This window comes from Idiotropiscis lumnitzeri, chromosome 1 (genome assembly GCF_059441095.1).
Source record: "Idiotropiscis lumnitzeri isolate Australia: NSW breed Sydney's pygmy pipehorse chromosome 1, RoL_Ilum_1.0, whole genome shotgun sequence".
NCBI classification, from domain to species: domain Eukaryota; kingdom Metazoa; phylum Chordata; class Actinopteri; order Syngnathiformes; family Syngnathidae; genus Idiotropiscis; species Idiotropiscis lumnitzeri.
The window spans coordinates 2,859,288-2,931,061 of NC_142391.1; the positions used below are offsets into that span (position 1 = coordinate 2,859,288).

The window sequence follows — 71,774 nt, forward strand, 5'->3', positions numbered from 1 at the left end:
CGGCGCTGGCAAACGTTCGTTTTTATGGCGACAAGAAAAGGTGACAAATGTTAGAAGTGTACGTGAAAAAAATATATACATATATACACGAGATCGGAATTCCGTAGTCAGTTTGACATCCAAGCGATGGATTATTTACTTTACTACAGAAAAAAAACATAAGAAATCTTTTCGGTCCTTTTACTGCCATTGAAGGTTCTAGCAGTCCAAAATTCATTTTAACTGGGCTGGCAGTGACTGTAATTAAAAAAGATAAATAAAAAATTTCGTACCCTGACAAATTACGCCCCCCCAACGTAAAATTTGTTCTTAATTTTTGAAAACTACTTTTGTAATATTAAAACGTATTCAAAGTATATAAAAACTTTTTCCCCCATGAATTGAGGCCTTCATTTGTGTCATCTTATTCCCATCTTTGCAACTTTCTCGTAATATGTTTCCCGTGACTTCATTCTGGTAACGTTTTGACTTGATACAACTTCCTTCCAAAAAATATTTTGACTTTATTCTCATACCATTGCAACTTTTCTTTGCAGAATTTACTGACTTTATCGTTGTAATGTCAATATTTTTGTAACATTTGCAATTTTTTTTTACAGTATATTGCAACTTTTTCCCGCATAATAAAGATTTTATTTTCCATCCTCAAGAAACGCATCACGTGATCGTACGACTTGATTCTAAACACGTTTCTACTCTTGAAACCTGTTGGAGATGCAACGCCAAATTCCCACCGTTACCGCCATTTGGCTTTTTTGATGCAAGACATGATACACGATGTGATGCGCTGAGAGGCAAGATGTATCATCAAAAGGATTATTTACAGTGCAAACAAACATTTTGAATATGCAAAACTTGTCAAAGTCCGTTGGACTGGAACGCGCCGCGCTGTGAGCAAAGCGTTTGAATAACTAACAAGAGTGGCGGAGGCTCGAGCTCGCTAACTGTTAGCATAGCGACTGTTTAAATCAGTTCAAATCGGTTTCCGCTACGCTTTAAACGCATACATACCAATAAATTCCACAAATGCTTTTTTTGGTGCGATGCGACACATAGCAGGACCGCAGAAAGGACATTGGACCGTCCCTCCAGTCGGTCAACATTCTGCAGGCTACTCTCCACCTAATCCAAGCGCTAGCGGCAAATGGAAACCTGACCCAACAATGAAAGGGGGGGGGGCGGAGAGAGAAAATCCCCTGTTGAAACTTGAGCTCAGGTAGCAAATGCCCATATTTGGAGTGGCAGGTTGGGGCCCCCTGCATCATCAAGCCCCCAGGGGCCACAGCCTATGAGAGGGTTGTCAGCTAGGACACGTTACACGCAAAGACACGTCATGAGGTTACACTCACAGTCTAAAGACATCCAGAAAGTCTGCGTAAGCATGGCGACGGTTGGTTTTGTTCGCATTTGATCCATTCACATTTGAACTGTAAAAAGTACAACTCTTGTGCTCGATGTCTTTGACGTTGCGAGGGAAAAGTGTACCTAATTAAGTGTACGGTGAGACGACGCATACTGTGTGAAGCGGGATAAGCAAAGGGAGGGCGCCACCGCGTGGACATATACGTGTATGACACGCCATTTAAATCTGCGATGTTTTATGTTTTTTTATTCCTCAAATCTCTCTTTTCCATTATTTTTAAATCCATTTTATTTTTTAATTTATACTTTTACAAAAGAAAAAAATTTATTTACTTTTCAAATTGTTTTTGTTGTATGTTTTAAACAATACCTCTACATGGGCCAATTTTGTTTTAATTTTAATTAAATGTTTTCGAATAACAAAGAGTAACATAGTGATTGTTGTATTTTTTTTTGTTTCATTTTCAATATTTTGTGCCTTTACTGATATTTTTCAAAACTATTCTGGAGTATTAATTTAAATAATAATCCTCTTTGTGTAATTGGAGGAAAAGAAAATGGGAAAAAAAGGAAATATATTTTTTCCCCTCACTATTAAATGCATTAAAAGCAAAAGGTTTTCCGTCTTGGACTTTATTTTATTTTTTTAAATATTTCCTCTTAAAGCACCCCTTATACCATTTGTTGCTTCATTCAAACATTGTATTGGATTATTTTTCACTAGTGCTAATTGGCACATACAATTTATTCTTGCAAAAATAAAAAATGGGGGGTTAGTTCCCCTTGAAACAATTTTTTTTAACATTCTTTGCTCTCACATACAATGTCAAATCTACTGGAAAGATTTGAATTGAGCTTCCCTTCACTCCTCCCCTCAGACCAATGTGTCATGTTAGCCAAGGCAACTTTGTCGGTAGCATGGCCTATTCACTTACGAGAGTTGCTCAACGCAAAATGTTACCGCTTTGATTTCATATCATTTAGAATATACAATCAAATAATCGCTTACCTGACAACTTTGGCTGGAGTCTTCTAGGCCCAGCGATGCGAAATCACGGTTGAGTGGTGTCGAGGGCCGTCCAATTCCTTCCACTGTACTTTTGTTTTGCAACGTTGCAGTATTGCGGTTCAACTTGCTTCCAGATCAAGTCGTCCCCAATTTCAGCTGTGGCCGATGTTGGACCAGTCATCTTTTTCTTCCCATCTGCAGATTCATCGCTACCTCGTTCATTTTTCAGCGCTATAAAAGTGTCCAACGACACAACACTTATTGCTTAGTGACTTTTTTTTTAACAGTGTTTAAAAAAAAAAAAAACACACAAAGCTGCATTTTTTGTTGCAGCCACTTCATCCATGAGCCCAAGCGTGGCCAAGTCAGGTCCTCAAGATCCCTCTCAAGCCATCCCGACGGCAACATCTGATTCAAAACATCACGATTGTGAGCAGGCTTTTGAAAGCCTTGCTAATGAGTTGATCATTTGAGACAGGTGTGTTGGAATAGAGCTACACCTAAAAGAGGCGCTTGAAGGGCCAGAATCGAGCGGCCCTGCGCTTGGTTATGAATTGCAGCGCTTAGACCAGCGTGCGTTTATTTTTGCTAGTTCAGTGGAAGCCTGGTTTGGGACCAGGCCAGCCCGACAATATCCAAAATCTGAGAATGGACTACCAATAGAAATGCCTTGAAACACCCAAAATTTTGGAAAAAATGGGGATCAACACAGGTTGCCCAAAAATATTCAGTTTTTATTAAAAAAGAATTAGCAATTTTTTGAGTTTTTTTTTAAATAAATTGCCTTAGTAACTTTTCTTTTTTTCCATCATTTCATTTATCAACATCATTTTTTTTTTTTAATTTATTGTAACTATATTCACTGGTAAAAGTAATTCAGCATTTTACATTTTTTTTTTAAGTTTCCATTTAAGGGAAGTGAAAAAAGAAATTAACAATTCTTAGCCCCTAAATTCCCCAGTTAACCATTTTGTCTTTCCATTTTTTTACAAATCCACTGATTTTTACTTTTACATTCCAATAAATTTTTCAAAATTGTGATTGAATTTCTTTTTCTTTTAAAGACACTTTTGACTCGTTTCCAATCACTTGTGACACAAGGCTTTGATTTTACTGTTTTTTATTTTTTTTTTTCACTTTTTTTTTTACATTTGGGGGCAATTTTTAGTGGTGAAACAGCAAGTCAACGGGACGCTTAGTCCCACTTGAACAAGCCGCTGACCCCGGCAGCACGCAGCCTCTTTTCGCCCCGGCGGGCGGCCCTGATGGCGCCGGCCACGGGGTCGGACCAGCCGTCGTCGGAGCCGTCATGGTAGCGCAGGCGCAGGGTGGTCTGGATGACCAGGCGCTCCACCAGGAAGGCGGCGAAGAACCACGGCACGGCGTACTCGGCCGTCACCAGGCCTAGGAAGTTATAGCGGAACTTGGAGTAGTTCCAGGGGCAGGCTCCGAAGCGACGCAGGAGCAGGCCCGTGCTCAGCTCCCAGGCGTACGTCCACAGCGTGTAGATGAGGCAGCGCAGAACCACGTTGATGCGGTCGCGCAGCCGCAGGTACATGCGCTCGATGGCCAGGATGCAGGTGCCGTAGATGAGCAGCGCCCACACGCTGGTGACGCCCGGGAGCTTCCAGTTGCGGTGCAGGATCAAGTCCCAGCACGCTGTGAACATCACCTCGCACACGTAGCCGTGGATGGCGTACAGGTACCAGCGGCACAGGGCCGGCAGCGGCGCTGCCGGCTGCAGGAAGGACATGGTTGCCATGGCCACGCGGCTCGTTGACTCTGGGCCCAGATCTGGAAGGGGGCGGGGCACAGGTTCCATTAAGTGTTTGGCAGTGTGTGCGCGTGTGTGTGTGTGTGAGTGGGCACACGTCCATGTATGAGCATGTGATTGTTGTGTCACAGTGTGTTTGTACAAATGCGCTTGCATGTATTTGTGTGTTGTGTTTATGAGTGTGTGCATTTGCCAATGTGTGTGTGCGTGTGTTCTGCTGAGTGTGTAACCGCGTGACTGTGTGAGTGTGCATGCTTCTTTGCTTGAGTGTGAACGTGTGTGTGACTTGTGTGCATACGAGTCTACAAGTGTATGTGTTGTGTAGGTGTGCGTTTGTCAGCGTGTGTGACTGTGATGTGGGGGAATGCGTGACTTGTGTGTGTGTGTGTGTGTGTGTGTAGGCGTGTGTTTCACTGGATGTGAGAGCTGCAGACCTGCATTGAGCGTAGTTTGCAATTGTGTGCGTGGGTGTCGCTGTGTGTAGCTAATTTCTTAACATAGGCAAAAACTGATAGCTCACACCATAAGTTAATGCGAACTGTTGCAATGTGACTTGTGGCTGCCATCATTGTGGAAATATCAAAAAAAAAAAAAGATCACTTCAAACACCTCTAAAATTCTGAATTGTTTTCACCTATTTTACTGCCTACACTGCCGTGCTCACAAATGTTCATCAAGAAGTGGACATTCCAACCTAACTCAACATTCGATGCCTGTCAAATTTTGGGAAATATTGGCACGTTGCTACTAACTGGCAATAAACGGGTCAACCCACAACCCAAAGTTTTGATTTAAAAAAAAAAAAAAAAAAAGCTACCATTGCTAACTGAAAAATGGTCAGCCATTTCAGCTAGTATACACCAGAACGTTATTTCACTTCACAGCTAACTGGTGCTTAATTGTTCTTTTGTGATAGCTTTAGCAACTATTTGGTTACAAAAAAAAAAGTTAGGCATTGAGCTAGCATCTCTAATGAGCTAGCGTATCTAAACTTGCTAGGTAGCGTAAGACATGCCGTTTCTCAATTGGGTGTTTTTGTCTAATCTTGTGTAATCAGTCACGGCCCAAGTACAGTTCCAATTGAAAGTCCAAATAAACCAAGAACACACTAGTCAGCTAGCTAGCTTAAAGCATACATCGGTTGGATATTTGCGAAGAAAATATCCCAGAAACCCGTCAGTGTCTGGGAAAGTTAGCAGGAACATGATCTTTTGAATATGTTAAACGAACACATTATGATCTGTACGTGTTCTTTAAATAAATAAAAAACAAAAACAGCCGTTGCAATTTAAGAAGGAATATCGTACTTGACTTGTTAAAAAGAATGTACTCTGCGTCTTTTATATTGAGAAACGGCTTTGATGTTTAACTGGTGCAAAAAAAGGCTAAATGAAACTTTTTTAAAACTTGAGTGATGAAAGTGTAAGGCAAGTTAGCGTTAATGCTAACTTGGACCTTTGAACATGTTAGCTAAATTAACATTCATTAATGGCTGAATAGTGATGGTGCTCGTCTTCACCCAAACCCAATCAAACATGTTTGCATTTGATCATGGTTCAAAAGTGCTAAACAGCAACAGCATAGCTGAGCAAACCAATGTGATAAAGTGAGTACAGCATTATCACACATCTTGATGTCAGTGTTACTACCACATTATAACCACTAAACAAAAATGACGGCCATTTTTTAAGTTGTTAAATATTTTTTTTAAATACCATAGTAAAACTGTAAAAATGTAAATGGTCTTACATTAAAAAAAAAAAAAAAACAAGATGTATTTGTATTGTTTAAGATGAATGTCATTTTTTTGTCTCACCCACCAAAAACTCCACCGGACTGCATCATTGAGTATGTTGAATGACAAGATAGCTATTTGGCACTTGAACGCACCACGGGCGGAGTCTCCATTGCTTTGTACGCAAACGTGTCAAACGATGAAGACCCACACGCGCGTGCGCGGATGACGAGACTCCTCAGCGGCGCGCTGACGAGGCCTTGATCGTCACGCGCGCAAAATACAACCACGACACTTAGTAATGCCATTTATCAACACTTTTAAAGGACATGACTCCAATACAACGGCGTCGCATAATGCTGACGTTGCAAACGTGTGACGACATGAGATGACGCAAAATGGAACGAAGTCAACCGACCGCAGATCGCGCGCATAAAAAAAAAAAAAAAAATAAAAAAAAATCAGCGACTCTTCGCGCCGCTACAAGCCCGGTGAGGGCGCTTGATTAGCGGCTGCGAGTTTGCAGCTTGTCGGTCTTTGCTGCAGTCCGATGGATGTTTTTTTTTTCTTTTTTAAATTAAAAATTAGTGGCGGTCTTTAAAACACAATCATCTTCATCGCCGCCATAAGCAGCACCGCGTACGCACAAACGTACAAAGACACGCCCACACCCGCACAGGTACATATACACGTTAATAAAACACACACACACACACACACACAACCCATATCCTATGTGGTCCATTGAACTTGTATTAATTTAAAATGTAATTTTGTAGCAGTTCTCTTGGCTGCAGATTGCAATTTGTGTGTGTGGATCTTCAGATTTTTTTCCCCCATCCAATCACATTTCATCAACCTGTGTGTTGCCATGACATCCCATGTAACATTAACTACAACAACAATGAGACTTTCTTTCACAAGTCAGATTTGAAATTTGTCTTAGAAGGGCCAGAGTGCCGGCCCATAATGCCTCAACAAAAAAAAAAAGGCACGGAATGCATGAGGGGCAAATCATTGTTCTCTTTTTTTTTAATGACATTATCGAAGCATAGATGCAATACTTGTGAAAAAGGTAGAAAAAACAGCGAGTCCTTCTCAATAAGTTAAACCTCTCTTGGCCCAAAGAGCGCTCAGGCCCGGCACGCGAAACACAAGATTCCTGTAAAGCGTTTTTTTTTCAATTTCAAAATGATGAACGTATCAAACAAAACAAAACAAAAAGACGGAGTTAACGCATGTCAAGAAATAAAAGTGCATCTCCTCACAGGGGGGCGGGGTTTGGAATTATAACTTGTTAAAAAAAATTAACAACATACAAGTTGCGAGTGGCTTATGTTACAGTCCTTCCACAGGTTTCTTTTTTTTCCCCACTTCACAAGCATTCCTTGTGAAACATTTGTCCACTAACAAAGAACAATAAGCTGAATTATAGTTGGGAAAAAAAGAAAAAAAACAACGAATATTTTGACATTGTAGTAACAACAAGAGACGTAAGTAATAAACACAGTCCTGTCCAAAGAGATGGACCGTCAGACGACTGAAAAAAAAAAAAAAACACAGTCGACTCCTTCCAGCTGAACTCAGCAACCAAACCTTTTAGTGGAACGTGAATTCTGGCGCCCTCTGCAGGGAAAAAGACAAACATCACATCAAACTCGGCGAGCGTGTGGGAGGGCTCGCGTACAAAGTAGAAAGCGGAGCAGTTTTTACAGGTAAAAATTCTTGTCGTAAAAATAAAACGATGACGCAAATCTTGAGGAAATGATACCTTTTTGGATCCCAGACTGACTGACTTCATGATACAAGTTTTTGGATCGTTAAAGTAAAGTACAAGAAAAAATGCGATTTGCTTTGCTGCAATTGCTATCAGTCATAGTATTACATGAAAAAGTTTCGTTTCCTTAAAAGAAAGAACAAAACCTCAAAAGTACATTTATTCACAGCAATTCTTTTTCGGGATCATATTCTGATTTTGGTGTAGTTTTTTTCACGTAAATAGTAAAGTTAAAGAAACAAAACTGAATGGTAGCAGAATAAAGCTGTCATACTAGGAGAATATTATTCTAAACTGATTTTCTTTCAATGAAATGACAACTTTGTCCTCACATTTTTTATACCTTTTTTTTCTTGGTAGTAAGAGAAAATTTAGAAAGTCACGAATCACTTTTGGTAGAATTCATTTTTTTATATAAAACATTGGTTTTAATCTTGTCAGGGTTCTATTGGCAACATTTTTATAATTTGCAGCAGGCCACTTGATTTTTGGACTGCATTTTTTTTTTTTTTACAACAAGTGCAATTTACCTGGCAGGTGCAAGCGGCGGCGAGAGGACGTCAGTCCAGTTGGTGCACCTCATCCTGCATGACAGCCGAGGGCCGGCCCACTTCGCTCATGCGTTTGGCCATGATGTCCCACTGGGGGGCCAACGCTTTGGATTTGGTGCCTGTCATGAAACAGGAAATTAGCATCGATTGTCATATATGGCTAAACTTTTTAGGAGACCTGCTCATAATCCAAATGCCAATTTAACACAACTATCGTATGTAGCCCTAAATGCCATGGGATTTGAAATTGTGCCTATTATTGAGGGGAGGAAAAAGTTGCAAAGTGACAGTAAAAAAAAAAAAAATTGACAGTGACAGTAAAAAAAAAATAAATTATTATTTTTTTTTTATTAGGGGGACAAAAGTGATGCGCAAGTCAATACCCAAGATTAAACTTAAAAACAAAAAATGCAAACATTTCAAAAATGGCAAAAATACATTTTGGGACACACAAAGCCATCACTGATTAAAATTTGCTCTTCACCATTGTAAAATACAAACAAAAAAAATGCAGGAATGAATGCAAATAAATTGCTGCTGTGGCCTCTTAGGGGCAGTGAGATGCCATGCGTAGACAAACACACTTTATATTAAGGTAAGAGTAGAAGTAGAAAGTTGCAATTGAACTTTTCAATCGAACTGTTAAGTCATACACTAACAGCCGACTAAAAAAGAAAAAAAACAAAAAAACAAACCTTTGACGTCTTTAGCCGTCAAAGGCAGTAAATGAGTTATTTGAACAGATTTTTCACAGATTCTGAAGAATCTATTTTTAACGTGTTCATACAGTTGTTGTATTTAAGTATATATATATATATATATATATATATATATATATATTTTTTTTTTTAAAGAATATCCCTCCCAGAGGTCTATACATATTTCCCATGAGCATGTCAATGGGATTTTACTTTGACATGATCATTCTCGCTGATAATCTTTCTTAAACAAAACAGCGCTTGTATTTAAAGATACAATGTGTTTCATTCATTTGCGTGAGAGTTTTGTTTCACAGTTACGTCCAAACGGGGATGTCGTAAAACCGGCGGTACCGAGATGAAATATTCTGCTCGCCCAAACCTCAGCGAGGATAGACGAGCAGCCTTCTCCTCTTCCTCTGCGCCGTTACCATGACGACATGGACGGTCGCCTCCAGCTAAAACGAGCGAGGCCAAAGCCGTCCTCTCCTCTCTTGATCTGTCAGTCTGTCTCTTCTCTCCCCCTCCATCAAGTCCACCGGGGACAGTCAAAAGTAGGACACAAGCACCACCGACCAACAAGCTACTCTCAAACTTTTAACGCTTCACTGCTCTACGAGACGCATTTACACCACAAAATCAACAAGAATAAAGTTGTATCCAATACGGGAACGATAGATAAAAACGCTTTGAAACGAGCACAAAAGCTCAAGAAGCGTGGCTGGCTGCTCACCATTGGCCAACCTTTGATAAAAACCACAAAGTCCTTGTCGCTAATCAAAAGTGTCCCTAAAGTCCAATTAGCGCAGACGCACGCGGGTGGTTTTGGAGTGGGCTCACCGTCCAATCCATTGTGCTGTTCATAGCTGCGCTTTCCCAGGATGGTCGGGGAGCCGTTGTTGAGGATGGGCGAGGCCTTGATGGGCGTCAGGCTGCCCGTGGAGATGGATGCTCCCCGGGCGGGCGCTTCCACTTTGGCTGGACGGGGATGTGCTTCTGTCATCAGGAAAAACAAAACATGTTTATTTTCAACTCAGCAAGACGCCGGGACAGGAGTTTGCTTGACTAGTCTGAATGGGAGTCTTCACTATTGACAAAATAATACAGGCTAGAAATCGTATTTTGAAATGTCTTTCAATGTAAATTTATATATATATATTATTTGAGTTGCTAACCCAAAGTTGAAAATCATTAGCTTTGGCTCGATACCCAAACCGCGGTCCCAGTGTGGTGGAAAGAACAGTTTTGAAGCGTACCTAGATATCGAACCACCGACTCAAGAGGTTTGCGTTCTGTTGGTTTGAGCGGCGAAGGCTTGCCGACGTCTTTATCTGGCAACCGCAGCGCACCTGTGGACATGCAACAGATTACAATTAAGACACTTTACCGCTCCACAGAGTCCCCCGGCGAAAATTGCCACCCACTATTGCAGATTTTACTGTAGAATTATATTTTTTTTTCCACAATTGTTTTTCTGATTTTTGTGCTGAATGCATCCACATCCTTCCTCTCATTTACCAAGTAAGATTTCATTTCTATAAGTTTGTTTACAAGGTTCAGTATTAATCAATCAAATCATTTTGCACTTTAATTAAGGAATCCTAAATGACGAGTGAGTTTGTGTTTTATTTTGGACTTGAATTCTCCTTTGTGATATATTCTCTCAACTTCCTTTTATTAGAACTAAATAAAAACTATCTTTAAAATGATCTGTCTTTGGTATAATAGAAATATGTGCAAAAAAGTGGTATCAGTTACTTGGCATCGGTAGCTGTGTCCGAACGAAGAGATATCGAACGCCCTGAAAAATAAAATGCTGCTTTGGCGCCACCCGGTGGCATCTTTGTGCCAAGCAACAATGTGGAACTGAAGGGAGGAGCTTCATTTAATTAGGTCATCTTGTCTAAAAAAAAAAAAAAAAAAAAAAAAAGTGCTTTGTCGCCATCTTGTGGCATTGACAGACAATTATGAAGCGTAATAATAAAAAAAATCGAAAACTAACATGGCACTTCATAAAAACATACAGCGTAAACGTATAAGATGTACATATTGTATATTTTGGACCCTCAATAGTGCAGATTTTTCCCGATTGTGGGTGAGTCTGGAACGCACCCCCCCCCCCCCAAACAAACAAGTGTACGTCTTACATTCAGCCTTGATGGCAGCCGTGTTGACGGGGAGGTAGGGGTGGCGGCCCAGGTAGCGGGGCTTGATGATGTCCTGGCAGAGGCGGCGCGCCACCCGCGTCAGGGCGGTGGTCTGCAGGTAGAAGGCCTGTCGCGTCTTGACGGCAAACTTGGGGCTGCCGCTGTGCCGCAGGGGCACGCCGTGAGAGTTCTAGATGCAACACAGACCGTGTCAGGCCCATTGCATTGTGGGATTGATGGCATATGTGCGGGTGTGAGTGTGAGTGTGAGTACCAGGCTGCTGCGGTTCGGTCCCGGTCGCTCCCCGTCCAGCCTGGTGGGCATCTTCAGCCCGCCGTACTTCTTCCAGTAAGTCCAGCAGGAAGCGCACAGGCGACACTGCATGTTGGGAGGCCCCCACGAGTACCACTGGTAGGAACTGTTGGCTGCACATACGCAGGAGAAATATGTTGCTAACAATATTTCTTTGTCCTTTTTGGCTACTTTAAAATGGGTGAATTTGACCCACAATGTAAAAGGGGGTCAATTTGACCCATAATTAAAGTGGTTCTGTAAATGTTAAAATTATTATAATTACAACATAACTATAATATTATATTATAAATATATCATATATATCAATTATTCAAAAATTAGGGCTGTCAAAATTAAAGCGTTAACTCAGGTGATTAATTCAAAACGTTTTAAGTCAGTTAAATATTTTAACTCAGTGAACTCAGTTTGGTTTATTTCAAAAATAATTTGCATACTTTGCAAATATTGCGCCATATTTGTCGTCTTTAGCACATCTCAGAACAAAACACCGTGTTCAAGTTACCACTGGGCCTTGCAAACCAACACTGCTGGAGTGTGGCGCTTGTGGTCAGTTTTGAGAAATGTTTCGGAGAAAAATGCCTGTAAAGATGTCTCCATTTAGATTGTATTTAAGAATCAAAGAAAGCTATTAAAACTGTCTTTGAACTAAATATACTTCACATTTGGAGATTTTGCATCAATTCCAAGATATTATGCAAGTAAATATCTGTTACAAGCTTTGCAAAAAATAGTAGAAAAATGTGATTAATCGCAGTTAATCATGGATTTTTTTTGTGATTAATTAGTTTAAAAAAATTAATCGCTTGACAGCACTAGGAAATATAGTATGTAATAAAAACAAGAAAAAGGATAAAATTTAGATATATAAATGTTTTACATCCCCCCTTTCTGTTTCTACTTTAAAATGGATAAATCTGACCTCGCAACACAGCGGGGAGGGGTGGGGGGGTCTGAGCATTTCTTTACCGACTTTAAATAAATAATTGGAAAAATGAGGCCAACAGAAGACCTTTTATCAAAATGTAACAATATTAGTTATGCAATTTCTTTCTCAGCAAATGTGATACATTCATTCCTACGAAATCGCCTCACGTGACACATAAACACACGCACAGGAGGTGAAGAACTTACTGTAGCAGCTTTCACAAGCTCGTGCGAGTGGCGGGGGGTTCAGCCCTTGACCGGGCAGTCCCGGCGGTCCGGGTGCGGCGGTTCCGGCCGCTCCGTTGACGAGGGCCACCGGCTTTGGGTTGTTGCTGCTCAGCTGGTTGGGGTTTGGCTTGTTGCTGCGAGAGGAGAACAGAATTCGAGTGGACCAAGAGTTGATGCAAAGCAACAATCCGGGTTTGAAAGCCTACTTTCGAAGCGCAACCTGGCTATGAGACCAGAATTGATTGGAAAACCACCATTAGATCCAGTAAACTGTCTTGGAAGCCTAATTTGAAACCATAATCTTGCTTTAAAAGCCCTGTTTTTGTTTTAACTCTTACCCTGTCTTGAAATCTTACTATGAACCCTTGGACTGTTTGAAACCCGAACTCTGTCTTGCAACTCATCCTACTTTAATATCTTATCCCCAGGCTTGACTTCCTTACCCAATAACAGGAGTGTGGAAAAAAAAAATACAGAGCTCATCTGATTAATGGTTCCTTTTTTTCCACTGTGATGTTCACAAGATGGTGTACTCACTAGTTGGGGATGTAGACCTGCTTTAACTTGCTTTCGGCCTCGGCTGCCTTTAATCGTTTCTGGAAGTCAAAAAGAGAGCAAGGCCATTAAGTATTCATGAACAAGGCTTGTTTACTGGTACAACTTATTTTAATGAGCACATATCCCATTTTATCAAAAATATTTTTAAGTCAAGTAGTTTCATAAGGAGACTGGAGTCAACCCCCAAAAAAAAAAAAAAATGCAGCGAGGCAAAGAGAGGCGAGAACAAGTTAACTGCTTAAAGCAACATTGAGTAACTTTTGCATTTGAAAATAAAGTTGAATGATAATTGGTAAATTAATAAATTTTACAGTATATGTCTAAAGGGACTTTTTTGCAACATATTTTTGTTGTTGTTGTTGTTTACCTGCTGCACATATCTGTCAGTGGTCTTCCACATGTAGTAATACTCGATGATGCTCGTCAAGGACTTCCAGGGTAACTGAGAGAGGCAAAGGAGACAAAACATCAAATGTCCAAAGTATAACGGAGTGAAAGACAAGATGGTGGCCCACAATGGCAGTCCTGCCTGTTTTGACAGAAGGCCAAGTAGGGAACCGAGGGTGAACGGCACTGACGGCAAGTGACCACCAGATGGCAGAGTGACGCACAAAGGTCACCACAAGGAGAAGACCGTCTTTTTCTTTTTTTCTTTTAATTCAACATTTGCCCCAGCTCCGCCACTGCCTCAATATGTTTGGAGGTCTGATTCAATATAGATGCCCACACTTGCCGATTTCATTTCATCCTAACTGGAAAAAGCGGAGACGCCATCTACTCACGAAATCCTGCTGGATGTCCGTGAAGTCCTTGCCGTATTTCTCCAGCGCCTCCTCGAACAGATTGGCCTCGGAGGCGCTCCACTCCTCCATCTCGTCGCGGCATAGAACCGGGCCGCCCTGCGGAACCAGCGCCGCGATGGCCCGCGTCACGTCGTAGCCCGTGCCGTGTAGAGTGTCCATGGCGTGGAACTAAACGGCAGAGAGGGAGAGAGACATGTGTGAGATGTGCGTGTGTGAGCCAAAGAGATGCGTGTGCATATACGTGCGCGTGTGTGTGTGTGTGTGTGTGTGTGTGTGGCTCAAAGGTCCATGTTTTATATATAAGGAAAGGACCTGGAAGACGGGAAGACTTTCCGTACATTACCAAGGCACAAACATCCTGCACTGACTTCACACATGCCACGTGGCCCGAACATCCATCCTCTTCAGCAATTCAACCTGGTTTTTGGCTGTGCTCACCAAGGTGATGTCTCTGGAGGCTGCGGCAGCGCTCATGTGAAGGCTGGGCTGGCGTACGGAGCTGCTGCAGTCCAAGGCTCGGGCGAACGTACCCACCGAACTAACGGAAGAGTGAAAGCAAAAATGACTAGATGACAAAGAATCCAAGTGTGTTGGTAAGTATAGAACTTTTTTTTTCTTCAGTGGGGAACTCGAGGCATCCCCGTTTCACGTGTAGTGAAAACATTTCCCGGTTACGTCATCAACCTTACCGAGCTACCACCAAAAACTGGTCGATCTGCTTCTCCGTCAACGAGCTGCTGGGCTCCCAGATCTTCTCCTCCAGTTTTTCCAGGTCCCGGGCGTCCTCCTCACCTACACACGCAAAAAAAACAAAAAAAAAAACAACGTTATGGTAATTAGCCAGTGTCAACTTTTTTTTTTTTGTAGTGAAGCTCACAAGAGCAAATCTGTCTGAGCATAAAACGAAATAACAAAACGTCATTAACGTGGCTTTAATTAGCCGGCTCGGTGTTCCCCACCCGTGGTGCGTTAATTGTAATGCCACCTGCTATGAGTTCAATTTTGGCTTTTTGCCCCACTGAACATAGGAACAAACAATAGTAGATTAAAAAAAAAAAAAGAATCCAAATGAATTAAAATATACATTATTTTTAATCAATAATCAAATCAATTAATTCGATGTAATCATTCAATGATAAAGACCTAAAACCAAAATGAACACAGACATTTTTGGCCAAAAGTAGTTACGGAAGGAAGGGAGGAAGGAAGGAAGGAGGCGAGACGAGAGCGGTGTCCTCACCTTCGTTCAGCAGGTCGGTGATGTCGGCCTGATACTTGTTGCCCACCCGGATCTCGCCCTTGTCGGCCAGCAGCGTCTTCTGCTGGGGGTCGTACACCAGCGAGTAGAAGAAGGCATCCTGGGAACCCGCACGGAACGGTGACACCAGTTGTACTTCATTTTAGTCTTATTACACAGAAGCGGTCGACTTGATGAACACACCTCTCTGTCCAGGTAGGACTTGAGTGCTTCCGTCTCATTCAGCAGCGTCACACAACATTTCCCCCTGGAGATCACATGAGATTTTATTGAGGTGCACAGAGAGTACTTAAAGAGGACAATGTTGTATTCTCCCTGAACCAGGGCTTTTTTTTTTTAACACCGTATTTTCGCAGCCATAAGGCGCACTTTAAAGTCCTGAAACTCATCCAAAAAAGCCAGGGCACCTTTTGAGGCAGAGCGCCTATTATGTGGACCAAGTGCACCAAGTACACCGCTGGGCTGACTGTGAACATTCACTGCCTGCACACTGCTTTAATAGAGAGAAGGTGGGCGTGGCTAACACTGCAGGCGGACGTGAGAGGGGAGATGGGCGTGAATGACAACGCAAAGGCACGCCCCCAGTGCAAAGCAGCCCCCAATGCCCCTATATGGGCAAACGTGTCTGCTATCTCTGTTGTCGGGGCATCATGAGGAGCCGCACGCAGCAGCCACGGGGAATCTGACTATGACGAGAGGGAAGCTGGCGTGTTTGTGGGAGAGTTTTGCTCCTGTTGCCTTTTTAAAAACAGCTAGCCACGCTAGTCATGCTATCTTCTGTTTTAGTGTGCATGCATGTAAACTAAGGTATTGCATGGTAGGCTGGGAGGCGGAATTTTGCCGGGCCTACACTCTTATGCTATTCAGTTGATTTGAGGTGATAGTTTTAGTTTTGATGTAACACCGTGACCGCACATGGTTTGTTGATTAGTGACTTGCTCACACCGGCATTGTGTCGGCATCCCATCTGAGACGGCGAGGCAGACTGATAATGACTCTCGTGTTCGGTGGAGAACGTGTCCAGCTGTTTATCTTGGATACAGAAGACGAGGACTTGGTGCATTTTTGGATGAGGACAACTTCAGCACGTTGTTAAAAGCTAAAATAAAGTACCACCGAACTCCCGCCGCCATTTTAAAAACACGCTAGCGCGACTGAGCAGCCAGCGCGACTGCTCGGTTGCTCGGTTCTTTTTGCGCCCAATGATTCCGTGCGTTCTATCTATGTATCAAATACAGAAATAGCACCCTCAACTGGTACTGCGCCCTTTGATACGGCGCGTCTTTTGGACGTAAAAATACGGTACATTATTATCCATCCGCTTCTCACAAGGGTTATGGGTTAGTTTTTTTTTTTTTGGAATGTGGGAGGAAACCGGAGTACCCGGAGGAAACCCACGCAGGCATGGGGGGTAACATACAAACTCCACACAGGAAGGCCGGAGCCGGAATCGAACCCACGACCTCTGCATTGTGAGGCCATCGTGCTAACCAGTCGTCCACCGTGCCGCCTATTAATTAATTAGTTTTTAAAAAATTATTAAAATTGTATTATTATTATTATTATTATAATAATCAGTCAGTTAATTATTTCTCACTTGGTTCATTCAACGTTTTTAAGCAAAAAGTGACGAATATTACACACGACATTTTTTCGCTCGTTTTTGCTAGTCGGCCGTCGGTTATTGAGTTAGTTTTTCTTTTTTTTACTTTTTCCATTTTATTGTACTTTTTCCTTTTGAAATGATTGTCAGTTAATTAATAATTTAAGTGATTTTTTTTATTTTTTAAAGAAAAGATGCTAAAATAAAAAATAAATAAATAAAACAAAAACAGTCATTTAAATGCAAATCTTAATTTTTTTGTTCTTGTCAAAGGGTGAAAAATACAAAAGTGGCATGCATCCCCTGCATCCATTCCATTTTTCCGCATGCAGCCCTCGGATGGGAAAATCTTTGGAGACACCTCCCTGGCTATCTTAAACAAACAAGCAGCTCTAAGAGTAATCATCTCAACAACTCATCAGTTATTGCATGAAAATGTACGGTAATAATGCTCTAATGATAAGGAGGAGAAAACAACCCCCTCGTGACATTTAAAGTTCAAAGCAAACGGCAGATGAGCTGCTAGTTTTGTGCGCCTTCAGCACGAATGGCGTCCATATTTCGGCCTACCTGATGTGCGTGGCGGGGAGCGACTCCAGCTGGCGGGACAAAAAGAGCTCCCTGTGTCTGAGCTGATGTTTCTGCTTCTCGGGGAGGTCGGTCATCTCGGGGTTCTCCATCTCCTCCTCCAGCTCCCCTAGGAAAGGGGAGAATGGCGGAGATTACATATTTTGTAACAGCCTTATTTCAAAATGGATTTGTTCTTTTTTTTTTCTTTAATCACCTCAAAATTCAACACCCCAAATTGGTAAAGTGAAAAAGAGCAAACTAAACTACCCGAAGATAGGCCTAATAAAGGGGTGGGCAAACTTTTTGATTGGCGGGCCACAATGGGTTCTAATATTTGACAGAGGGGCCGGACCAGGAGCAGATGGATGTTGTGTTTCGGAAACCACACCTCATCGGAGAAAAAAAATACATTTAATTTTAAATGAAAGTGAACAAAAGCGTTACATCAATCTATATGTCTTTGACACGCCACAGTATTTTGAAAATAAAACATTAACAAGGTTTATTCGTTTATTTTTTTCAAATTCGGCGGGCCGGATTAAAACGTTTAACAGGCCGCATGTGGCCCCCGGGCCATAGTTTTCCCACGCCAGGCCTATTAGTCCCTTTAAAGTCAAATGTATAAAAAATATCCACATGGCCCTTTTCAAATGCCAGGTTTTTATGGTACTAAAAATTAAGACAATAATAAATAATTTCAAAACTTTTACCACCTCTAATCTATACGACAAAGTTTAAAAGTTTTTTTTTTTGAGAGGATGTTACTGCGCTCAGAATAAACATGTCAAGTGAGAGTCAGCGAACATGTGCTACCAAACAAAATGCCTCAAATTTAGAAAGTTGCGATGTTCACGCAGAATTTTTTAAATAGATTTGCATATGAGTAAATTGGAAAAAATATGTATATTAGGAAGTGTTATTTCTATAATGTTGAGGTAAAAAAAACAATTATTCCATTTCTGAGCCCTCTGGCAACTACTTTTCAAAAAAATATTTTTTGCCTCACCTGTACAACTCTTCCTGAGAAAAAACTGCCAAACCGCCAACAGCTGGCAACAGACGAGCACACCAACTTAGCAATTAAATTTGAATTTAATTCCTGTATTGTGTACATCATGCTTACATTCATGTTTTGACTAAAGCGAAGAAAAAAAAACCTTTTCTTATTATTTCTGTGGGCGTTGAGCCCCAAAAAAAAAAGTTTTAAAGTGTGTTTGGCATCAGGAGAGATGAAGCAAATCCAAGCAAAAATGGATTTGCTTTTCTATACGCAAAGGGGGAATTATTTGGGAAAAATCTGAGATTTTATTGCAAGGCCATAACGCCCTAAAACCACGAAAATGATATCCCTCGTGAAATTTAGCGTTGCGGCAATGGCGGCGGAACAAGAGGACCAGGAGAGGGATGCGTAAAGACAGCGGGACAGAAGATGAATTGAGAAATCTGGCGGGAGAAGGAGAGCAAAAACGTGTGCAAGAGAGTCAAAGAGTGCGCGAGATGCGCGAGACAGAGAGAGAGTACGTGATTCAATTCATTTGGACTTTCATTAGAGGCCAGACAGAGCCAGCGAGTTGCAAGACCGAACAAAAGCAATCAAGGGATTTTCAGAAGGGCTAAAATCAATACACACACACGCACACACACCCCCACGCACACGCACACACACACACACACAGTCGCACACTCCATTCAAGCTATCATCGAGCAGCTAATTATTAACTGAGCTTATTGAATAAAGTTCAGTGGGAAATATGAATCAAATAGGACGTGAGATTATGATCGAGTGAGACAAGCGGCAGTGGAAGAGCGGAGAAGGGGACAATCTTCCGCACACCCTCCTGCACAAATTGCCCCTTCGTCTCACCTGTCCGGGCCAATTATCAATTATTGACAAATGGGGTCGCCTTACAAGGCTACGGGGGCCCCGCCTTAACCAACTGACTTCACCTTAACGACACGGCAAGAAGGGAATTTTTGTGTAAGATATCGGCGAGCAACCCTGAGCCAACTCACAGAGGGCGCTTTTAATTCCAGCCAGACGACTTAGCGGCCTAAACGGGTGGCTCAGGAACAACTGACTAAACAAGAGATGAGCAGATGAGAGTTGAAAACCTCAAACTGTCTTTCTGTATCAATTTGCGTAGAAACGGTATTAGCCATGAAAGATTTTAAAAAAAGTCCCCAAACAACAAGAACCGTTGACAGTTCGTTTGAAGTTCAAAAACACGTTAGGAAAATGCTTGGGGGTTTTTTTGGGGTGGAGGCTGGAAAATAAATACAGTTTTGAGTTAGGTGCTGGCTCGTAGAACAAATTCCGTTTGTTTCTCAAACTGTATTTGCGCATATTTTGTTGCGATTTTTGGAACGCGCTAAAACGCCATCCATACACCGTGTTCTTTTTAAAGACTCCATGTTAGCAGAGGAGCCGCTAGTATAATCCAAATAGCTGATTGCCGCTATCATGAAAAGCATTTTAAGGGTCTTGTCATAAGGCAGGTGTGGGCAAACTACGGCCGGGGGGCCACACGTGGCCCGTTAAATGTTTTAATCCGGCCCGTCGAACTTGGAAAAAAAAAAAAAAGAATAAATCTTGTTTCTGTTTTATTTTCTAAATACTCTGGTGTTTCAAATACATATTTTGTTGTAATTCATTATCATTTAAAATTAAATGTTTTTTTTTTTTTTCCGATGAGGTGAGGTGACCAAAACACTCCAGGCGTCTGCACCTGGTCCGGCCCCTCTGTCAAATTTTAGAACCCATTGTGGCCCGCCAATCAAAAAGTTTACCCACCCCTGTCATAAGGCATCACAATTTGGGGTTTTCTCGGTTGTAAATGATGCTACACATACGACTTTCTCAGAAGATTAGTTACTACTTCTCTACTTTGTGACGTCAGAATGGAAACGAATTGATGTTAGCAATGCCAGTTAACTGGGTATCTTCTTCTGTAGCGGGCATATAGTTTTGTTTTTTTAAAACCGACATCACACATAATAATGTTTGTAGCCGGCTGTAAACGATTAAGGATGGGCTGATACCCGGTAAAAAAGCAAGATTACAATACCCGCTAAAACTGTTTGCCACCTTTTTTCTTTTCTTTTTGGAGGGGGGCTTATAAGGAGGGCATGTCTCGCCACAATTTGATTGGCTGCTTGCAGTGATGAAAATCATCATGAAAAAAAGGGGTAATGAAGGGATGGGGATGGAGTGGGAGGGGCTAACGGTGGGTGGCGCTGGTGGGTTGTGTCACTTTTGCCTGCACTGACAACTCAGCTCAATAAAGGTTGGGCAACACTGTCCTAGACAGATTGGCGACAGTAAATTGCCACAATTTTTTTTTTCTTTGCCTCCATCATCGAATGTGGACGCAGCATAGCGTCGAAGCCAAATCCTGGCTCCTTGCAGCCTCAACAGTTATGTCAGTTGCTTGGTATGATCTTGGGCTTGGCTGCGACAGGGGATTGTGACATATTAAGTGACGGAACTCCATATTTCCCAACTCCAAAAACGTCGTCTACTCCCATGTGACATGTACGGGAGTAACTAAAATCAACGTCACGCGAAAAGTACACAATGTGAGGCTAATCGTGTTAGCTTCAGGTAAAAGCAGGCCGTGTTTTCACGGCTCTGTGCCTGATACGATTTGGTGAGGCACTCCCAGACAGAAATTCACGGCTGCAAGGGTGTGGGCTACATCCTGTGTGCGTCTCAGCAGCCAAGTGTGTGCGTGAGGATGGGCGCACACACGCGCGCGTGTGCGTGGGGGTGTGTGTGAGCGTGTGTGTGTGGCTACATGGGTGGTATGCAAGGGTTTGTTACACATGTATGCAAGGGTTTGTTACACATGTTTTTACGTATGCGTGATAGACGATAGACACTGTGCGTGTGTTGCACGAGTGTGTGTAAGTGTGTTAATGTGCGTATGCTGTGAGTCATTGATCAAATATTTTGCTTGCAGAGATTCAGAACGCTCCCTCGACAGGGCCTCAAGAAGCCCCACCCCCTCCCCCCATGATCAAAACAGCCTGCTAATTGGTCAGCTCAGTATTTTAATCCCCCCCCCACGACTCCTCCCATTCGGCATTTAAATTCGCTTTGACTCAAACTTTTGTTTTTTTCTTTGTTTTTTTTTTGCACCTTGGTTCCCCACAAGCCGCCTTTCATAAACTTTTTCAGGAACTTTGGGACAGCTCCCATTTTGAGGTCATTTTGGACGTTTCCAGGCAACCTTCAAATGCGAAAGTCGCATACAGCGAATTTTTAGCAGATTGTTACCAAATTTGAACGACATATATGAGACAGATGTGTACCATTGAATTGTTCGTAATTATAGGGTAGTCATCAGCTGGTAAGGGCCAAAACGTCCGGATTTTCTCCAAGTCGAAATCTTTCAGTTTTTTTTTGTTGTTTTTTTTGGAGGGGGTGGGAGGTGGGGAATTCCACAAAGACGGCATCCGCTCGTCACGTTGCTATTTTGAGTAGAGCCACAAAAAAAAAAAAAATCTGAAACTACAATACAACGAAAAAGGTCACACCCAAAAAGCCAGTCTTGATTTGAATCATAATCGACTAATCGATGATCAAAATGCATCGACTATTTTATAGTTTGATTTCAGCTTCCAAATTTGATTGTTGTATACTGGACAGATGCAGATGAGTGAGGCTAAATTCTGAAGGGGTGTTTCATCAAAGTTTGATGACTCGCCACTGTCAGGTTTAAAAAGGTCCTCACGCCTTCTTAGACTGTATTAAATGCAGAGAACCAGAGGAATAACCAGGGAAGGCGTCAGGACCTTTTTAAACCTGACAGCCACTGAACACAATAATATAATCATAAATTAGCGCCCACAAGATTACACTACACCAAACATCTTGTGATGAGAGAGAGAGAGACACAGAGAGAGCCAGAGACAGAGAGAGAGAGAGAGAAAGAGAAAAAGAGAGAGAGAAAGAGAAAAAGAGAGAGAGACACAGAGAGAGAGAGAGAGAGAGACATAGAGGGACAGAGACAGGGAGAGAGAGAGAAAGAGAAAAAGAGAGAGAGAGACACACAGAGAGAGAGAGAGAGAGCGCGAGAGAGAGAGCAAGAGAGAGAGCCACACAGAGAGAGAGAGAGAGAGAGAGAGACACATAGAGGGACAGAGAGAGAGAGAGAAAGAGAGAGAGAAAGAGAAAAAGAGAGAGAGAGCGCGCTTCTGACGTTCCTTCCAACACGATAGTCAAAGGGTATGAAAAAATGCGAAAGCCATTTTTAGTGGCTTGCGTCTTAAGTTATTGTCAAAGTGACAGCTGCCTTTTTGGTGGGACGTTACATTCAAAACACAACTTTGGAGTGGGAGACAACTCATCATCGCAGCATCAGCAAGAGCCGCCTGCTCCGTCCGACATGCGCTTCATGTTTAGACGCCGATCTTATCATGCAGTTGAAGATAAACGCCACACGTTATTTTATTGAACGCAGCCCCGGAAAGCTGGAAGCGCTCGCAAGGAGGAGACCGCGCTCGGCCCGTCTCGTAGCGTCTCACGCTGCGCTTGTTTTTGTCTAGCGTCGACGTTGTCGGTAACTTGAGATGCCAGCACTCGATGAGACGCCGCAATGAGGGCCGCGGATCCAAAACATCGCTCCAGACAAGATGACCATCCAGATGAAGAAAACACAAACCTTATTATTGGAACTGGATATTCTTTTGTTGAACACAATTTATGTCAAGGGTGGAACAGCACAGTGAATTCTGACTTATTGGCAAATTCTCCGACAGAATATAAACTATTTGCTCAAAAGTGCACCCGTGCACGTATTTTAGCGCTCACTCTAAAACGCCCCTGTGACATCTGAGACCACGGAGATGCAGACAAACTGCGACGGCGGTACATTCTTCAAACACAAACATAAGTAACGGCGAAGTGGAAGAACAGACGACAACTGACAACTGGCAGGGCACTTAGTTCCAAAAAGTATTGACTCTAAAGTTAATTTATTAATTTATTAATTTTCATGGGCACTCATTTAACTCAGTCATTGCCAGCCCAGATAAATATGAATGTACTTTTTGACTTCTATACCCGTCAATGGGAGCGAACATACAACGAACCCTCCCCGATTCGTGAATCGCCGTTGACAAACTCAGATCATCAACATCCATCCATCCATCCATCATCTAGGCCGCTTCGCCTCACGAGGGCGGCGGGCATGTTGGAGCCCATCCCAGGTGTCATTGGGCTCTAGGGCGGGGTACACCCTGAACTGGTTGCCAGCCAATCGGAGCTATAGTGCACAACAGAACGAAAACTTTCCACTGAGAAAATGCACCAACCGTTTTTTTTTTCCTCTTTGCAACGTAAGGTACAAAAGCAAACAAAAGACTGAGAGTCAGTTGCTATAAATTGATTAAACAATTAAGAGTGTATTGGTATTAATATGTAAATAACGTAAGAAAATTGCAAAATCAGAAAGTAGTAATTGTTATTTTTCCAGCTTGCAAAGCGGCAACATGACACACCAGCGTCCTCACAATTTTCCCTTTCAAATCAAATCACATGGAAGCCAAATATTTTTCAGGGTAAAGTTATGAAATGAGTTTTTTTTTTTTTATATTAAAGATTTTTAGGTCTGGACTATTACTAAAGCCAGGGTTGGGCAAACTTTTTGATTGGTGGGCCACAATGGGTTCCAAAATTTGACAGAGGGGCCGGACCAGGAGCAGATGGATGGAGTGTTTTGGTCACCTCACCTCATCGCAGAAAAAAATTAATTTGACATGAAAGTGAACAAAGGCATTACAACAATATATGTCTTTGAAAAAACACAATATTTAGAAAATAAAACATTAACAAGGTTTATTCGTTTCATTTTTTTCAAGTTTGGCGGGCCGGATTAAAACGTTTAACGAGCCGTATGTGGCCCCCGGGCCGTAGTTTGCCCAATTCTATACATACTGAGGGGGTGACCAACAGTCCTTCACCTTTGCAAATATTGAGCATATATACAACCTCAAAGCATTGAATGGAAAGCGGAACACACAGCGGCTTATTGATGGCCGATGAAATGCTGACCGCTCGAACCATATTGGGAGTATTTCTCATTAGCTCTTTGTTTCCAAAGATAATTTTTTTTTAAGTTCTCCATCAGTGCCAACGTCCTTGTGAAGCCGCCAGGAAGCCATTCAATAGACCGCCAGCACTTCGGCGTAACGCACTGGCTCCAAGAAACACTTTCCGAGTACGGAATGAAAGGCAAATATGCACACACGCAGGTGTCCTCGCATTGCGACTGGAGTGCTGTGTTGTGCGGAAGGGGCTCCAAATATGTTTTTACATCAATATATAGCATCCAAAAAAAAAAAAAGTCCTGGGCAAAATACGGAACAGAGTCGCGGTTACTCTTGACGCGTTTTCAGGACGGCGTTACGCTCGGTCACTCACTGGCGTGCTTGTCTGCCAGGGCGATGAGCGTGCTGGAGATGTCCCTCCGTCGGTAAAAGCACACCACTTTGGCCTCCACGTTCCCATTGGCGGTCTGCGGAGGAGAGACAATCGGCGTTACCATGGCAACAGGTGGTGCCGTCGCGCACGCAGCGCACAGAGCTACACACATTGACGGTAGATGAAAAGGAATTAAAAAAAAAAAAAGGGGGGGGGGTTGAAATTCAAGTTTGGCTGCAAACAGTGCGGGTCAATTTCAATTCAAGTGCAGTTTTGTCCACTGTCATGGAATCATAACGTGCTTAAAAATCGTCATTATGTGTTGCATTACAAATGGAACTGATTCTAGTCGGTTGGGTGGGCGGGTCAATAATTAAGCGTTAAAAAAAAGCTATAATGGTCATTTAGATATTGATCTGCGGCCGTTAGGCAGCCATGTACGTGTAAATAAAGAGCACCGCTAATCAAATGTAAATGACAAAGACAAGCAGAATCTTGTTATGGGCAAACACACCAGATAAATTCATTTTGTTTAGAATATGAGCAACCTTTTTGCACTCAGTTTAGAATATACATGATACATCGATAGACAGATCGATACTTTATTTATCCCATGAAGGAAATAAAGTGTAGATTGCATTCTCTCCAAATTCATGACATGCAGTCCACTCCAAACCTTTAGGAGGCAGTACTGTACGTCAACTATCATATAGCAAATTCTATTATCACAGCACCACCTGCTGGTTAGAGTGTGTTACTGTGCAATTTGGCCCCAATGCAAGTGGACTGGAGCGGTGAAAATGTGCATTATTTTTATTTTTAAAGGGCCATAAACACGACCCCACCAGAACGCAAGCTTCGGAATGTAAAAAAAAATAAAAATAAAATTAAATACATTTTACAAAATTTCCTTTGTGCCAATTTCATCAATAGACAAGAAATGAGGACTAAATGTTTATTATAAAAAAAACACACGACGAAGTCTCAAGTATCCATGCCAGAAAATGAAAATTTGGTTTTGAACGAGGTAAAGGTGCATGCTCCGTTGGGTTTAAGTCAGGAACTTCTGCCAGTGTGTTTTACAGGGGGTCGTTTGTACGCACGTCACTAATTTAAACGTCACATTTAATATTTGCATTTGGAGGCCATAAATCTCAAAATCCAACAAGAAATTATAAGTACACCTGCAACGAAACGCGATCGTCTGTGTCGTGAGGTCCAGCGCTTTTCGTCAAGTCATTCCTAATCTTGAAACCGCGTACGTCTGGGCGTCTTAAACCGAGGATCACGTGCATCTAATGTGGCGACGGGAGAACAGGCGGCAGTTAAACAGCTGTGCCGCCGCTTGCCTTTCCACAGGCGACAACTCCCGAAAATGGCTTCATTCTCGTTAAAACCGCTGGACTGTTTTGGACGGGAAGAATCATCGGGAAGGACTGCACAGGCTGACTCCGACGGCTGCTTAATTATTTAAAGAGTTACTTTCTGCAAGGAGGCGTGACGGTAAATCACCACCGTATCGATAAATAAATAAAACACACACACTCACCTTATTCAACTCCTCTATCCTCCTGATCAGCAGCGGGTTACTGGACGAGTTCTCAAAATAAACATAATCTGCAGGGAGGAGGGGTGCGAAATTGGGAAAGGGAGACATGGGGGAGAAAAAAAAAAAAAAAAGACATCAGTCATCTTGAACTAACACCCCCTTCGAAACAAAAGGGGCAATTTTAATTTGAACTCATTTCGAAAGCCACGCGTTATCTCCGGACTCGCACAGACGATGTTGTTGTAGCCGGTGTGTGCGTTTATGTGCGTGTTTGTGCGGGTGCTGGCACGAGTCCAGATCCATCGGAGGCTTAGTGCTCACCAGGATGTCCCCGCAGGCCCCCCGGGCTTGGTGGGGCGCCCAGTCTTAGCCCGGCATGTGTCTTGGCCGAGCACGATCAGATTATACCCCGCACGCTTGGTCGGCTGCCTGGAGCTACCGTTCTCCTCGCGGGCCCCCCCAAAAAACGCACACACATCCCCCAACTGTGTTACGTCCTGGGTGACGACAAACTCAAGCGCCTTTTGTATTGCCACCATTTTCTTAATGCAGAATGGCACCAGGGAGAGTTCAGCTTTACAGATGCCATGTCTGCAGTGCAGACGGTGTATCATAATGACGATTATCGAAAACATTTTGACTGAATGCCATTTTGTGCATTCGTAAGAATGAAATATTTTATTTTTGTCAGAAAATTGTGGGGTTTTTTTTGTTTGTTATTAAAAATCATAAACAACAAAATTGTTCCTGTAAAATCACCCCACATTCCAATTTTCATTTTCGTCAAAATCGTGACTTTCTTTTGGAGACTTCAATTTTTTTTTTTTTTTTGTGAAGTCCATATCCTTTATTTTTCTAATGTTTGAACTGCATTGAAAAATCTTTTCGTGGATTCATCTAATTACAACTTCACTTCACCCCATCTGTCTTTTTTCACCTCACGTTTTGAGTGAATTGAAAAACTCTGAACAAAATTTTTATCAGAAAATACAGACAGCAATCTTTTTTTTCTTTGTTTTGTTTTTTAGGGAAAAATGTTAAAAAAAAAAATTCAGGAGAAATCATTTTCATCAGTCTCGTAAAACTTGTTTTCCTCATTGCTTCATTCTTCTAATAATTCCACCGTATTAAAAATTTAGGACTTGGGGTCTCATAAAAGTCACTGGAGAAATGACGCATTTATCATCGGAAAATTAAGATTTCAATCGTTCTCAGAAACTATTTTTAGTTGAAACTTTGGTCCAATTATGTCAACATTTCTCGTCTAATTTTCCCAAAATTCTGACTTTTTTGGAAAATCGCAGCTTCGCTTACGTAAAATGCCAGCTAAATTTTGTCGTATTATTGCTGCAAGTATGCGGATTTCGTTTTTTCCATTGGTTTGAATGTTGGACGCCCTTTCTGACGACGCAAGCCGACCACTTTTTAAACGGGCTTTTGGGGCTTAGAATCAAACACTTATACGGCTTTATTTGGCTTCAGGTCAACCCCGTTCAAATAATTTGTTGCACCTTTCATGTACAGATCAACGTGTAATCACATCACGGAGGCACGAGTCTGCTCATCAGACGATTCGAATCCAAAGCAGCGAGAAAGGAAAATGTGGACATTCGCCCGCGGCAGCTCCGAGGGAGCTTTTTAAATCACGAGCCAGATGACGTCGTGACGCAACGAACGTTTTTTTTTGTCTCGCTGCCAAAAAGGTAGAAGCGCTGGGTTGTTGTTCTTTGTTTCCAAGCTGGGGAGCAAAGTTGTCATGAAGGGAATGACTGAGAAGTTGGAAGAAGTGGAGAGTGGGTCTGCTGGGAGTTTCCGCCACGTGAGAGAGCCTGCGGGCCGAGTAGCGTCGCTCCGTCTCTCTCCCATTTCCCATCATCCCTCCTGCCGCCTCAACCCGGGAAATGAAAGCCACCCCCCACCACCACCCCCCCCCCCCCTCACACACGCACTCGCTCCATCAAACCTTCCAGCTTCCAACGTCGGCCAACCGGCGGGCTTTCGAGAGCGTGACGTCGAGGTTGGCTTGGGCCAATCGAGGCGTGTTACCGAGAGCGACTGCGGAGTTGATTTGAACCAGGCCAGCGAGACACGATCGAAGGGGGGCTGGGAGTGTCGGGAGGGGGGGGGGGGTTATGCGCGCTGCCATCTTAGTCAAACAGTCAATTAATGCCACACGTGGTCACAAAAATGTTGTAGAATAGTATTTTTCATAGGAAAATAACTTTTGGGGGAGGGGGGGAGCTTACAAATTTAATCATGCAGAATTTCACAGTGTGAATTTTTTTGGGGTGGTTAATTAAGTCAGTCTAAAATGTATCAAGTCGTTCTTCAAAAATGTGGACGTTAAGATTTAAAAATTACACCCGTCTTTAAAATCACAACTTTAATTTTGCGTTCCCTCCTTGTGAATTTTCTAGTACGATTGTTGTACTTTAACTTCTGAAATTATGTCTTAAAAAAATTTTTTTTTCAAATAATAAATCACAATTAATATCTTTTATGATTTTTTTTTTTTTTTACAAGGGGGAGGGATTTTTTTTTATCAGTATTGTGGAAGGGAATTGTGAGCTGAGGTAACGAGCTTTTTTTGGGTTTGGTCATGTGACGTTTGCAAGCGGAGCCTTTAGGCAACGTGATATCATTTTCAGTGGAAAGAAAGTGTCAAAATGGCCGGCCCATGCGATGGATAAATACGGGTGCAATGTTGTAGCTTAATTCATGTTCAACAAACGCAATATTAATCACAATGGAGTGTTTAGACTAGCGGGACGCATAGAACAGATTATTGTAAATAATTCTTTTGACTTGACATGTCCTTTAAGAGTTGAAATTGCACCTTCATTTTTTTTTAAATAGAAACACTTCAATGTCTGATATGTGACATCCACTCATCATTTTTGTTTTGTCAAACGCACGTATATCAAAAATGATACATAGTGGAAAAAAAAAAAACTGATTTTGTATTTTGTACTAAATCGGCCTGGCAATTTTATACGACTGAAGGTCGAATGAGAGCCACAAAAGACGGGCTCGACACCTGCACGGGAGGTCATTTCACTCAATCTTCCCACCATGTATTGAAACCAATTGTCATCATCTGGCAAGTACCGGAAGCTGGCGTCAACGTCATCGTTGCTCACCTACTTGCTGCAGTCTCCCATTGTGCAGGATTCTGCGTGAAAGGTAGAAGGTCGGCTACTTTGTTCAGGCCATTTTGGGGCGCACATAACCGGCGACAACTGGTGGCCTGGGATGGACATGACATGTTTCTAATTGCTCTTGCAAGTCTACATCCGAGATTTGGGTGACTCCGGACCAAAGCAAACCAACATCTGGGCCAATGCTTTGTCGGCAACATTTTCCTATGCCAAGCGGCGGGAAGCCGGGCAGCGGGTGCAGGAAGTGCGGATTGCGACCCACTCCAGGGGATTTGGGGGGGGGCGTTGGCACAAAGACATCAAGGCCTGCCAAGGCGGCTTTTGTCCCGGCTTCATTCACCCGGGGAAGTCGTTGCTTTTCCCGAGATGGGCCCGCATTGTCTTGCAAAGCGGCGCCCAATCTTTCAAAGGGCTGCAAAAAGTTGGACTGAAACATTCTATCGACAATTTCCTCGTGGCGGGATTCTTATTTGAAAAAGAATGCGCAGTGTGTTTATTATGCAATACGATTATGTCGACTCAGCGGCAGATTTGTTGGTGCTGCGTTAGGCCTAATTGCGACATTCAAAAGCACCTCGGCTCGCGTGCTACAATCCAAGGAGTTAAAATGAGAACGGGTCAGGCAAATCCCATTAATCGGCCGTTTATACTCCACACGAAGCGAATGACTTTCCAACGGACGCCATCTCAAACTTAACTCAGTCACGGCCAGCCCAGGTAAGACGAATGTATTTTTTTGGGCGTCTATATCCGTCAATGGCAGCGAATGAGTAAAGACAAGAAGAAGTGTTCACTCCCCCGCCACCTACGTCCAGGTGGTGTGCTATTTTTTTTACTACCAGCGTAGAAACGACAACAAAAGACAATTTGCAAATCTGAAGCCAGCTGTACTAAATCTGTCACGGTTGGTAGTCGTGGATTATACCTTATATGTGGTATGCACTTTTCAAATCGCAATGGTTGCAATTCAGGGCAAAAAATTGTGTAGGTTTTTATTTATATTTTATATTATGTAATAATGCCAGATTGGTTGCATCGCTGTTGTGATCTAATTTATGATTTACAGACTTATGTCGACGCCATCAAAGCAAAGATGGTGAGGCGGCATTTGTCAGTTATGCTGCACACAAACTGAAAAGGCAGCCTACTGCAGTGAAGCCAATCCTAAATGTAATTTTAAATCCAGATTAAAAATGACACCCCCACCCCACCCCATTTCTGTCATCAAAGTCGTTTAAAGCATTTTTCATTCAAATGTTTTTTTTTTTTAAACAAGTGGTTCATGTTTTCAAAACGGCAGGCTTTAGCCACTTATACTCATCCCAGAAAAGCCAACATTTTCCATTTCATTCTTGAAGACGGTGTAAAATAGAATTGTGGATCAATGTGTAAATGTTTAACATGTCACAATTTTTATGTAGACCTGTAAACACTGAAAATGGTCGTTGAGCCCCCCTTTCACCACAGGAAAATGTTTCGCTGTCTTACGTGAGAGGGAAGACATTTTCCCGGCAATATTCTGCTTTCCCATTCGTAATAATGCTTGTGCATGAAATAATTCCAGCATGGTTGACTGCGGTATAACGTTTAACACCAGTCATGCCATTTTTTTTAGTTGAAAGCAATTGGCACTGTTCAAGAACTATTTGGATGTTGTCCTGGCAAAATTCCGCATTTTGGGGTCCGACGACTGCGCCGAAGGTAATTCCGCAACAGCGAGATAAATTTGTTATACAGAAGCTTAACTTCATGAGTTGAAAGTAATTTCCTACAATAGGTCGGTCGACCTATCAGAGACAAGAAACGCCTTTTTGAAGTGGAATTCTACAATGACGGAACCGGGGTCTGCAGTTTAACACCAGATCCCAACTCCTTTTGTCCAAATCAATCGTCACTTGCCGACAAATTATTTTATATGTCGTCCCGGCGATATAACGCCTTCCGAGGTCAAATCAGAAACGAACCACGCCTGTGCGTAAGGGAATTTTGGAATGACAGAACAGTGGTAGGAAGTTTAACAGATGACACTCAACTTCTTGCATGTAAAGCAACAGTCGATGTCCGGCTACTATTTCATGTGTCATTGGATCCTACACCACCCCCCCCCCCCTCCCTCCAACTTGCAGGTGTCCCAATTGTTTTGTGAGTTCCACATTCAATCAATTTGGTCACGTGGAATTTTTTTTTAATGACATTACAGCATATCATCAACTCCACACCGGAGTTGCAAGCCTTCACTTTGTATAGAAGGGAAGGGGAAGCTCGAAACAGAGAGGGGCGATCTAACCAATAGAGTCATAAGACGAAAGTAGTTCTAATAACTTTTGACGATGTGATTGTCGGCGGTGATTATAAGTTAGACAAAAACAAGACTCCTCATCGCTACCCGCCAGTCATCATCATGAGGAAGGCTCTCATACCTCCTCCAGGGAGTAAAATAGACGACGGCGAGGAGGAAGAGGAGGAGGAGCAGGAGGAGGAAAGACGGAGGAGGAGGGAAAAAAAGACAAATGCATCAACAGAGAATTTACCATGGTGGCTCCAACCGTGACTGACTGACTCGGTGAGTGAGTGAGTGAGACAAACCTCCCCGCTGGCAGCGTCGCCTCCCCCCCTCACTTTGTCTTACCTCCGACCCGGTACATGTTGGCCGCCATGGCTGCCCCGCCGGTGCCGAGGGGAAGGAAGCCTCCTCTCTCCGGGTGGTGAGGGTGGGTCGGCTCGCTGTCTCCCCACTCGCCTGCTTCCCTGACTGTCGATGGGCCGCGCTGCTAGCTGCGCTGCCGCCGCTGTGTGTTGGAAAATGGTGGCTGGATCAATACGAAACAGACCAGCCTTGGAGACCTTAAAGAGACAGTACACTCGAGCCCAGCTCAGGTCGAATTGGAGAGTCGCCCTCCTGGCTGCAGAGCGCAGTTCGAGGTGTGGATCAATGTAAACGTTTGGCTCGACCCACGCGGATTCTAAGCGCCTTCTTTTTTTTTAACAATTTCCTTGGCGGTTTTAATGATTCGCCGTCTTGTGACGTCACGTTTACTTTTTAACACTTTACTGAACATCACAAACTCTCAACCCTCAGTCAGTCCGGGTGGAGCTATGAATTGTTTGACGGAAGTGTTCGAAACGGCCATTTGACGTTCATTCCGGGTGAACAAGGGGAGTTGTTGAGCCACGAATGCTTGTAAAGCGTGTTTACGGATCCTAAAAATTGGGTAGTTGATGTGGGTTTTGAGTATCTCGGCCATTGGGTTAAAAAGAAATGCGTGGGATAAGTAGTATCACAAGTCCCCAGCAGGGCGCACTACCTGTATAGTTGAGGTTTGTATTTGGGTTTCAGTCAGTTGACAGTTGTAATTGTCATTGTGAAATTAAGTATCATTAGTTTTGTTTTTTTTTTGCATTAAAACAGTTCATAAGATAGTTTTAACACAAAAAAGAAAAAGAAGGCACTTAGATGTCTAGGATTTGTATGTGGGCGGAGTCAAACGTTTAGGTTAAGCCACGCCTCTAGCTGCGCTCTGCAGCCAATGCATACTCGGTCCGGCGGGTGAGCGGGCGACGACTCAAACGCGATAGATTTTTTTTGGGACTATGCATATTAAAGATAAATATACACCGCAGAAACTTCACATTTAATCATAGATTAATTTGGGTTTGTCTGTTTTTTTTCGACTTAGGCTGCTACTAGCTTGTTTTTAAAATGGAGCCGTTGTTAGTACTTGATGTGGACGGGTAGCGAGATGTGGTCGGGGGGCCTTCGGTGGCTGCGCGCCTGCTGATGACGTCACGTTTATTCACGTATTTCTCAAATACATTTCTTTGCCTCTGCGTTTGTTTTTTTTTACCCGTGGCTTTTCTAGTTGCATATTTTGATTTGCTAAATAAAAAAAAATAAATTAAAAAAACCGTATTACTGTCACATTGGCACAGCTGCTCCTACGTCCCTTCCTTTTATTCACTGAGAAGCGGCTGCTGCAACACCAGTGAAATGTTTACGTTTCTGCTGCTTAACTTGCAACAATGCCGTGGTTCACTCGGGTTGCAAGATTCTATGAATATAATGGCTGTATATAGTGTAAAAATAGTTCTTATTAAAATATTTCCATGTTTTCCCTCCGACGTCTCAACCAGTCTGATTCCCAAAGCAACGTAACATTGACGTGATGTCTTCGATAGGCACACAGAGGACACGAAAAAAAAGGATGATCCTCGCCAAAGTCGCAGTAAATGTACTTTATTTGTTTTTGTTATTATTTAGTAACTCAGAACATACAAACATGGAGTCAAAGTAATAAATTACAAAAATATATTGGAACGTGTGACGTCATCAGCAGGCGCAAAGGCTACCGAAGGACCCTGTCCACATCTAGCAACCCGACCATATCTAGTACCGATACTGTGTTAGCAAGTGTCACGTAACTGACTACAGTGCAGGGCTATATTTTTTTCATTGTAGGGACTTTTATTTAATTTAGACATTTTTTTGTTTCAGTTCATTTGAATTCATTTTTAGAGGAATTTTTTTTTTTTTAATTAGTTTTTATTCTTTTGAAAATGTTTTGCTTCAGGTTAGTTCTTATTATTTTTAGTGATAGTTTTGGATTTTATTAATATACAAAGTCTTTGTCCAGTGAAATATAAAAGAAATGTCACAAATATTATAATAAAAGAGCATAATAAAGTAAACTACAGTTCTCCAATGATGACTATAGAACAGGCATCACCAAATGGAGGACCGCGGTCCAGATCCGGACCCAAGGCCAATCTATGATGATGTTTTTTCAGGGCACATTCGCAAACGTTGGCGCTGCAATTCTAGTAAATACGGAAAAGGCGTCACTGATTTGAGCCAATCAAATCTTTTGTTTACGATCCACTGCCAATTGCGCAGCAGACCGGAAGAAAGTGCTGCTGACAGTATGGCTTGCTAAAAAGTTAGCGTGGTCGATGCGTCTTGTTTTAAATGAATGGACGGAGACATTTAGTTTCGTTCTGGCTGCAGGCAATTCAAAACCAGTGTGCATCATATGCTCCGAAACCGTCGCAACATTGCGAAGCGCCGCTACGAAACAAAGCACCGCCCTTTTGTGCACAGTTATCCGCTGACGTTTGAGGTGAGCGCATGCAAAAACATCAAACTTCGAGTGCAGTACAACAGATTTTTACATTTTCGTTTACATCCCAGCGGCATGCAAACGAATGTTCAGTAAAAGTATCATGGATTTTGGGGAAACATAAAAAAACGTTCAAGTGATGGGGAAGTTATGAAGGAGTGCTTAAATGTGTTTGCACAAACATTATTTAAAGGAAAACACAAAGCCCAGACGTGTGAAATAATCTACCAAATCCCAATGGCCCTGACTCCGTTCCTACCCAGATTTAAGTCACTGGCAGGGCAGTGACAAATTCATTTTTCTCATTAAGAGAAGTTAAAAAAAATATTCAAAAGAAAAAGTGGTGTCAAAGCTCATTTTGATGAGGACAGCCATTTTTATTGATTGTGTACTGAACATGTTGACCTGGTTTACTTGGATAATTAGGCTTTCCGTTTTTTTTTTAGGCTGATAACTCTTTGATCTAAAAAAAAAAAAAAGGTAAAAGATGTTAACTCACTGCTTAGCACTTGATATATTTCTGCAGGAGATATTTTACAGTTTTTTTTCTGGAAGTGGCACCCTTAAATTCCTGGAGCCACATTTTCTTGAATGTGAAATAAACGCCTTATATTTGTTTGACTGGCAAAGGTGTTTAATGGGAACATTGCTAAATATTTCGTATATAAGTGCGCTCCGTTGAAAATGACTAAATATTGAAACGATATAAAAATGTGAACATAGGCTAGAGTCTAGCCGCTAGACATTGCGGAAAGTTGGACTTTGGTTCGGACCTTTTAATTGGAAGAAATTTTCGTCGTGGACCTCTGTGACTTTTAATTGAATACCTCTGCTCTAGAAGGATTCCTTCTGTATGGTCGCGCAGGAATACCGAAATAAATAAACTATTAAAGTGGAAGTCAATTCAAATACATTCTTTACAATAGCGTTCCCTCGATACTTTGTGGTTTGGTTATTGTGGATTCACTTTATCACAGATTTTCATTTGTGACCTTAACTTGATGTATTGCAGTTTTACTTCAATATTTTTGGCACATTTTCTTGCTATTTTATCTTCCTTTTATATCGAACGAGTTAAAAAAATATGTAGATTTTCTTTTTTTACGGAAAAATTGTCTCACAAATATCCGGGGCCATGAAAATTAGAATAAATATTTCAATTTCTTTGCTGAAATGTACAGCCTAAAATGTACAACTTTTTTTTAATTCAGTGTCATATTTAGCATTGACCCAACAATTCCAATGCTTGGAGATTTGCAGACCTGTCGCCCCCTTTGGCTGGAATGTTGCATTACAACACCAAAGCGGTCACTTTGCTATGACGTAAACTAGGGTGTCAAACCCCAAAAAGTTACACGCTGCAGCTTTAACAGGCATTCGCCGGGTCCTCAATGCTGATTCTAAATCCTTCAGATCAACGGGAGTACACGACCATCATCTAAAGGCTTAACCGTTATAATTGGATTTAGCATGCATAAGCAGGCGTCCTTATTCTCAAGTGTGGCGCTGGTTAACCAGCAAAAACATGGCACCTTTAACGTGACATTTTAGCGACATTTGCTAGCACGTATAAAAGCATACATCCTCTCCTTGCTGCCGGAATGCTGCGGTCAGAGCTCGATCTGATCTATACCATGTGTAAGCCTCAATTACTGGAACCTGACACATGGGACTTGGGCCTTGCGGTCACGTGAGCGCCAGCGAGCCAATGGCGCGCACCCCCTCCGGTCAAGTGTGCAGTCTCTATGTTGGCGCTGTGCCTGCAGCGCCGAGGAGATGCTGCTGTGTGGTCCCTTTTGTGAAAAGAAATGCAGAGAGGCAGGCAGATTGCACGATTTACGCTTATGGCAAGATATCGCGTTCAGATGAGCCTATTTTTTACGCAGAGATACTGCAAAATGGCAGCATCCGAGCTGGAGCCGAAAAGCTAGTTTATGTAAAGGCCGGCTTTTTTTTTCAGAACGCAGTAGTGAGAGTGCTTTTTTTTTTCTTAAACCACAGCACCAGAACGTTAGGTATATGACACGTTTTTTCCCTTAAAAAGACACACACCTTTTTTTCTCAAACATTTCTTCACACAAATTGTTCCCTTTTTCTTCAGAGTTTTCTGTGTTATACGACTGTTCTTAAAAGTATCCCCCCCCCAAAAAGAAATCTGAAAAAATGAAAGCATTCATCTTGAAAATAGACATTTTATTAAAGACAAAAGTAAGGCTAAATCTAAAAAAGATTACTTATTTTTGAAAGTGTATTTTTTCTGTAAAATAGCTTTTATTCTGAAACATAATATTTGAAAAATATAACACCATATCTCAAAAAGTCTGACTTTTTTTTCAGAAAACATTTATTCACATTTAATCTGAAAAAATGTACAGCTTTTTAGTCAGAAATATTTTTGGGGGAGAAAATATGTACTCTCAATCTCAAAAAATGCATAATTTATTTCTGTAAATATATGCTGAATGCTCAAAAATACAACTTTTATTTTAAGTTTTATTTGCTTCTCGAAAATATAATACTTTCTCTCCCCCCCAAAAAAATTAAAAGACTTGTCAGGAAAATTACATTCTCAATAATATAACTTTACTTTGTTACAGCTCCAGTTGTTGTGAAATGCACTATATAAATAAAGTTATATTGTATTGTATTTAATAAAACAATGTGAAGCTTTTTCTTTGAAAATACGCAATTTTCCTAAAATGGCTCCTTTTATTCTTGAAAATATATTGCCTTTCCCCATAAATATGTACACGGTATTTACTGTTATGTTATAGTGTTCATTGTGTACAAATGAAAACAAACTCCATTCTCCTTTCCTTTTTTTCGTTTCATCCTATAAATCAAGGACGAATCCCGATACTTAGTTCATTTGCTGTGTGATTGGATGGAGGCTCGAATGACTGCGATGGTCGGCAAAAAACACAAGAGAGCGCTGTCAGCCAACTTTTTCTTAGAAGTGGAGGGCCTATTTTTCAAGTTGTAGTGGCTTAAACCTACCAGCAGAGGTCGTCCTTTGTACAGGCATTGACTCAAAGATGTAACGAGTATCTTTTCCCCCGCTATTTAAAACTGTTCCAAGCTGTGGCATATTTCCGTTCAAAACTACGGACATATTTTCAGGCAGTAAAAAAAATGAATAAAAAAAAAACTCAATAATACGAGATATATATTTGATGATAAACACAGAAGACGACCGTCACAACTAAGCTATAGTAAAATAGTTTTTCACAGAGGATAAAGAATATAGGCGTGTGACTAAATATTGTAGTAGTCCATCTAGATTTGTTGCTATTGCTTTAAATACAAAACATGCCATTATCTTTGTTTTATATTTTGTGTGACAGGAAACTTCAAAAGCTGCCACATAACTAGCAATTTTGGCTAGCCATGCAACACCAAAAAAAAATTGAGAGGGCGACTGTACCTCCCACCGATGATGGTTTTCATCCACTGCGTCAAAGTGTTTTTTCTGCTCTTGAACTTCATCAAGCCTATCTGATCATGCCACTGGCGGAGAAATTTGTGGGCAATGGGCGTGCTTAATTTGTTAATTTGCCCCACGGTGATGTCACAATCGGAAACATTTTCTGAATTAGGCAACCATCTCAAGATTTGATTTGTTTGATTTCACAAATTATGAGTGAGCAGGCACTCTTTGCAGAGACTATTTGTGTCACAAACTGATTTTTCATGAGTCTCCTCTCAGATTTTGCTCGCCCACCCCACCTTGCTTGGGAATGCTATGGCCGGGAATATCGTATACCGCCAGATGACGGCAGCGCAGCCAGTGAACTTGTACATGTGTCGAGTCTCCATCTGAAAGTGGTGGCAGTTGGTGTCTCGAATATGCCCACTTTGGGTGGGGGGTGGACACGCCAAAATCAGGAATCACCGGAATGGTGTGAAAATGCCAAGTACGGAATCCTTCGACCTCTCGTACTTGGTTGAACGGAGCCGGAACTGGATGCTTATTGAGTGTTTTCCCCCATATGAAGTCAAATACGTATTGTCACATTTTTAGCGATGCTTTAACATTCCTAAGTGTTCTATAAGTGTTGAGTGGAGCTTAGTGAGGCAGAAGAAATAGCTCTAAGTCTTGAAAATAAAATGATGAGACGTTCACAAAAAGTTCGCCACACCTTTCATCCGTCGTGACTTCAACACACTTGAGCTCAAATACCAGGGAAAGTTCCAACACAAGACATTTGGGACCCATAAACCTAAAAATGGATCCTGTGGAATCTCGAGTTCTCCCATTGGGAATGACCCTCGCAACCAAAAAAAAAAAAAAAAGTTACTTGACCCTTCTGCTCTCCGGAAAAATGCTCCGTTATCCGAGCGACGAACAGGCGCTTTGTTGTGTCTGCGCAGGCTTATCCGAGCCCGCTGCATACATGATAAAGCAAGTCATTGAGTCCATGACAGAGATACAAACTAGACTTAGAACTAATTTAAAACCTTACTCTAAGCCAGGTGTGGGCAAACTACGGCCCGAGGACCACGTGCGGCCCGTAAAATGTTTTAATCCGGCCCTCTGAACTTGAAAACAATTTGATGAATAAATCTTGTTAATGTTTTATTTTATTTATTTTTAAAGGCAGATATTTTGTTGTAATGCTTTTGTTCATTTTCATTTTAAATTAAATGTTTTTGGGGTTTTTTCGCCGATGAAAACACTCCATCCATCTGCCCCTGGTCCGGCCCCTCTGTCAAATTTTAGAACCCATTGTGTTGTTTTTTTTACTTTGTATCCCGCTTCGCTTCATCTGATGCTTTTCACTCTCTCTTCCACAGTCATTACCATTCTTCTTCGTTTGGATACCATGATCTACAGACGCCAAAACTCATGCCAAAGAAGTCATTTACATGTCGCCGTTTTGGATCCGATCCTGGTCCAAGTTTTGCCGTTGTATGGCGCGGGAACTGCTTCAGTTACTACTGCGGGCTTCGCAATGGCTTCCGGGTTCCGGATATCAGAATTTCCCTTGTGAGGAATTGATCGTTAATGTAATATTGTAGTAGAAAATTTAATGCATAAGTTTTTTTTCCGGGTGAGGGAATTTCCGTTTGACAGAAGTTCATAGGTGGGAATACTTACTGTAATCGTAGGCTAGATTAGTGCAATGCACTTTGGAGTCAGCCAGTCCTCGCTCAAGCGCCTCCAACTGGTCCAAAATGCTGCCGCTCGCCTTTTATCAGGCGCTCGGAAGACAATCTTGGCCTCTCTTCACTGGCTCCCAGTGCACTTTAGAGTTCGCTTCAAGATACTTCTGTTCGTCTTCAAATCTCGACATGGCCTCGCCCCAGCGTACCTCTCTGAGCTCCTCCACCCCAAACGCACGTGCCCTCTACCTCAGGTCTGTGGACCAAATGCTGCTGGAGGTGCCAAGGACTAGGCGCAGCCTCAGGGGGGGGATCGTGCCTTTTCTGTTGCCGGTCCATTAAATGTTAGGCAAGCCCCGCCCCCTCTGCGTCCATTTTTAAAACCCGTTTGACGACACATTTTTATTCTTTAGCTTTCTACTCAACATGAGACTGCCACTGCTCTGCTGTTCTTCTGGTATCTGTTCTAAATGTGTTTATGTGTGTAAGATGCCCTCCGAACAAGGATGAGACTTCAGTGATGATTTTATCCATAACCGTGCAACCTTCAAACCGAATCACCGTAAGAGCGGAAACACGTTTCAAAACACACGCAAACAATTAGCGGACATATTTTACATTCAATACTCAATATTTACAAACCAAAAAAATACTTATGCACATCATTTACCTACCTTTCGCCGGGTGCTAGGAAAAGAAATGTTCCTTTTTCTGACGCTCAATATAACATTCTTGTCCGTACTCTTTGTTAAGTTACCTTACGTGTGAATTGTATTGAACAGGAAGTTTGCATTCAAAATAAAAGGACATATCTTAAACCGGAAGTAGCACCTTTCAAGGCAAATTTCAAATGAAAAGAAAATACAATAAATAAAATCAATACTGCTGTTCCAAAAATATGAATATGGTTAGTTGAAATGTGTTTTAATTTGTGTTCTCATTAACTGCTAATTTATATGGCGGCACATGGAAAGTGCTTTGTTACAGCTCCAGCTGTTGTGAAATGCGCTATAAAAATAAAATTGTATTGTATTAAAATGTTGCCCTAACACTACTTACCCCCGTACTCAAAATCCGCATCCTTAACTTCAGGAGCTATACTGTCTGAAATGTTGCACCAACCCTAACCTGCTGGACAGTTCAGGTGCAGAGCTTGAGTACGTAAAACTGGTGAGAAGAATTTTGCTTGAGAATTCCGTGGAAAACCAGATCAACCGTACTGGATTTCAAGATATAAATTTGTATCATCTCAAGACCCCAAAAGGTCCAGAAGGTACTCTTTCCCTATCCCCTGTCGGTTGAAATAACCAACGAGTAAATGAGTCCAAAGCTTTTTATCTTCCATCTGTGTCAGAGATTCAGAAATAGTTCCACCGCCACCCGTTCGCTGTACATGCTTGCATCCATCACGCAACGAGAGCAAAAAGCAGAGCTCTTAAGTCTTATCCACAAGATAATGTATCTGTCCATTTGAATCCCACTGAACACTCAAGTCTGCCCGCCAGCATTTTATCATCTTGCTGCCGTCGCCTCGGATGCGCGGCGTCTGTTTCTAAAATAATCCGGCAGACCGTGAGGTGGGCGTTGTGGGAATGTTTCAATAATTAACGTAAACTCGCTTGGTCCGTGCACGTGATGGCAACACGTGCCTTCCAGCAGGTGCTCCAGTTTGTTTAGAGCAGTGCTTTTCAATTATTTTCAGTGACGTCCCCCCCCCCCCCGCCTCCTTGCAAGATGAAAACAGTTCACGCCCCCCCCACCACCCACTCTCCGCCACAACTATAAATAATAACATTTTTGTTGCAAAACAAACCAACACCAGAGAGTTAATACTGCTTTTTTTCCTGCTGTACTGCAATAAAGTGTAATTGCACATTCACTCCAGTAGTTGGCAGTGGCGATCTCATTGCCTAATGTGCGCAGCAAGTCATATTCCCCAGGTTCACACGAAGTCTGGGTGTCCCTGCTGAAGCTGCTATGTCCGGGACCAGACCCTCGGATAACCGGTAGAAAATGGATGGATGTTGTTGTTTTGAAACAAAGGCTAAATTGTTTCAAAACATTAACATTTTCAACTGTTCTTATATTTGTCAGGAATGTGAAACACAATTCACTTCATTGTAATAGAGGAACGTGATATTTGAGTAATGAGAATTGTCATGTTTGTACATGAAATAAATAAATAAATAAAAAAAATAACTTATTTGAGTGCCTAAAAGGAAAATGTGGTGACACTTATTTAAGTAGGAAAATGTCAGCATTCAATTTGGAAATATTCTCAACAAAACAAAAAAAAAATCTGAGAAGCAACGTACGTAAAAGAAAAGATTTAGGTGTTTTTGTTGAGCACTATCTGTTTTGAATATATTAAAAACAAAACATCATTTGGTGGCAATTGTGTTTTGTTTTGGTCACTTTCTTTTTATACAGATAAAAAGGACCCCCCCCCCCCAAAAAAGTCCATCTTTTTTAACTTTTGGAATTAAAAGACAGTGAATAGCAAAAATCCACATAAAAATACTGAAAAAAATGGGCGTCGCCCCTCCCCACCCCCGCAATAAAAATCAAACAAACAAAAAGATTTAATAAATACTTTTAAAAATATTTTTGGGGAAAGAAATGCAAATCGGAAGCAGTAGTATGAGGGGGTCCACAATATATTAAATCTGGACTTTCAAGAATTGTGATGGATGGGCAAGCACACCAGAAATAAAAGTTTCCTTTAGATTTTTTAATAGAAACATTCAAAAGTCCATTCACGGTACATCCCCTCTAAAAAAAAAAAAAAAAAAAAAAAAGACCAGAATGAATCCTAACACATCTCTATTTTATTTACAACCACTGTCAATTTTTTTATAGAGCTGAGTTACCACCCAAAAATGAGCTCACCATTAGATGCTTCCAAAAAAAAAAAATAACCCGGGCTAGAAGCGAATGTTCTTCCTGTCTACGAGCACATTCAGTTCACGACAGGATGACAGAGTGTTGATGCAAGCGATTTTTGCAAGAGTCCAGTGGAGCAAAGCGAGAGAACATTGCCGTGACCTTGCCCCTCAATCGATGTGACTTGCCTTGCGTGTGATAGCGAACATGATCATCATCTGGGGTCCCCACCAAGCCTTTCTACCTAACCCTTTTCATTGGACGCCACAAATAGAGTGTCAAAAAGTGCTGCGAGATGAATTGTCTATTTATAGCACCACACCTTTCGAAAATACAGGAAATAAAAACTGTACCGAACCGTTCTGATTGTGGACAGGGTGCTCTAGATTTATTCATCCCGTACCGTACCACCAAACTCCACACAGGAAGGCCGGAGCCGGGATTGAACCCACAACCGCTGCTGTCGCTCACTGTGAGGGCATCAGGATGGCCGAGTGGTCTAAGGCGCCGCGTTCAGGACCCAGTCTCCCCAGGAGGCCTGGGTTCGAATCTCGAATTTCCCCATTGTGGGACTAATAAAGGGCAAATTATTATTATTATTATTATCTTGCTAACCAGTCGGGCCACCTTGCCGCCAACAAAACGCAAATTAAGTCAAATCTTGTCTCACTTTGGTGAGATGCATCCTAAAATTGGAACGATACAGAGAAGAGAAAAAAAATGCTTATGATACCAAATGTAACCATTTTTTTTTAATTGTTGGCTTTATCGACACGCTACTTCAATCTGCTATTTATCCTGCCACTACTGAACCGTACCGCAAAACCAAACAAAACTAAAGAATTTGGTATTAAATCAATGGTTTATTTAGGTACTTAGGTTTTTTGACACGAAACCACATATACGAAACTGATCTCACTTGTGCTGATCTATAGCTTTATCTTCACGCCTCCACTACTGTATTGAAATCTGCGTTTCCGCCACTGCCGTCTGCTTTTTGTCAGTCGGGAAGACAACACCTCCAGTACGTGTGAAAGCACATGACCTCAGTCGCAATGCCTGAGAACGTGATAATGAAACGTTTGACTCGGTCATCCTCGACGTATGCGACATTATGACATTGTTTTTATTTGAACCGGAGGAGGAACGGGATCCACCCAAGGCGCTCTTCCATTGCCTAACGCATTCCTCAGAGTGAGTGGCTCTCAAAGGGAGCATTGTGATTCTGTGAAACTGGGCCCACTTTTGCTCCTGCTTCTGCTATGTGAAGAGGAAAAGTGCTGAAATAAAGCTCAAAAGCAGCAAAGCTTGCGGAGCAATCCCAAGCAAAGTAAGGCCCGGGGGCCACATCCGGCTCGCCCACAATCTCCATGAAGTCAAAGAAAACATAAAATACGCATGGCTTTATTTTGTGCTTTTTACGTGCTCACGTGTGGAGGTGAATAACAAGCGAGATTGTGAGAAAGAGCTACGACTAGTGTCTCAAGTGTTGTCAATTTCTCTATTTAGAGACTCTATTTTATATTCATATGGCCGTTCATTTTTCTTCATCTATACCAATTAAAATGAAATGTAAAAATTTTAACAACTACTATTTTCTATACAATTTTCTGCCTACTGATTTACTAATAGGGCTATTTTTTTTTAAAAAAATACTGAATTACTGAACATTTGATTAGTTTCATTTGTGCTAATTAATTGAATATTGGACTGATAAATATTCTAATATCTATTCTAAATACAGTTTTATTTTTTTAATTTATTTTGATTAATGCAGTCCAAATATTGAGTAAAACATACAATTGTTTGTTTTCATACTTTTACCAAAATAAAATAAATTGTTGGAATTTGGATGAAAAAAAATGAACACAAAATAAGTAAATAATTAAAAATTACAGGAAAAATTATTTTCAAGAAAACTACACAAACTTGTTCCATCTTTGTTTTATTATAGTCGTTTCTGATGTTATTATTATCTTAGTTATTTACAATAACACAACTATTAGTAATTTTCTTATTAACCAGAGGGACATTTACTTCAATAATAATGTAATAATGCCACAGCCGTGATTTTTTTGCTTTTTGTTTTATGTTTAGACAATATCACAAGTCGGGGTGGAGGGGGGCAAATATACAGTACTTGACATTCTTCATTTCGTTCTGTTTTTTGATTTGTAGGTCATATATTCCAAAAAATATATTTTTTTATAATCCAAATCCGACGCTCCTGAAGGCACCGCCGTTATCGGGGGCGTGGCCATGCAAATGAGCAGCCGTTGCCTGATAGCCTCTTGTGCTGAAGTGGCGGTCACGACACTCGCGTTAAGCACTGAGAAGAAGCCGCACGTTGCTCCCATTCAAGCACAAGACATCGCTTTTCGCTCCAAGCATGGCTTCAAAATGCCCAAAGTGTGACAAGACGGTCTACTTCGGTGAGTTATTTCCCCCCTTTTTCTGCTTTCCAGCTCTGAAAATTGACTCAATTTTAGTAGCACTAGCCAAAATATCGATTGTATTGACCTTTTTTTTTTGTTGTTCTTCTCCACGTTAGCTTAGCTTAACAGCAGGAATAATTCCTGATTTTTCAAATGAAAAGTTTACATTGGACATACATCAACTGCTAGTAACGGTCACCCAATTAACGGTGGAAAGAAAGTCACTGGTTGAATGTCAATGATTGACAGAGGAGGAAAAAACCAAATATTGTAACTACTGTAATATGGTTGTTTAAAATGTAACATATTTATAAAGTATACTGGATTTTTTTTTTGTCCAAACAGTCAATGCTGCACTTGTCTGCATTATTCTTTTCCTACCTGTAAGAAGAAAACTTTCCCTTAAAGAACATATTTAAGATATTTTTGTTTAAAGTGGTGCACTTTACACCCACTGCATCGGTTATTTCCTAAAAAGAAAACAAATGAAGCTGTTATTTATCATTGATACAACTGTTACTGTTACATTGGTCTTTATTGTTTGTTTCTTAAAAAGTAAAAAAAAACTACATATGGTTCACTTTCCCAAAAAGAAAAAAAACATTTGGTGTCAAATGTTGCGTTTCAAACTGACACTTGTCTGCATTGATCAGTTAGTGTTGTCACAGTACCGAAATTAAGACTTTGTTGCTGCATTTGCATAAAAGTACCTCGATACTGAAATGATACCTCACAGATAATACAACTAAATAAACATCCTCTCGCTTAATATTTGATTTGTCATAGATTACCGCCCTTTTAATTTGTTGTTGTGGTCCACACGGCAGCTTGGCAGGGAATGAGGGCGACACTCTTGCCAAGTGTGCAAAAACACCATATGCCCGCATCAAGCGGCGTGGGAAGGAGACATGACAAACAACCATCTTAGTGATTTCATAATTAAAAAAATAAATAAATAAATGATGGCTTTTCTGCTACTGTGTGGATCCAATCATGCACGTTAAAACAACCAAACCAGGCTGCCTTTTAATTTTTGGCCTCTGATTCAATTACGTAAGCAGCGTGACACAGCTGCTGCTCACCCCGCCAAAAAAAAAAAAAAAGACACTGGCCCAGGGAATCATATGCAAGGCGCGTGAAGTGAGCGTTCGTTGGCGCAGCCGGCGTTTTATTTTATGTAACAGCAGAGTTATTTCTGCTCGGGGTGTGTCCCCGCCCGTGCGGTGTTGACGTAAAGATGATGGGGAGGAAAACAAGCGTGGCCACAAAGCTCGGAAACGCGGGGAAGCATTTGCTACGTTAAGTTCCTGTCATTGAGCGGGAGGTTCAGAAAAAAAAAAAAAAAACAACAACCACATGACAAGGCACATGCAAGAAGGGAGTTAACGTGGCGACGTTTTTAAGTTTTCAGATGATTCCAGACCCTGCGGATTCAGCGCATTTCCTCCTCCATGTCCCACAGTTTGGGGATGATTTGACCAAGAAGTGCGCAAGACATGTTTTTTTTTTTAGGTCAGTGATTCCTAGCCACTGTGTTAAAAGAAATCTTCAAATTTCACTCAAGTGGTCAGAATTTTCTATTCCAGTGACAAGAAGAAAAATGCTTCATCGAGGTAGGGGAACCACTGCTGCAGGTATTGAGGTGCTAACTTTGTCAAGCTGGGGACCCTCACTCCAGTCAATTTTAGCCCAAATCATCAAGTGGAATTCTGTCCTGTAGCTGTAAAAACCCGCACCAAGCAGTGGTGAGCAGTCAAGGCCATCAAGGCCTTCTCTGCTGGCCAAACATAATGAAGAAATTGTGATCATATTCTTCTCATTGATGTCATATAAAATCCTAGTGTTGTATTTTTAGGTGATAGTTTTTATCCAATCAGAATTCAGCTGGCTTGTGTTGCCAGGCAGATTTCATCATACTAGTAAGCACGCACTATTCGTCTGAGGCCTTCAGATTCAATTGTGCGGGTGTCTGTTTCGTGTGAGCAAGGGAGCTTTTACAGGTGATAGACAGTCACGATAGCCAATCAGATCACGAGTTGATGACAGGCCTTCCGTTGAAGGTGATGAACGCGTTTTATGATTGGATACTCACTCGTGAGGGGGCAGCGCTACGCGGAATCAACACACCCGAAATTTGTAACTGGCGACCAACTGTCTTGTTTTTTTTTTTTTTAAACCACAATGGCCGAGGGAGGAAAAAGTGTGGATTTAATTGCAGATAGACTTGCGAGGCCATTTTCAAGACGGACCTTTCGCGAGAAGTTAGGTCATCCAACACTCACTCAGTACTGCGTAAGTGTCTGTCTCTATATGATTTGTCCATCCGTGGTGTCATAAATGATGCTAATATGAAGGGGATTTATGAGGTGGGAGTTCACTACTGAAGGCCTACGTGTGAAATGCACGGCCCGCCGCTGGCACCAAGGATAGCAAAGTTGCGTGAATGCAAAAGTACTGACCTGCTAACTTGAAGACGATGGGGAACCTTGCTCAATTTACTATGTTGCGTTTTTTGTAAATGCAGTCTTTTGATAATCATTCCAGTAGCTGAAAACAGTCGTTCAAGGACTTCATAGTTGTGTCGATGCATAGGTGCTAACGTCACCAAGCTGAGGAACTTCATTCCAGTCACTGTTTTAATTTACGTCAAAGCAGCTGAGTAACATCAGTCCAGTAACAAAATTTTTTTTAAGGAGCAAATTTAAGTCAATGTATTGGTGTTACTGCGTTACATTTGCCCGGCTGGGAAAATTCACTCTGGTCACTTTTTGTCAAAGATGCTGAGTGAAAGTCAGTCCAATAACTGAGAACTCCCACAGCAAGGTTCTCAAATTTGCTAACTTTGACAAGTTCTGGAACCGCACTTTAGTCACTTTTTGTCCAAGTGACTTTGTGAAATGTCATTTTGATTGACCCAAACCACTTTTTTTTGTGCGAGGCTGTGCCCTGTTTGCTACAATGTTGCTCCCGACGTTCCACCTACACAGGCTGTGGTTCGACTCCAGATTTAGGGGGGGGGGGGGGGGGGGGGGGGGGGGGGATATTTCCTGTCCCATTTGACTCCAATTGTAATTCCTTTAGCGGTTGGTGGTGAGCGACTCTTGTAGACTTCCAGCTGTTGTTGCCATTTATCGAATTGTAGCCGGCGACGATTCAAAACACTTGACTTCCCCTCTTTTAACTTTTGCAAGAAAAAAAATCTGGCAGTCTGGCATGGAAATGTTTGTGGAACTTTCCATTGGTTACTTTCAAAGCGACTTGCTTTCCTTCAAGTGCAAACTTGAGATTGATGGCGAAATAAACGCCAATTATCTCCTTGCATTAGGACGGCCGCCGTGCCAGGCGTTGTTATGATGTCGCGGCTCTGCTCTGCTGTCGGCTGACGTTAAAAGCTGAAAAAGAAACACAGAAACGTCATAACATGGCAAACCTGAGGAACCTCGTTCCATTCACATTTTTCCTCATTATGTCAAAGTCGGAGTGTGATGGTCGGTTCTGGAGCAGGAAACGTCCTCAACGTGCCTAACGAAGTTAAGGAGATGTAAAAGTGTGGATGTGTTAATTTTGCCAACATGGGGAACCTCACTCCATTCCACTTATTTAATCAGCCCCGTAGCGTGGATGGTGGGAAATCTCACTCGGTTAATTTGACATTCATTGAGTCAAAGTGACAGTTAAGCAGTGGCTGGCCGTGCATTTCACACGTAGGCCTTCAGTGAAGTCGTACTTAGTCCGACTTGAATAAATCCCCCTCTTATTGCCATCATTTATGACACTACAGCTGGATGACCTCGCTTCTCTCGAAAGGCCCGTCTTGAAAATGGCCTCGCAAGTGTATCTGCAATTAAATCCGCACTTCGGCCATTGTAGTTTAAAAAAGGAAAAATATATTTTAGATTCTCGAACGGTCGCCTGTTACAACTTTCCGGTGTGTTGATTCCGCATCGCGCTGCCCCCTCACGAGTGAGTATCCAATCACAAGACGCGTTCATCAACTTCGGCGTAAGGCCAGCGAGAAGGCCTTACGGTCATCAACTTGTGATCTGATTGGCTATCGCAACTGTCTGTCAACTATAAAAGCCCCCTTGAGACACAGAACAGACGCCTGCACGATTGTAGCTCAAGGCCTCGGACGAATTGTGCGTGCGACTGGTATTGTGAAATCTGCCTGGCAACACGAGCTCGCTGAATTCTGATTGGATAAAAACTCTCACCTACAAATTCAACACTAGGATATAATATGACATCAATGGGAAGAATATGATCATGATTTCTTCATTATGTTAGGCCAGCAGAGAAGGCCTTGACCGCCCACCACTGCAGTAAAGCAACCTCACTCCACGTCACTTTTTGTCAAAGCTGTCTCGTGACAGCGACTCCTCCTGTCCAGCAATATTCCCACTTCCAACATTTGCAAATTTAAAAGGATGCCGTTACTGAAAGTGCTCATTTCTTCGACTTAGGGAACCTTCATTACGTCATTTTGTCAAAGCAGCCCAGTGACGCGAGTTGTAAATACGCAATGTCACAGTCTGTCAAAGCATCTTAGTGGCAATCATTCAAGTCGCTGAAAACTCCTGGTCCTAAATTTTACAGATAAAGGGGTGCAGAGGTACTGCGTAAACTTTAACAACCTGGGGAGCCTCACTCCTTTTAATATATTATCACGTGAAAGCAGTCTTGCGACAGAAGCTGAAAGCGTACGCTTAGGTGTTGCTAATTTCGCCACCTTGGGGAACCTCGCTCCATGTCACAGTCCAGTGCCAGTCAGCCAATCATGAGCAGATTAATGTCAAAGTGTTTAACCTCCCCCGACTGGGTGCTGTGTGACCCAACATGACAAACGGCAGGCCAAACGAGGCGCTAATGGAGATTCTTCCTCTTCTTTTTCGTCATCTTTGTCTTCTTCATCGCTTTCATCCCTCGCTCCCACGACACGGTGGATCAGTGAGCTGAAATGGTTGTCATTTATTTAAACAAGAGTCCCAAAGCGCCTCATGCATTATAATTAGAGACGACATTTCCATTCACACCGGCCTTTTTCTTCTTTTTTTTCTTTTTTTTTTTCTTTTGCCCTGGCAGAGTCGCTTCGTCCCCTCCGCCTGGCCGTTTTCTTATTTCCCCACGCCCAAACACACACACACACACACACCTAAATGCCATTTTGACCACACAATATCCTTTTTACCCTACCGTCAGAGTAGCCGGAGTGCCCAGTTTTCCGCCTGGCTGCATGAATGCTCCTCGTGGGTTACGTAACGTCCATTTTCTTGAGTCGCTGCTTCCCGCGCTGCGCCGTTGCGTAACCGCCGCTCGCCACTCAATGCCGGTCCTCTGTCTTTTTGGAGGCGCGAACACGATCCCCTAATGGAGGCGCCATTATGTCGCGGGAGACGAAAGCACTTTGCCGTGCGTCACGTTTCATGTGACAGCAGCCAAACTACTTTGCGATAATCATTGAAGGAATAGTACAAGTATCGAGGCGCACTAACATTGCCGAGCCGGGGAACCTCACTTGAGGAAATCAAAATCTGGATGTCACTTAACTTCCTGAATTTCAAAGAAATTCAGTGGCCCTTCTACTCTCGACCCGGTTGACCTCGGCCCCCGGACATCTTATCTAAAGCTAACAATCTTGAACTTGGGTTTTAAATTGGACAGTGAGATCAGCAAATCCGTGCTGTTGCTCGATCCAGCTTTTTTTATCTTAGGCAGCTGGCTAAAGTAAAGCCATTTCTCTCCTTGTCGCACTTGGAAACAGCAATCCATGCATTCGTTCTGTCTGGGCAAGATTACTGTCATGCATTTTACTTTGGAGTCTGCCAGTCCTCGCTCAAGCGCCTCCAACTGGTCCAAAATGCTGCCGCTCGCCTTTTAACTGGCGCTCGGAAGACGGATCACATCACCCCAATCTTGGCCTCTCTTCACTGGCTCCCAGTGCACTTTAGAGTTCACTTCTAGATACTTCTGTTCGTCTTGAAATCTCGACTTGGCCTCGCCCCAGCGTACCTCTCTGAGCTCCTCCACCCCAAACGCACCTGCCCGCTGCCTCAGGTCTGTGGACCAAATGCTGCTGGAGGCGGAGCCTCAGGTGGAGATCGTGCCTTTTCTGTTGCCGGTCCTTCCCTATGGAATGAGCTCCCATTAAATGTTAGGCAAGCCCCGCCCCCTCTCTGTCCATTTTTAAAACCCGTTTGACGACACATTTTTATTCTTTAGATTCCGACTCAACATGAGACTGTCACTGTTCTGCTGTTCTTCTGGTATCTATTCTAAATGTGTTTTAATTAGTGTTCTAATTACCTGCTGATTTATATGACGGCATATGGAAAGCGTTTTGTTGCAGCTCCAGCTGTTGTGAAATGCGCTATAAAAATACTATTGTATTGTATTGTGTTGTGCCACTTGATGAAAACTGCCGCTCCTGGTGCTTCAAATTAGAGGAGACGCAGAGGTAGTTCCGGTGATAACCAAGCTCGGGGAACCTCACCCCCGTCACTTTTTGTCAACTCAATCTTGTGACAATCAGTTGAGTAGTTACAAGTTCCAGTTCCTAGAACATTCAATTTATGTTCATGGTCAACTCCGTTGTTGACCAAAATCTGCTTTACAAATAAATGCAGAGGTGACGATGCGCTAACTTTGCCACACTAACGGTATCGCGGCAATCACGATGTCACAGTTGTAAGAATGCAGCGGTAACCGGTATGCTGACGTCACTCCGCCGGGGAACTTCATTCCATTTACTGTGTTGCTTCATGTAATCACATGTGGAATTCAGGCCAGTAGGTCAAAACGTCATCTCCAAGGGCATTAAAGTTGAGTAAATGTAAATACTTGAATCACTAAAAGTGGTTCAGTATCAATGAAATTAATATCGGTGCGCTTACGTCGCTAACTGGGGAAGCTCACGCCATTCACAATTCTTTTGGAGTAAAACAGTCGAGTGATGCTCAGGCCAGTAAAACACCTGCAAGAGATGATGTTTATTTTTGTCTCCCACTGGACAAGTCGGGTCTGAACACAAAAAAAAGTTGTTTGAAACATTTCGGAAAGTGCTCCCTAGAAACTGAAAGGCGCATTCAAGCGGGAGAAGCGAGTCACCGAGGCGGGGCTGCTCTTTTGCCCCGCGGCTTTCTCTGACCAACACACAGACAGGATGCGAGTTAACTGCAGCCCATTTACGTCAGACGGAAGAATTCACGAGGTCGCCCGCTTTTATCCACAGAGGGAGGGTGACGGTGAGGGCGGGGCGGTTAGCCCGCTGAGGGAGCCGCGCTTTAACCGAGGCGACAGACGACCTCCAGAGCAGAGTTTTGCCACGAGGTTGCATCAGCCGCAGACCGAGCTAGCGAGCGAGAGAAAGGGGGAGAGAGCCTCTTTTTTTTTTTTTTTTCAAAAAGCATGCCGTGGCACTGGGCCCACTGTACGCTCACGGTGACCCAGAAGAAATTGATTTTGCTGTTCCACGCTGTGCTGCCAGTTTTTTTTTTGTTTTTTTTTACATTTTTTTTTATACTAACCCTTAACCACAAAATGTCTGCTCGTCCTCCTTTTTGTCAATGTTTAGTAGCTGAAAATATCCTTCCCCCTGGATCTGATTCAACTTGAAATAAACTCATGCAGAGATAGTGCTGACTCGCGGGAGACTGATTTATTACAGTAAACTTTGCCAGCCTAGGCAACCTCACTCCATTTTTTACTGTCACTATTAGCCTAAGTCAGTGTTTCTCAATTATTTTCTGTTACGCCCCCCCCAAGCTAGAAGAAAACAATTCGCGCCCCCCCTCCTACACCCCCCACTCTCCGCCACAACTATAAATCATAACATTTTTGTTGCAAAGCAGACCTACACCGTCGAGTTATTACTCACTGCGCACAATGCGCAAGGAGAGCGCCACTGCCAACTACTGGAGTGGATGTGCAATTTCACTTTATTGTAGTACGGCGGGGAAAACGCACGTTCGCGCCGCCCTCAGCATCGCTGAGGCCCGCCCCAATATTTGAGAAGCAATGTTTAAAGTGGACTCCGACTGAGCAGACGGGTCGCCAGCACCAGAAGATGAACTGAGTCCACTCAGCCGCAATTTGATGCGACTGATCATCAAGAGGACAAAATATTATGATTCCTTCTGTAGCTCAGCATGGACTTCCTGCGTTTGTCAAACCCATTAACGTCCAACCCCCCCCCCCCCCCCCCCCCGCGTGCCCGAATCTCCACGCTCGATTTATGGATTGTTGGGACATTCCTGCTGGGCTGCATTCTGGGATCTCCGTTGTGTGTATTAAAAAAAAAAAAAAAAAGGGAACCCCGTGGTGTTGTGACTTTCGAGAGGACAGACGACCCCTTTTGTCTCCCTCGGGTTGAGTCTCAGTTCAATCCCAACAAATCAAGTGCAATTAAGTCGTTGGAGGAATAATTGGACGAGCCGAGTATTGTAACTCAATTTTCTTGTCCAGTTCTTGGGAGTCGCAGTTTTCCTTGTAACGTCTGATGCTTGACGATTGGAACAAATCGAATCACAAAAACGGTACTTCAGATTTCCGAGAAGGCTCTGGACCCGAAATATTCACAAAGCCTTTGTGGTTTCTGTGAGATTAAATAAAGATTTGAGCTGCCCAAGTCACAAACGAGGGAATCTCTGCAAGTAAAATCTCGGTAATGATATTCGGAGGACGATCACATGACTAATTTGCCTCGGAACTTGAAACGACCCACGCTTTTGCTTCATGCGATAACGTGATTGAAGAAGCCTGTTGGTCCAGATTTTCAAATGTCATACCATCTCGTTGGAGGAATCTTTATTGATTTTGATGAAGACACATCAGGTCAGACCACGAGGCACCGAACGTGGTCCTTGTCCGTGCTTTCCCAAGATTGTTACGTTTACACGTTCGGCTGGAATGAAGGAAGTTGACGGTGGCGACTGAGTAACGCTTGTGCCAAATGCAGATGCGTGATTTATCCGTGTGATGACGGCGCTCGCCAAAGATCACGAACTTGCGCCAAAATAGTGAGCCTGGCCGTAACCGTAACCAAGAAACACTCCCGCCCCCTGCGTTGAAGAACCCTTTGATGCGTTGTTATGGTAACCGTCCAGATGAATCCTTGACATCTCGTTGCGGCGGATAATGAGGATTGCAATCCGGCTTCGCTGGGGGTGGGTGGGTTCTAAACATCATCTAGGCCACACACGCTGATCCACCCCCCCCCCCCCCCCCCAACTCGCAACCCAACGCGGCACACTCGCAATAACAACACTGAGCTGTGAGAGTGAGGCGTTTTTGTTTTGGCTTCTCTTAACGCTGCACTTTGCCTTCGCTGGGGGGCGGGTGGGTCTATTTTTAAAAACGGAGAGTGACGTGTCGGGATGCTGATAGGTGTCCTCAGATCGGCGAAGGGGATTAATCTAAACGGCAGTTGAAAACCTGGCGACTGTTGCTTGACGCATCACCGCTGCGTTATGACACACAAATGGTGAAAGTCACGCCAAGGTGACGTTGGAGGGCCGCCTCCTCCATGAGACCTCAAAATGTAAGAAGATTCAGACAACCGGACTTTAGAACCGTGAGTCAGACGTGCTAAGCATTCCTCCACTGTGCCGTCAAAGGAAGTTTGTGAGTTTCTGACTCGTTTGTCCGCTGCCAGTGTTCAAGTCCATCTGGTTCATCTGGCTTAAGGGTCTCACGACAACAAGTGAAAATGCGAGCAAAACAGCCAGCCAATCAATGAGCTAGCTCGTCAGCAACAAACGTTAGCGGCTAACGTTAGCATTCAACCCACACTGCCTGGACTTCAACGTTTGACTTTCCCACGTTTGCTTTGGTTACTTGCACGGAAACGGTTTTGTCGCAGGAATTTGTCGGGATATTTGTCGGCAGGGAGAGGAGGAGGAGGGGGGTCTTTGGTCGGAAGCCCACTCCAGTATCCGGTTATTTGTGTCGCATCGTGATAAGGAAAGGCCTTTCCTCTGTGGCCCCCGCACAGTTCCTTGGGGGGCACCATTGTGTGCAAACACATTTATTATTGGAATGAGTATTATTAGGGCCCTCGGTTGAGGGGGGGGGGTGGTCTGGAATTTCAAGCAACCGTCAAAAGCCACAATTGATTTCTTAAAGCTAGTTTACGGTTTTGATACTAAAAAGAAGGACAAGTGGATCGGTACTGATTCAGTAGTACCTCGACGTCCAAGTGCTCCAAGTGTTTTCGTTTCTTCCAAATTTTCCACAAGTTACACGTGAGCTTCAGCAACGTCGCCGCTTCAGTGAAGTGGAACCAATTGGAGCAATTATGGATGCGTACTGCGCTCGCATCTGGGCAAGGCCAGCCGCACTCAACGAGGCACTTTCAGACCTTTCTTCAAGACGACAATGAACTGTTTTATGTTTTGAAATTCTACTACTTTGCCATTTTTTAAAAATGAAAAATCTTAACAAAAAAAATGTGGTTTCAAGAATTCATGTCATTTCAATGGAGAAAATTGGTTGAAACGTGCGTAAAACGAGCTTCTGCTGGAGTGAACATCACTTCTTTTCTTATTTTGAGCGAATCTTAACTAGTCATAAATCCTCAAAAACTAATTTTAGTGCAAAGATTTTTAATTGGAAATGGTGAAAGCAAGTGAAATACGTTGACACTAAAATCGATCTGCTAAAACAATTTTATATCTATAATCTTTCATAATCATCTTGGCAGACAAAGAACAAGCATAGTTTGCATGTCTTTGAGCGATTTAATCTTTGATTTGATTTTTTTATTTTTTTTTTCTCCCCCTTGTGGGTTAGCTCATCTGGGTGAACTGTAAACCGACGGGGGACGGCGGGACGAGGGGGTTACACAAAGGATCTGGGTTAGACTTGCGCAAAAGGGGGGGGGGTGCCCTTATTCCAGCTGGACTGGGACCACATAGCTGCGCGTCTGTCCCTTGATTACATCATCGTAGCATCCTGTCTAGTTCACAGGCCTTCCCAGTCAGCGCCGGCTTGGCCCAATGACAGGATGGCAGCACAAGTTCATCATTCTTCCGCGCAAAGAACAAGCGCTCCCCTTATTGACTCGTTTGTGTGTGTATTTGTCACACTCACGCTTGTGTGTCTTTGTTTGTGTGTCCTCTCCCCGCGCAGCCGAGAAGGTGTCGTCGCTGGGCAAGGACTGGCACAAGTTGTGCCTAAAGTGCGACCGATGCAACAAGCTGCTCAACGCCGGCGGACACGCTGAGGTCAGTTTGACGTCGCTTTAGGGGCAGAGGGTGGGCAAACTTTTTGATTGGCGGGCCACGATGGGTTCTCAAATTGGACAGAGGAGCAGATGGATGGAGTGTTTTGGTCACCTCCCCTCATTGGAGGAAAAAAAATACATTTAATTTGAAATGAAAGTGAACAAAAGCATTACAACAAAATATCTTTGTCTTTAACACACCACAGTATTTAAAAAATAAAACATGAACAAGGTTTATTCATTTAATTTATTTCAAATTTCAAAACGGGCCGCATGTGGCCCCCAGGCCGTAGTTTGCCTACGCCTGCTTTAGGGGCAACACAACACAAGCGATATTGGAAACACAAAGTTTAACCACACAAAAGGGCTGCTGTTACCTATTTTGGTATTATTATTATATTATTTCGGTTATCCGACTGAAAAGTCTCAAATAGTTGAGTATTGGGATAAAAAAAAAATATATTTTTTTTTTCAATACAGAATTTGATAGAGAAAACTAAAAAGTATATAATCGTTTTTTACTTAAATTTCGACATGTGCATTGCTGTACACTAGTTTCCTTTCTAGAAAGATTAGTGAGCATTTAGATGAATCTCTCCCCTGAGAGTTGGTCGATGAGACGTGACGTCAGACGCACAGTAGCGATTATGTCGGCTAAAACGACACACTCGAGTAAGCCTGATGTATTAAAAAGCGATGAGTAGGAGCGGCAACGTTGTCAGGCTGTCGGCGTCGAAGTGTGCCAACTCGTTTGCGTCTATTAACTTGAGCGTTGCTAGCGCGGGCGGCACTGCTAGCATAGAGCGCTGCTAGCGGCTAATGCTAAAAGTTGGCAACAGGTGACGTACAATACAATGTTAGCACAAACGCCGCGACACACTGCTCGGAACATGGTCAAAATAAAAAGCGGTACCATTGATGTCTATTTATATTATTGTCGCTGCAGTTAGCGTGACTTCTTCTTGACAGTTTTCATGCAAAGAAGCGGACGGGAAAGAAATGGCTTTTTTTTAAAGTATTGTTTTGAACTAAAGTACTCAAATCTTATCTGCGTCCTTCATTGCCGCTGTTTGTTTGCGAGACTCGTTGGGACCAACGTGTTCACCGCTGCGTGGTTTTGACCGTGAACCGCATCGGAATGTTGTCACTGGTGTGTGGACGTAACCTTCTCCCGCTGTGCTGAAGAGCGACGCCAGCGAGGACATGTTCTCGGCGTCGAAAGCAATTTCCCTAACAGACCTCAAAAGGATGCTGCCTGTTTAATCTCTGCGTGATTACAGTACAGTAGCCGCACCCAGCAATCCCCCCCTCCCCCTCCCCACTTCCATCCTCTATTGGCAACATCCAAATACAGACTTGGATAGAGAGAGGGAAAAACTATCCGTCCGTTGCGGCACCCTTGAAGGAGTTTGGTGCGGATGAACTTGAGTGCCATCAAACAAACGAAAACGGAGATTTGTCAGGAGAACAAAACTGAGTGTTAACTGAAAAATGCGCCATCCGAGTATTTCTGCAAAAACATAGTGAAGTGATAATAATCCAAATTCGAAAACTATTTGATAGCCTTGGCCTTACGTTGCTATGGTAACAAAATCCATACTGATGATCTGTGACGATGTTTGCGGCTGGTCCTCGGCGTGCGTTTGGTGTTCTTCTCATTGAGAAGGAAGCGAACAGCACAGCGGACTCCATTTTGCTTCTGTTCTTGCCTCAAGACGCGAGGAAATCGATTCCACGCCGTCCGCAGAAGTCCTTCCCGTCAGTAAATCCATTATTACGACTTGCCTATCACAAGTTCTCACCGGACGGCCGTGTAGATGTCGCAACCGGTCCGCTCATTGCTTGTCTTTGATATGATAAGTGAAGGTCTGGATTTTTACTACCCTACTGATGACTTTCTCAGGACATTGTACACACACACACACACACACACAAAAGTTCTTTTGTGACGTGAGTCTGCTGCAGCCCACTCGCTTCCCGGCAGTCCACTTCCCACACTGACAGTGAAATCTTTTCCAGCGACCGGTACTCTTCTTTCTCAAGGTCATCGCTTTTGATTACAAATACAGGCTAAGTCGTGCAGGGATTTTTTTTTTTAATCCTGCTGATGTGACCTCACTTACTATCAGTTGATTTTCAAAGTGCTAATATCGTCTGATTAATCGGTCGGGCCCTGGTTAAGAGAACATTATGATTTTTCATCAGCGATTTATTTATTTTTTTCTATTCCTCTCTCCATTTCAAGCTTAAAAACCAGTGGTGGGCAACATTTTGTGCTCAAGGGCCATGTTTGATTTTTAAAACACACTGACAGGCCAGGTCATAAATTGAGGTCCAAAAAAAGTCAAAATGATTATATAAGCTGTGTAAAACATTATATTTGAGTGAAAAATAATTGACTGTCATAAAATATTTTTAAAATGTTTAATCAATTAATTTAATTGCTAATTACCCTACCCATCATTTCTTAAGTTAGAAAAATAAAGTTGTAATTGGTAACATTATCTTAATTTATTTCTATGTTATAGTCATTATTTTACTGTCACTAATATTTTTATTTGCAACTAATAAATTGCCAAATTAAAAAAAGAAAGAAATACAGTTTTGATTAGCCCAATATATGGAGAGAAAATGACTAATTCAGTGCAACAAAATTTACAGGACATAAAATCAAAGTCACTCGCTCATTCTTTTCAATTTCTTATTAATATGAATTTGAAAATCAACCGTGATGTAATATTGAAATTGGTTAATTACATCTGTTCCTTTTTATTTATTTATTTATTTTTAATTCTTTGTAAATGTGAATGTTCGCCGTGCTTTAGTTTTCCCACCCGTGGCAAAAGATATTCCCAAAGTTGAAGAATGAGGTCACGCGACCCAAGCAGAGAGCATTGTGGGTAGCACGGCCACTTTCTCCTCATCTACGGTCATGAAGCTCTGGACCAGTAGTCACCTCGACCACTACAACCCCACCACCTCCTCGACGCTCTTGGGGCCTCGGTCACATTCTCCTGTGAGTGACTGCCCCATTCCCAGCATGCAACAGGCCATCAAGGGTTCAAGTGGAAACACAGTCACTTGACATGTTATGTGTTGGGTGGACCGGCGGCGATGACATCATCAGGCAGTCGTCGGATGGAAAAAAGTGTCCCTTTTTGGAAAGAGTCACACATTTATTTATTTTTTTATAACGTAACTCATGTTGCGACGCAGTTAGAATAAAGACTGGCTCCCTGCTGTATTGCAGAAATCTAATATCAAGAATGTGTTCTGCGGACCCCATTGTTAGGCAATTTTTATGAATTGTTGATGCGCCGTAAAAGACAATGACAACACGCAGCGGCGATCATAAATCGGTTTTGCAATGTTTTCCTGAGCTGTTTGTCACGGAGTTCCGTGGTTTTGATGGCATGTTTAGTCCTTGTTTGGTAAGACTTGGGCGTCGCCATTTTAAGTCTGCCTTGTGAAATTTGGTTGAGCAGACTACAAGTTTTTTTTTATGTGGTTGTGACAAACAGCAAACATTCGTTGTCTTAATGCAAGAGAGGACTGCATTATTTTGTGTGTTCAGTAATGTATAAAATTATTTGTGTTTAAAAATGTGTTTCTATGGCAAAGTTTCTCATTCATGTCACATTCATGGTAATCTGTCTTCTCTCAGCATGACGGAAGGCCCTACTGCCACAAGCCGTGCTACGCTGCCCTCTATGGGCCAAAAGGTGCAGTACATGATGTGATGTTTTTTTTTTTTTTAACCCGAAATGAAACTTGGCTTTCAGCCCCATTTTAATGTTGGCAGGCGTGAACATCGGCGGCGCTGGTTCCTACGTGTACGACGCGCCAGCCAGCAACAACAATGCGTCGCCCGCCAGCAGCGAAGGCGCCACTGGGCAGCCCGAAGAGAATAAGACATTCGCCGCCAAGCCGCCGTCCAAAGGTGAGTCAAATTCAGATGGTACAATTATATTTCCATGCTCATTGATGAGATGCAGCAAAAGTCTTTTTTGTGCCATGCTGGGAGACAAGTGTTCCCTCGACTATCGGAGCCAAGTTAACGGAATTTGCAACGGTTGTCATTTTATCACCTTGATGCTTAGCACACGTGATTGAAGAGTGTGTAGTCTCCCTGCTCTTTGGCACCACCTGCAGGTCGCAGGGCAACACTAAACAGTAAAGATATGATCTCATATAGGGTGTGTAAACTTTTGGTGCTCAAGATCCACATCTGATTTTTAATTAGGATAAGTGGGCTCTGTCAAGTTGAAGTGAAAATGTGGATGCAAACTAAAAATAGTTCATTGTCAGTAATAGTTGAATGAATACAACTATAGTTGATGAATTCATTCTATAATTCCATACTTTTAAAAGTGAGCCTGCTTACTTTACTATTTGGGTTCTAAAGAATGTATAAATTAACCAATTATGTATTGAAATAATTCTTATGGTGCAGCATATGCAAAATTGTTTATTTTACTTATGTTTTTATCAAATATTTCCCTTGTGGATCTATTTTTGCTCTTTACAATAAATCAATTGCCAACTGTCTCATGAGATAAATAAATAAGAAACATTTGTAAGTACATTTTAATTAACCAATTTTGTTGCCCACATGTTTAAAATATATTTTAAATTTCATTGGAATCATTTAGCCAATCATTTAATTTTTTGGAAATCATTAAATATAAAATAATATAACTTATTTAATGGGATACATTAATTAAATTAATTGAGCTTTATTTTCACTCTACTTTTTTCTTTTTTTTTCACAAAACGTGTATGTATGTATGTGGGTGTGTGTGTGTGTGGGGGGGGGGGGGGGTATGCGTGTGTGTGGGTGTGTGTGTGCATTGTGTCCACAGCTGGAGGCATCACCACTTTTTCTGGCGAGGCCAACATGTGTCCCAGATGTAACAAGAAAGTGTATTTTGGTGAGTAAGTCACAAACTGATTACATAAAGTTACTTGAGGCCAATGTGACCCTCAGCCCATCTTACAACTTCAACTTTCATTTTTGTGTGTTGTCAACGTGTAGCCGAGAAGGTGACGTCGCTGGGCAAAGACTGGCATCGCCCCTGCCTGCGCTGTGAGAGGTGCAGCAAGACTTTGTCCGCTGGCGGCCATGCAGAGGTAATCACCGGCAACATGACGGGGTCTCTTTGCGCACTGTCCTGAGTAGCCGGGGCGGAGACGCATTTACTGCTTTTGTAGCTATGCTGCCGCTACAATTTAGCTGTAATACCGCTATGATTCAGCCACTTTTGTTGCTTATATCTACTACTGCTTTGATTTTGCTGTTTTTGTCATTGTGCTAACGCTGACTCTTTTGTTGCTATGATACTGCTACGACTTAGCCACTTTCATCATTAAGCCCCGCCCACTCCAACTTTGAATCTTTCATCACGATGATACGACGCTTGAGTTTTTTTTCAATCTTTTTTCCAGCACGATGGCCAGCCTTACTGCCACAAGCCATGCTACGCCGTCCTCTTCGGGCCCAAAGGTAACCGCTAGGAGATGCCGTTGATGCGCCAAATATCATCAGCTACACCGCAACCTGAATGTCGCGCACGCAAACACGCACACACACTACACAAATATGTAAAATATGTCCAATAGCTAATTTTTTAAATAACCATATTTGCTGTTATTTTAAATTGTGTATTTTTTTAATTATAATTTTTTTGAGCCACTAATCAAACTCAATGTAAACTTGCTTGTTTTACAGCAACTAACACATTCTTCAAAGAAACAAATTGCTAGATATAATAAGTAATGAATACATTTTAAATAATGACTAAAAAAATTGTAAGTAAATTGTAATTGATTGTAAGTTTAAAAATAATATAAAAATGTTAAAAAAGTGCATTTTGCTTGAGTACATGAGTACAAATACATATAAACTATTTAAAATATCATTTTAATAATGAATAATAATCAATGTTATGTGATTTGTATTTGTAATCATGTAGTTTGATTAGAAATGTCAAAGTGAGCTATAAAATAGTTTTTTTACACTTTTTTTACTAACACAGGAACTAATTATTTGAGATTAATTTACAATTTAAATATTACATTGTAAATATGTGAAACTTATCTAATAATATTAAAAATGATTGTTTTCACTACACTGGTCAACAGCAAATTCTAATCAGAGATGGCTTGGTGTCCCTAACACACATATTTTTGATGCTAATTAAAAAAAATGTCTACTTATTTCTATCAGGTTTTTGAGAAATAAAAATATTTTTTTGTAAATTTGACCTATAAAAACTTGCAAAATCCGGATTTTACCAAGCGTAATTTAGAAATATGAGGGTTCAGAAAAAAAATCCACCTGTTGCTAAACTCAACACTTAATATGCAAATATTGTTAAATACATTACATATTTTATTGTTACTATTGTATATTATTGTTCTGAAAATCTGATGTGGTCAAGAAAAAAACAACGTACAAAAAAATCGAAAAAGTTAACTTGCATCTCTGATTTAAAAAATAAATAATAAATAATGTAAATTAATTAAAGTAAATAAAATCTATTTAAAAAAATAATTTATTTAACAAAATTTAATTAAAGAAAAAAGTCAAAATGAATAGAACAAATATTAAAGATATCGTCGCTCGACCACTGTATATGATCCCACCCTAGACCCCATGCCATACTTTGCCCACCCTGCACTCCAGCGCCCGTTATGCAAATGAGCTTCCCCCAACTAGTGGCCCTTTGTGCTTCTTCCTTCTCCAGGCGTCAACACGGGCGGCGTGGGCAGCTACATCTACGAGCCCACCCAGTGACCCGGCTTTCCTCCCTCCCGCTGGGACCACCCCCCATCCCGCCCCCTCCTCCATCGCCACCTTCTCCTGACAACTTGTTCCCCGTCTTCTCATTTTCAAAAATTTCTCACCCGTTCCGAGCAGCTGTTTTTGCGAAAAATTCTACATGCACACAAGTTAAGTTTCTCATGTTTCTCGTTTTGCTTAGAAGAAGAAAAAAAAATGTGTGACCAGAGTGAATTCCGGTGGTTTTGGGGACGGACAAGATGGGAGATTGTTACATTGCCAATGCAATTATTTTTCTTTCAATGCCATATTTAATAGTTTTGACAGCCTGACGACGTAAAAGTTGACTGTTACAGCGCCGTGGTTATCTTATGTTAGCTTAGCTTCATTTGGAGACTCCAAAGTCTCCCAAAGGGCCAATGTTCGTTTGTCCTCTGACCCGCCTCTCATCCCACGGCCAGCCAGGATCGGCGCCGATAAAAGTATTCCTGTCATTTCAACGCGTTACGACGAAATGAAGCTGTTCGACGACAAAGTGTTTGGTTAGCATAGACACTGCCTTGTGTTACTGATGTTAGTTTAGCATTGCATCCATTCGACACTCGCTGTAAGGCGGAAACATGTTTTATCATTGTTAATATTCATGGTTGTCTCCATCGGTTTCTGTTGTAGATGGATTGTGGCGTCTGTTGTTTAGAAGATGCAATAAAGCCACACTACATACACAATGTGACGTGTGCGTTTCTGCTTCGACAATCAAAGCTAATGCAAGTATATGATGATCAATTTAGTCCTATTCATTCACATTTGCACGTCATGTACATATGTATAAAACGTGTATATATATATATATATATATATATATATATAATTGGTATTTGTGTGTTGTTGAGCATGTTGCAGGTGCTTGTCATTTGAGCTCATCACCATGTCGTTTAATTGCAATTGGCGTTCATACTTTCGTGATTTAACATTGGGATTAATTTTTCAACAAAAACGTTCACATCACAGCAATTTCTTAAATGATTTTATATAATTTATTTTCAATTATTTGTGGCCTTTTTGGTTGGTGGCTAATGCATTTTTACAGCGGGCAAAAAAAGTATAGTTTGTGCTTCATTTGTTAGTATTTAGTATAAATTCGGCAACATATCTTTATGAAAATGTTAATTATTTTGAAATTAAGGCAATGGATAAAAAAAAAAAAGTTTATAAATTTCATATTGTATTGTATATAATTCGATGTTGACAAACTTTTGCGTTTAAGGAAATAAAAGTGTAATTAGCCAGCATGGCCACAAGGTGGCGCAGGTGCACTGCTGTCACCCAAATTGTGCAGTCATTTATGGTGGGGCTTCTATTCCTCTCGTCTTGCGTCTCATTATAGCGTGTGCGGGTGTAATGAAGAGTCCGAAAAAGGAGAAGAGCTCTGACTTGACGTCATGACGTCATCATGCCCTGTTTTTGAGTTGTCTGTCAGTAAGTGAAGTAACCGGTTAGCAGCAGTGTCACATATTTACAGTTTGGTTAAATAACAACTCTGTCTCGTCTTTTACTAGCAAGAGATAACATTTAATATTTTTTGTAGATCAAATCAACTACACAAAAAAAATTCGCTTCATTTTAAATGAGTTCTCTTTTTCTTTTTATCAAATATTTTTAATTAATTACTGCACGTGTGACGAAAAATACCACAGCTGAGCAAACATTTCTCCTTCAAATAATTTTGGAACATTTCTTTTAACTACACCCATTTTTAATGAAAGATTTTATTACTCAATCTAGTAGGTTTTAGTGTTGAAAATGACAACTACCACAATAATTATATTTATAAAAATAATATCGTTATTGAATAATAATGATAATGGCACATTGTGCATGTTACTGTCAGCGGACTCCTGTTTGGCAATTTGTAAAAAAAAAAAAAATAAATAAAATAATAAAAAAATTCCACACTAATGTGTCCAAACGAGATTGTCATTTCTACAAAGTTTTGACTTTTTTTTGTTTTTCTTAAAAGAGTGTTTTGCCTCAGAGGCTGCAACCGGAGTCTGGACCCCCCCCCCCCCCCCCCCCCCAGCGCTGAGGCGTGTCCACCGTCGCTGCTTTTTGGGGCCATACTGTGAGAATGTTGACAGGTTTGCATTTTTGGATGACAGGCCGCACTTTGACGACATGCCTTCAGCCCGATGTCAGCGTTGAAAACGGTTTGGCCGCATACTACCGCACTGGTTCTTACCATTTTGGATTTAAAAAGTTGAAATTCATCCATGCAGTGCGCAATATTTTCTACGCTGGGTTGCTTGATGGCTCCAATGCAGCAATTATGGACACAATTTGACTTGAAATGGATAAAAAAAAAAAAAAGCCTGTGTGAAATCCTTCTTGATGCCCAAGTGTGAAAGTGGACTCGCTCAATTCTCCTTTTTTTTTTTTTTTGCAAAGGAGTGATTTAATGTTTCATATCTGTGATTTTTTATCAAATTTGCACCTAGAGCTCATTTTCAAAGCGGCTAACACATTGTAGCGTCCACGTAACATTCAGCCGTGGAATCCGTTTGCGACGCTCGAAACACGGAAGCGTCTTCAGCGACGCCTTTGGTTACTCTCACGCCGGAAGTCGACTTCCTGTTGCAAATTACTTGTTGGCGATGTTGACGAGCAGAAGTAGAGCAAAACGTGCTGTCGCTTGTCCTCATTCACATTCTCCTCGAGAGAAAAATACAAGCAGCAGTGAACAATTTTTGGGGTGCTGTTGTTTTTGTCAATTTGGAATAACTTCATAATACTTTTTCCTGTGTACTACTACTATTCTCAGGAACTTCATACTATTTTTAGTATGTCTATTACTGCCATACTACTACTTCAGATGAAAGTTCCCACTACTTTAAAGCTTAAAAAAATAATTAATGAAAAAAATAAATCTATAATAAATAAAAAAATTAAATTATTTTTTTTAAAAATGTTGAATATATTTTTTAAATTACTATGTTACATATTATATATATTATATACTATATTACTATATCTACCATTTTTTATTCCTACTTTTGCTACTACTACGACTACCATGTGGAACCTCACAGTGCCTTTTGTGTACTACAAAACAAAAACTACTATTTTTTATGCTTATTACAACTTTCATTGCACAGACCTTCACATTACTTTTCAGTCTCCTACTATTATGCAGCAGCAGAACCTCAAAATATTTTTACTACTACAAATATTGTATAAATAATATTTCTACTTTTCTACTATGTGGCACTTCATTCTACTTTTGATCTTCAACGTGAATCCTCGCACATACTTTTGTGGCAGCCCCTTGAACGCCTCGTTTGAACTTAAAAGACCTCCAAAAAGGAGAAGGGAAAAAAAAGTGTTGTTGATGATCAGTTGGAATGCTGCGTGTCTGAGAAAAGTCATGTTTCCATGGCAACCGCCTTCCGTCCCAATAACACAAACACGGCGGCCATGTTTTCCTAAGCGATAGGCTCCCGAACGAGGGTCCCCAGGCGACCCTCTCCACTGTACGGTTTTTTTTTTTTGTTTTTTGTTTTTCTCTCCACTGTACTGTGGGAACGGCGACAGTGGTGTGATGACGTCACAGGAGCAGCTGAACGCTCAAGTCGCTGATCTCAACTCGCCTCCGATATTTTTGGCCGCGAGTTTTAAGCAGGGGAATCGCTTGAAAGGCAATATGGGGAAAAATACTGTAGCGTATTTAAAAGACACACGTCAGACCTCCATTAAATTCTCGCCTTTATTCTTACAAAACCGCTCCGTTGGCCGTAACCGACCACAACTCCGAGCAACTCGCTCTCTCTCTCTCTCTCTCTCTCTCTCTCTGTCGCACACCTCCAGTCCAGTGAGTCGCGTGATGCATTCATAAAAATCGGAAACAACACAACTCAACGAAAAACAAACGTCTCCTCAAGTACAGATAACCGATTCGTTACAATACCATTGTTGTCTGTTTTCCCATCATCGCATTCCATTTTGCGGCTCGTCGTCCGCCCACACAACACCTCGTCTCAGTTTCACACTGCCGTCATTGTTCGCACTTTTTGGCACGCTACTTGCCATTCGTACTTAGCACGGCTTGACAGGCGTGGAACTGATCGCCACGCATACGCTCACAGGCTGCTGCATTAGTTTTTGGTAAATTAGGGTACACTAGTTCAACGATTCATTCCGCTCCATGAAAAACGTGAGTTATATTAGGTACACTTGCTACTTTTATGCAAAAAATTAAGTTCTACCACTTCAATGTATGACTTCTACTAAGACTATTGTGTAAAGCTTTGCACTTGCTACTTCTATCAAACGGTTCAGAATTTCATCCAACTTTTTATATGACTCCTACTGTGCAGATGACGGTGACTACAACTACTATATGGGAATTTCCTCCCTGCTACTGTTTGTATTCTCCACTCCTGCAGCTCTCCTGCAGCTACGTATATACGAGCTGCTTCTCCTCACAAGGGTCGCGGGCGTGCGAGAGCCTACGGTGGTGGGCGGTCAAGGCCTTCTCTGCTGGCCTAACTTAATCAAGAAGACCTACGTGTGAAATGCACGGACTGCCACCGAGAGCCAATGCCTAGCCAACTCCAGGCAGTAGGTGTTTCGTTCTGTTCTGTCATATGACTATACAGAATGGACGGTTAGAGCTCTTTCATTTGCTCACTGAATCTTTATTGTAACATCAACTGCACGGCTCTCATACACTCCACTTCCGCCTTGCTGGCGCAGTGTGCGTCTACTAAAACAGTCCCCCTGGGAACACCCAACCACCAACTAACAATCCCATTGTTACAGTAGGAAATGTCCACCCTGATCTGGTTGCCAGCCAATCACAGGCCACACAAAGACAAACAAACACTCCCTCACAAATCACACCTCGGGACAACATAGAGTGTTCAATTATGGTGCATAATTATGCTGCATGTTTTAGGAATGTGGGAGGAAACCGGAGTACCCTGAGAAAAGCCACGGAGGCACGGGGAGAACATGCAAACCAGCTACTTAGCGCAAATGCAAACAATATGCTGAAAGTCAAATGAATTTAGTAGTCGTCGTATCGAATCGATTATCTCGAGCAGGTGTACCTAATCAAGTGTCTCTTGCCCTCATACACCCATTTGGTAAAAACAGGAAAAATGGTGACTAAAGTGTGGAAAAAGGGCGTTGTGGATATGTTTAGCAGCTGCTTCCCGCCGTGCGTTGCTCTGGAAGCCATTTCACGATTGGCACACGCTCACGTCGCAACACGCAGGAAGGAAGGAAGGAAGGAAGGAAGGTCAGCACCCAGGCCAGGCTGATGAAAGTGTCGGCCAACTTCTTCTGCGGGGTGATCTTCACATGAGCTCATCTGTGCTGATTTTGGCACGTTGAAAAAAGGCACGACCAAGAACAGAACCTCATTTCTTTGTGTCTGCCTCCCACGTTCCAAATTCACAGCTCATGTTCAACTTCAACCCCCCCCCCCTCATGATTTTTGGCTCAATTTCCTCAAGGAAAATCTGTGTTTTTTTTTTTTTTTTTTGGGCAGCCGCTACAAAGGAGCGACCCAGAACAGATGCTCAAACTTTTGGGTCTGCCTTCCAGGTCCCCAACTCGAAGCACATGACTGTTAAGAGGCCTTTGTCACGTATCACGCTTAAAATAAACATTTTTTCCAATGAAGTTTGGTCTTTTGTCACGATGTAATAATGTGTGGATTATTCTTTTTTTTTATTTATTCCTTTTTCTCATTCATTTATTTTTCCTATCCAGCATCGTGTTTTTTTTCAAATCTTTTTAAAGTATCTTACTTTTTTATTTTATATAAATAATTTGGGTTGTTCCTTTTTGTGTCATTTAATTTTCACTTATTTGTTTTTTCTATTATCCCTTCTTGTTTTCTGATATTCTAACATCGTCTTCATTTTTATCTTTCTCTCCTTTTTTGTTTACACTTTAGACAAGTTTATCATGTGCACTTGAGAATGATAGATTTTAACTTGAACTCTGTGCTTAATTCTCCAGCTAGCGGAATTTTTGTAAGTCAGTCGCACTTACGTACATTACGTCGACGACTGTAAGTTGTGAAGTCGGCATCTGCTTGGTGTGTTCATAGAAAAACAATAAACAATTCAAATCATTTCCTTCCTGCATGCCCGCGGCTCCTTTTTTTTATTACATCAGTGGACTGATGTGGAAAATAAGTCGTGCTCACTACTGTAAAAAAAAAAAAAAAAAGTACTTTTAATTGAATCCAGAGTTTTTTTTTAATGGGTGGGATAGACTTTATAATGATAATGGCTTCCAGGAAAATGCTTTGTGAAATACAATCAGGATACATGCTAGCTAGCTCGCTCGCTAACTAGCTAGCATGTTGGGCTAATGCTAAGGCTAAAGCAGTAAAACTTCAAAGTTTTGGTGCCAAAATCGGTTTGCTTTTTAGGCAACAGGAGCAGCCTTACTAATTGTTGTCAAGAAAGAAGAGCCGAAAGCTCAAGTAGATTTGTTTGTTGATGTTTTGTTTTTTTTCCAATGGTTAAGATATTGTAACAACGTCATCACCACTTGTGTCCTTGTTTTTTGGGGGGTTAACTTTTTATCCACTCTTGCGTAGCAGTGAAGTCAGGTTTTGCGACGGCAAACGTTTGATTTGAGAACAGATTATTTTTGTATGCCCATTACTTTCTGAGGGGAAAATGTAAGAAAAAAAATATTTATTTATTTTATTTATTTATTTTAAAATGATTTATTTATTTTATTATTATTTTTTTTTCTTCAGTCCAACGCAGTAGTCACACGCAACGTGATCTCGGTGACATCATCATCTCACGTGAAACGATCCCATACTCTCCTCCTTGGTTTCCTGTTGTTGAGAAACTCCCTGGCGCCATGGCAACCACATTCACAAACAAGCGACAGGTTGTCATCTTTCTTTGTTTCAGACTGACTGCAACAGAGTTTGTGCCAGCATAATCCAGCATGAAGAGTGCAAAACGTTAAACATTTTGGAGAATATTTGGAATTTTTTAAAAAATTTTTTATTTATTCATTTTTTTAAATAGGAATGTTCTCCCCGGATCAGATTTTCAGAATGGACTTCTTCAAGTCACACGCATTTATCCCGACCCCTAAACCCAAACCTTTTACTCGCAAAACCTTAGAACCCTTAACCCCCAAAACCCAAGCCCCTAAATCCAATGCATACCAGTCAAACCTAATCCCAAACCGTAATCTTGAATTAACCCCAAATCTAACTTCAACCCAAGTTTTACCCAGAACCCTCACCCCCCACCCTAACACCAACCCTCAAACCGAAACTCCTAACCTTCACCTTAATCAACATCAAAACCCTTAACCCCAAATTCCTAATCACAATGCCTAACCAGAACTCAAACCATGCAATAGCAACCCTAACCCAACACAAAATTTGACCTCAACCTTTAACCCCATCACAAAACCTGACTGTTAACCTTTGACCTCAAAGACTAACTACCGACCTTAAACTCCAACGTTGACCTTACCACCTCACCCAAGTCCAACCAAGGTTTATTCATTTCATTTTTTTCAAGTTCGGAGGGCCGGATTAAAACATTTGACATGTGGCCCCCGGGCCGTAGTTTGCCCACCCCTGCCCTGAGCATTACCTGAACTCTAACGTTGAACCTCAAACCGAACCTTAACTGCAATCGTAAACCCAAGGCGATAACCTCAAGCCTTAAATCCTTGGATAGTTTTTCTAGTTTTTGTGTTTCTACGTGTGTAAATTCTGCCTGCTGACTGCCTGCTGCACAGCACCAAAACATTGACCAAAACTGTTTGGTTGCCACGGTAACATCATTAGCCACCAAAAAAGGCGTGTCTGTTTTTATGACTGGCCCACAAACACAACATGACCTCAAATATTTACACATATGTGCATACATACACATTATGACTTGATATTTCAGACTTTTTTTTTTTTTTCCAACAGGCTGGACCCGTTTCCAGGCGGGTTTCGTGCGGCTGCTGCAGCCGATGATGATGATGATGATGATGATGATGTCACCATTAGGCTGTGAAATAGTCCCAGTCAGGTCAAGTACTATCAAGGAGGTTGTAGATGATTCCATATCAGCACAGACTTTGCTCTTTCGTCATAAAGCAAGCCCTTTGTTATTGTCACCATGGAAACCAGATTGCTTACAGTGCAATTTATTAGATACGCCTACGACACAATAATGTGTTGAATGTTATTTTCTTACCCGACGTGATGGAAGACACTAAATATTGTCTTTAATTGGGACAATGTCAAATCTACATATGTGTACTGACAAAAAAATCAATAAATAAATAAATTAATTAAATAATTAAATAAATCCTAACCAGCTAAAAGCTCTGGTAGATTGACTGATAAATCTGAAATTAATCATTAATACATTTATTAATAAAATTAATAAAAAAATAAATCACCATAGGCGACAGCATAAGGGAGCATCGATTTCGGTAGTTACAACCAACCCTTCAAGGAATGAGTGTTTTAACAAAAATAGTGCAGCAACACATGTAGACAGATGAGATAACGATACACACGTGTTTATTCTTTATCCTCTGTGAAAAATTAAACATGCTGAGTCGTTTAGTTTTGAAACTCTTCTTTGTGTAATTTGTATGAATGTATTATACTGCCCCCTAGTGGTCAAGGTCAACAAACCAGAAGACAGAAGACATCATCAAGATGCCCAAACTGTTGAATTCTTTATATTTGATTTCATTATGTTATTACTGAGTATTTTTTTAATGAAATACAATACTCGAAAGTG

At 41.8% G+C, this 71,774-nt stretch overlaps 3 protein-coding genes across 3 annotated transcripts; 1 reads left to right on the forward strand and 2 right to left on the reverse strand.

Moving 5' to 3' along the window:
* Positions 1-3,504: 3,504 nt before the first annotated feature.
* On the reverse strand, positions 3,505-4,148 carry tmem229b (transmembrane protein 229B). The gene has a single exon (XM_088309946.1). The coding sequence runs from the start codon at positions 4,131-4,133 to the stop codon at positions 3,567-3,569; it is 567 nt and encodes a 188-aa protein (XP_088166072.1). The 5' UTR covers positions 4,134-4,148; the 3' UTR covers positions 3,505-3,566.
* A 3,275-nt stretch (positions 4,149-7,423) lies between these two features.
* Positions 7,424-32,602, reverse strand: mta1 (metastasis associated 1). Its single transcript, XM_088310424.1, has 18 exons — positions 32,072-32,602; positions 26,285-26,352; positions 24,736-24,829; positions 17,313-17,439; positions 15,323-15,386; positions 15,122-15,239; positions 14,571-14,673; positions 14,320-14,419; positions 13,861-14,049; positions 13,446-13,520; positions 13,058-13,116; positions 12,500-12,654; positions 11,327-11,478; positions 11,054-11,243; positions 10,163-10,255; positions 9,747-9,902; positions 8,188-8,327; positions 7,424-7,506 (listed from the first exon to the last, which is right to left on the reverse strand). Exons 1-17 carry the CDS (start codon positions 32,097-32,099, stop codon positions 8,218-8,220), a joined length of 1,881 nt encoding a protein of 626 aa, XP_088166550.1. The 5' UTR covers positions 32,100-32,602; the 3' UTR covers positions 7,424-7,506; positions 8,188-8,217.
* A 12,208-nt stretch (positions 32,603-44,810) lies between these two features.
* On the forward strand, positions 44,811-63,704 carry crip2 (cysteine-rich protein 2). Its single transcript, XM_088310439.1, has 8 exons — positions 44,811-44,974; positions 56,102-56,196; positions 59,860-59,917; positions 59,998-60,135; positions 61,058-61,126; positions 61,231-61,325; positions 61,641-61,698; positions 62,942-63,704. Exons 1-8 carry the CDS (start codon positions 44,932-44,934, stop codon positions 62,989-62,991), a joined length of 606 nt encoding a protein of 201 aa, XP_088166565.1. The 5' UTR covers positions 44,811-44,931; the 3' UTR covers positions 62,992-63,704.
* The last annotated feature ends 8,070 nt before the right edge of the window (positions 63,705-71,774 follow it).

Bases quoted from the DNA above. Each gene is read 5' to 3' on its own strand.
- mta1 (XM_088310424.1), bottom strand. From the start codon at position 32,099: ATGGCGGCCAACATGTACCGGGTCGGAG. The intron at 15,387-17,312 runs GTAGGCCGAAAT...TGTGATCTCCAG, and splicing joins CTCCCCGCCACGCACATCAG to GGGGAAATGTTGTGTGACGC. The intron at 13,117-13,445 runs GTAAACAACAAC...TTTGACTTCCAG, and splicing joins CTGACAGATATGTGCAGCAG to AAACGATTAAAGGCAGCCGA.
- crip2 (XM_088310439.1), top strand. From the start codon at position 44,932: ATGGCTTCAAAATGCCCAAAGTGTGACAAGACGGTCTACTTCG. The intron at 44,975-56,101 runs GTGAGTTATTTC...CTCCCCGCGCAG, and splicing joins TGACAAGACGGTCTACTTCG to CCGAGAAGGTGTCGTCGCTG. The intron at 61,699-62,941 runs GTAACCGCTAGG...TTCCTTCTCCAG, and splicing joins CGTCCTCTTCGGGCCCAAAG to GCGTCAACACGGGCGGCGTG.
- tmem229b (XM_088309946.1), bottom strand. From the start codon at position 4,133: ATGGCAACCATGTCCTTCCTGCAGCCGGCAGCGCCGCTGCCGGCCCTG.